Consider the following 72,089-nt stretch of genomic DNA (forward strand, 5'->3'; position numbering starts at 1 on the left):
CTGACTGACATTTTTGACACTTTTGGGGGGACCAGAGACATTACTACAGTAATCAGTGCTATACATATGCACCGTTACTGTAAAAATGACACTGGCAGGGAAAGGGTTAACTTTATTAGTGATCAAGGGGTTAAGTGTATCCCTAGGGGCGTGATTCTAACTGTGGGGGGGCGTGGCTTGTGATGTAACCACAGAGACATACGATCCTACAAAGCAGGATCATGTAGTCTCTGCAGTTACACCAGGGAGAATGACAGGTGGTTGTGTTTACATCAGCCGCCTGCCTTTCTCCCTCTCCAGCGGGAGATCGCGAGTGGCCGGCGGGGATGTCGGGGAACGAGCGGGGGCGGGAGCACGCCTCCGGGGGCGCATGCTCGCCCCCCTAGAGGCTCATGGGCGAGTGACGTACCGGTACGTCTCTTTGCCCAGGAGGGGCTGACCGCCACAGTATATTGTCGTGCGGCGGTCGGCAAGTGGTTAATATCCAATCTACTGTTCATTCCACTTGTTACTCTAGTATTGAGACCCGTATCCAGGAAGACATTAGTGAATATTAATTCGCTATTGTCACACAACCGGGAGGGCATTTGGGCGCAGTGCTCTGCGCCCCGAGCCCACCCTTTTTGAAGCCAATTAGAGCCTCCGGCTCTAATAACGTGCTTCTAATAAAAAAAAAAAAGAAAAAAACCAATTGAAATCCATGCGCCCGGTGCCCTGTATGTAGATTAGGGGCCGGGCGCATGGATTAGGGGGGTGGCACCCCTGCGCCCCTAATATATGGGCCACCACTTTTGGCCGATACCCGCAATCTTGGAAGGAAAACCGGGTGAAGATGGAAGCAACAGAAAAAAAAAAAAGACTTGCAATTTAGCGCCGGTTCACATACACGGACGCTACTTCCCGGGGCGACCTCTGAGATCGCGGTGCGAGCAGCGCGCCGCGATCTCGGAGCGGCCGCCATGGACTTCATAACATTGAAGTCTATGGCGGTCGCCTCCTGGTCGCTCCAAAGAAGCTCCGGACCCTTTTTCTAGGTCAGAGCGACTTGTGTCGCTCCTATTAGAACGGGTCCGCAGCTTCCCTATGGGAGGCGACCTGCGGCGACCTGTGAGGCGACCAGGTCGCCTCACAGGTCGCCCTAGTGTGAACCGGGACTAAACCTTAAATAAAGGCTCTATCAACAAGTAAACTTCCAAAATAAACCTCCCAAAACAAAATCCAATTTTATTTTTAAACCTTTCAAGAATAAAAAATAAAAAACAAAACTTTGCTATGGCTGGATGCCTGAAATTGACTGCTGATCTCAAATTAACCACAGGATAAAATATAAGACAAATAAAAGCTTCCAATAAGTATCTATTCATGATAATACAGTAAAGCACTCACCAAATTTGACCCAGTACTAATCAAACAAAGAATACATTACATAATATACCCACATCAGTCACTTTATTAGGTACGCCTGTTCAATTGCTTGGTAACATAAATTGCTAATCAGCCAATCACATGGCAGCAACTCAATGCATTTAGGCATCTAGATGTGGTGAAGGCGACTTGCTGATGTTTAACCCGAGCATCAGAATGGAGAAGAAAGGGGATTTAGGTGACTTTGAATGCTTATTGGTGGCCGGTCTGAGTATTTCCGGGATTTTCACACACAACCATCTCTCGGGTTTACAGAGAATGGTGAGAAAAGGAGAAAATATCCAGTGAGCGGCAGTTGTGTGGAGGTTTTGCTGGACAATACAAGTTTGATCCATTGAGACTCCACTTCACAACTTACGGGACTTAAGGGATCTGCTTCTGGTGAATGGTCTGAGCTGTCTAGGGGCAAAAGGGAGACCTATCAATATTAGGTGGAGGAGTCATAAAGTTATGTATATACCTTGTGTAGATAGATAGATAGATAGATAGATAGATAGATAGATAGATAGATAGATAGATAGATAGATAGATAGATAGATAGATAGATAGATAGATAGATAGATAGATAGATAGATAGATAGATAGATAGATAATCTGATAGATAGATAGATAGATGCTAACTCCATCATAGGAACATTTTCACAAATAGACTCCATTTGAATCTCATGTAGTGATTTCCATGATTTACACATGTTTCTGCGTGTCATGTCTAGGGTAGCCCTTATTGTCCTCCAGTCTTTGGGGAGGGGGGCTGTATAAAAAAAAAATAAAAAAATGATTATCAAATATAAGTAATATAAAAATTATAATCATAAAAATCGGCACTACAATAATAAGTCATAATTATAAAATAATAATAATCGAACATAAGTAATATAAAAGTCGTAATAATAAATACTGTAATAAAAAAATAAGTAATACAATAATAAATTGAGTAATAAATTATTAAACAAAATTTGCTAAGTAATAAATGATTAAAATGTTTGCTTACATTTTTTTTTTTTGGTTATTATCTTATAAAAGGAAAGAAGATGGCAAAGAACTGATTTCTCCCGTCTCCTGATTTGTAGATTTATTATTTGCATCGGAAAGCTATTTGTTGTATCCTGGGATGATCCGGGTCATTTATTTTAATGAAGGATATAAAGTACAAAATAAAACAGAAATGGCTTTTCAAATAAAATTAGAAAAACATAAGCAATTAGCCTGAATTTCAAATGAAGCAAGTTGCCTGGATACAAAACTTATTTTTCATATAATAAAAACTTTTTCATATGATAAAAAAAGGTGACCCCCGATTTACACAAAACCTCTGTTGTGCTAAATGCTGAAGCTACACAGCAAAAAGGGGAGGGGGGGGGGGGGGCAACACTTACCTGCTGGCAGTTCTACACCCTCCGTGCCACTGCCCCGCCTCCTACCTGTTCTGTGAACTACTTAACATTCCTTACAATGGTGACACCCACCCTAAACTCTAAATACCTGTAACCAAGTTTGGCAGGTTAGGTGGTATTGGGGGGCCTGATAAAGGTGAGATAGTTATAAAGTGAAGGGGGGGGGGGGGTTTGATGTTTTGGTGCTCCCCTGTTGTGCTTGTGTAAAGGGGACCCAGTCCCTTTGAAAGCTGCAGATAGGACATTTTGGAGCGGTCCTAGAGTTGGTGGAGTGCAGGTGGGAACAAAAGTGGATTTTAGTCGTTTTGGTTAGCATCAAAGACCATTTCTGAGACACTGGAGAGCGGGGTTTCTTCTCCCCAGGAGGGTTACACAGTGCAGGGGATGCTGCCCCAGTTAGCAAGCAATTGAGCTGCAAGTTTGAAAATTATTGCTAAGCTATTGATAGACTTGCCAGGCTTCACAAGTTTGTCGCACAATTGCAAAAAGTCTGCATTGCACGACTCCAGGTCAACTTTCTTTGCAGGCATTCTGCTAGTCTGCTGAAAGATCTGGTTCAGTTATGCTGTGCAATAGTCATCCCACCACTATTGTCTGAATTTTCATGCTGTAGACTTGCAGAGCTCCTGCTGTAGACTCACCGCTGCAAGTTTGCTTTTGCTAGAGGCTTGCCACACAAATTTGTTACAAGTTGGAAAAGTGTCAACTAGAACTTGTGCTTCAAGTGCTCTGCAAGTGTAGCAAGTTTGTGGCAAGTTATCCTTGCTATCTGGGGCTGTTTGGCAGCCCATGGGCTGAACAGCTGCCCAAAGATGCTTAAGAGGTGCCAGGACTAAGAGCCTAATTGGACTTGGCTAAGAAGTAATCGCAGAACTCGCAGATCTAGTCCAGAGAGGCGCCATCTCACTCACTGAGAGGTGTCCAGAGGAGGCTGAAAGAAGGCAGCTGTCCTGGAGAGTGTAAAGCCTCGTACACACGCAACGATTGTTGGCCGTGAATTTTCGGCCAACGTCCGATCGGCCGATTTTCGGCTTGTTAGTATGATGCTTCCGACAACCGACTCCGACTTTTCGGCCGAACAAAATCTGGTGTGCATGCTATAAAATTTTTGTTGGCCGTCAACAGAACGGCCGATTTTCCGTCAGTCAGTACAGATTTCGGCAGACAAAAATCAGATGAGCAAGACTGGGCATGCTCAGAGAAGAAAAAACACACGGAAAGTTAACCAGCACATGACATCACTTCTGAAGTTGGTTTTTGTTGGCTGAGAAAATTTGTGTGCATTCTAGAGCACATTTCAACCAACACAACAACACTGGACAAAACACGGCCGATCGGTCGGCCAACAATCGTTGCGTGGGTACGAGGCATAAGTAGAAGGTCAGAATAGGAAAAATCCACCCCTCCCTTACTCCCTCAGGAGAAGTAGGGGTAGAGTTCGCTGATTGAGGGCGGTGAGGGAGGACGTTCGTACCGGCTTGTGGGTTAAACAGAGCACTGCATCAACTTAAATTGGGATCTATTCTCTCTATGGGGACTATGTAGCCCCAATTCTATTTACAATGAGAGATACAGTATTACTGTGTGCAGAGGTTTTATTTAGCATTTTCAGCACAAACTATCCTTTACAGTAGTATCCAGAGCTCCAACACTTCAATTTCTGGAATTTCTGTGGTCCTATTCTATATATATTGTTCTTGTTGGAGAGCACCATTGATGTGTGACGGGGTGAATCCAGCAATTTACAGCTACAAAGACAAGTCACAGCACTCTGCAGGATGCTGTAGCAGAAAATTTGAAGCTGGCAGTTGACCAGAGAGGGATCACTTTGATGTAGTTGACCAGAGAGGAATCATTTTAGCGCAGTTGACCAGAGGTGGATCACTTTGACTCAGTTGGCCAGAAAGGGATCGCTAGCTATGATGCAGTTGACCAGAGAGTCATTATTTTAAGCCAGTTGGCCAGAGAGGAATCACTTTGACTCAGTTGGCCAGAGAGGGATCACTCTGATGCAGTTGACCAGAGAGGGATCATTTTAAGGCAGTTGGCTTGAGAGGGATCACTTTGACCTAGTTGACTTGAACTTGTGTTGTAATATACTGTATACAAACCAAAAACAATTTAAGGGTGTATTTCAGTGTGCAGAGGTTTTATTCAGCATTTTCAGCACAAACTATCCTTTACAGTAGTATCCAGAGCTCCAACACTTCAATTTATGGAAACAAAACCCTTTGGCAGCTTGGCAGCATTCCCCTTATGTGGTCCTATTCTATATATATTGTTCTTGTTGGAGAGCACCATTGATGTGTGACGGGGTGAATCCAGCAATTTACAGCTACAAAGACAAGTCACAGCACTCTGCAGGATGCTGTAGCAGAAAATTTGAAGCTGGCAGTTTATCCGATGGTGTTTCCTGTCTTCCAGGCAGCAGCACACTCTCCACCCGCAGCTCCCGGCGCTGTATATCTTTATCACGTCTGCCACAATGCATCTCATGTCTTGCCGAGCGCTGCATCGTACATTACTCGTCCTCACAGGGCCGTCTCTGCGGTCGGATGGAATGTACATAGTTCTTGATATGTCATCGCTGAGAGGGTCTGATTCACGCTCCTCGGCTCACCTTTTCACAGCTGACTGCTCCAGGATTAGGCCTCAGACGGGCCCGGATGGAGCTATGAAATCAAATTTCCAGTGGGCCAGAGAGGGATCACTTTAACACAGTTGGGCAGAGAGATCACTTTGATGCAGTAGGCTAGAGAGGGATCACTTTGACTCAGTTGACCAGAGAGGAATCATTTTAGGGCAGTTGACCAGAGGTGGTTCACTTTGACTCAGTTGGCCAGAAAGGGATCACTATGATGCAGTTGACCAGAAAGTTATCATTTTAAGGCAGTTGACCCGAGGGTAATCAGTTTGACTCAGTTGGCAAGAGAAGGATCACTCTGATGCAGTTGACCAGCGAGGGATCATTTTAAGGCAGTTGGCCAGAGAGGAATAATTTTAGCGCAGTTGACCAGAGGTGGATCACTTTGACTCAGTTGGCCAGAAAGGGATCGCTAGCTATGATACAGTTGACCAGAGAGTTATCATTTTAAGACAGTTGACCAGAGGGGGATCTCTTTGACTCAGTTGGCCAGAGAGGGATCAGTCTGATGCAGTTGACCAGAGAGGGATCATTTTAAGGCAGTTGGCCAGAGAGGGATCACTTTGACCTAGTTGACTTGAACTTGTGTTGTAATATACTGTATACAAACCAAGAGCAATGTAAGAGTGTATTTCAGTGTGCAGATGTTTTATCCAGCATTTTCAGCACAAATTATCCTTTACAGTAGTATCCAGAGCTCCAACACTTCAATTTCTGGCCAGAGAGGGATCACTTTGACGCAGTGGGCCACAGAGGGATCACTTCGATGCAGTGGGCCAGATAGGGATCGTTCTGATGCAGTTGATCAGAGGGGAGTCATTTTAGCCCAGTTGACCAGAGGTGGATCGGTTTGACTCAGTTGGCCAGAGAAGTATCACTCTGATGCAGTTGACCAGAGAGGGATCACTTTGATGCAGTTGACCAGACAGAAGAATTATTTTAGGGAAGTTGACCAGAGGTGGATCACGTTGACTCGGTTGGCCAGAAAGGGATCGCTAGCTATGATGCAGTTGACCAGAGAGTTATAATTTTAGGGCAGTTGACCAGAGGGGGATCTCTTTGACTCAGTTGGCCAGAGAGGGATCACTCTGATGCAGTTGACCAGAGAGGGATCATTTTAAGGAAGTTGGCCAGAGAGGGATCACTTTGACCTAGTTGACTTGAACTTGTGTTGTAATATACTGTATACAAACCAAGAACAATGTAAGGGTGTATATCAGTGTGCAGATGTTTTATTCAGCATTTTCAGCATAAATTATCCTTTACAGTAGTATCCAGAGCTCCAACACTTCAATTTATGGAAACAAAACCCTTTGGCAGCTTGGCAGCATTCCCCTTATGTGGTCCTATTCTATATATATATTGTTCTTGTTGGAGAGCACCATTGATGTGTGACGGGGTGAATCCAGCAATTTACAGCTACAAAGACAAGTCACAGCACTCTGCAGGATGCTGTAGCAGAACATTTGAAGCTGGCAGTTTATCCGATGGTGTTTCCTGTCTTCCAGGCAGCAGCACACTCTCCACCCGCAGCTCCCAGCGCTGTATATCTTTATCACGTCTGCCACAATGCATCTCATGTCTTGCCGAGCGCTGCGTCGTACATTACTCGTCCTCACAGGGCCGTCTCTGCGGTTGGATGGAATGTACATAGTTCTTGATATGTCATCGCTGAGAGGGTCTGATTCACGCTCCTCAGCTCACCTTTTCACAGCTGGCTGCTTCAGGACCAGGCCTCAGATGGGCCCGGATGGAGCCGGGAAATCAAATATCTAGCCGGAACGCCGTTGACATGACACCTGCTCTGCTTCTCTGTTCAGGTGACTTAATGGTTGGCGTTATTCAAGCTCAGTAAACAGCCTGGATCTCAACCTTTTGTTGCGTTGTTTTACAATCTCCTACAAGCTCACCCGAGCTATCACACCTCCCGAAATCCTGACATCATGGTGAAGAGGGACAGCTGCTAGAAAAAAGAGCAGGAAAGACGAAGCCCTCGCAAAACCTCTGGCCATGCAGACTGGTGATAAGCCGAACACAGCTGGGTTTGGTTCATGCAAGGTTTGGCGAATGCAAGTAAAGGTTTAGTGCCAAATTCAAACCGTATTGAATTCCATGGGAGCGGAATGTTACAAATCGGTTCTGGCCATTTTCTAGGCTAGTAGGCAAGGGATTGTCAAACAAATGGTATGGGGGGGCTGGGAACAATTTAACTGCTTAACGACCGCCCTCCGCAGTTATACTGCAGCAGCCAGCCGCTCCTGCGCGAACCGCTGTAGGTATACGTCGGTCCATTCTCTCCATTCTTCTCTATCAGCGGGGAGCGATCGCAGGTGTCAGGCGGCAGTCGGAGCCACCTGCCCTGTGCATCGGCTTCCCCGCTGACGTGCGCTCGCCCCCTAGCTGCAGGTGCACGTCAGCGGGGAAGCCGATGCACAGGGCAGGTGGCTCCGACTTCTGCCTGACACCCGCGATCGCTCCCCGCTGAGAGAGGAAAATGGTCGGCTTTTGTAAACATAGCTGTCCGTTCTTCTCCCTGGAATGATCACAGCGCGCCTGTGATCCTTCTATATAGGAACCAGGGGTGTAACTACAGGGGTTGCAGGGGTTGCAATCGCTACCGGGCCCCATGCTCCAGGGGGCCCGGTAGCAAACCAGTGGGTGAACTTCTAGGATCTCAAAGGTCACACTTGCGACCGGGCCCTGGCATTTCACCACTGTGGGGAGGCCCCAAGATTGCAGGAAGGGGGCCCACTGCAGAACTTGTGAAAGGATCCTGATGCGGGACCATAATAAAAGGCCATGCAATGAGATTAAAGAGCCCCAGGATTAGTGGGAAGAGCCCCGGGCTTGAAGGGAAGGGCCCCGGCCAGGGGTCTGGGGGGCCCTTCATGGTTTCTTGCATCGGGGCCCTGAAGGTTCTAGTTACGCCTCTGATAGGAACACAGGTCTCTGTAATCATTTCACAAGCCACGCCCCCCTCCAGTTAGAAACATGCCCCTAGGTAAACATTTAACCCCTTGATCACCCACACTGTTAACCCCTTCCCTGCCAGTGTCATTAGTACAGTAACAGAGCATATATTTATCACTGATTACTGTAGTAATGTCACTGTTCCCTCCAAAACTGTCAAAAATGTCAGTTAGGGGTCCGATCTGTGCACTGCAATGTCGCAGTCCTGCTAAAAATCGTCGATCGCCGCCATTACTAGTAAAAAAAATAAAAAAAAACAATAAGAATTACATAAATCATTCCCGTAGTTTGTAGACGCGATAACTTTTGCGCAAACCAATCAAAATACGCTTATTGCGATTTTTGTTACCAAGAATATGCAGCAGAAAACAAATTGGCCTAAAATGTTAAAAAAAAATTGGTTTTTACTTTTTTTTTTTTTTGGAGAATATTATATAGCAGAATGTGACATTTTTTTCTTTTCAGAATTGTCGCTCTTTTTTTGTTTATAGCACAAAAAATAAAAATTGCAGAGGTGATCAAATACCACCAAAAGAAAGCTCTGTTTGTGGGGAAAAAACAATTGTATTTAGGTACAGTGTTGCACAACCGCGCAATTGTCTGTTAAAGTAACGCAGCCGAATCGCAAAATATGGCCTGGTCATTAAAATAAAGTTTTTATCTCACAACTAGAGCTTTCTTTTGGTGGTATTTGATCACCTGTGCGGTTTTTAGATTTTGCACTATAAACAAAAAAAGAGCAACAATTCTGAAAACAAAAAAAAAATTTTCACATTCCGCTATATAACATTTCCAAAAAAAAATCAAAAATCTAATTTTTTTAACATTTTAGGCCAATTTGTTTTTTGCTACATATGTTTGGTAAGAAAAAAAAAAAAATTGCAATAAGCGCATTTTGATTGGTTTACGCAAAAGTTATCACATCTACAAATTAGTGATCGACCAATTATCGGCAAATCCGATATATTGAGGGCCGATATGCACTTTTGCCCGATATATCGGAATCGGCCTTTTGATTTACCAATATTGCTGATATTTCGGGAATTTGCTGTACTGGAGTGATGACTGCAGCTAGAGGCATCACCCCGGTACTGGTGTCCATAGCCGACGGCCGGCTCTCTTGTAATGACAACCGATGCGGCTGAGAAGCCGCTCGGCTGTCATTCCAAGGAGCGAGAGGGCACACCCCCCCCCCCTCCTGCCACCTTCCGTGGCTCGCCCAGGTCTCCCATCCCACCAGGAAACCCAGGCATCCTACCTTCACCGCCGCCGTATGATCGGGTCTCCATCTGCACCACCGCCGTCTGGCCGGGTCTCCATTTCTTTGAATTCGGGCCGCCAAGTACCCGGAAGTGATGTCACCCCCCCCCCCCCCGAAATTCCCCCTCCCAACACAACACTGCCCACCCCTTCTCCCAGCCCTGTGTAGACCACCCTAGGTAACGCCCACAACGTCCACTGCTCTACTGACACCATTCTCAGCCCTACTGACACCGTCCTCTGCTCTACTGACACCGTCCTCTGCTCTACTGACACCATTCTCAGCCCTATTGACACCATCCACTGCTCTACTGACACCATTCTCAGCCCTATTGACACCATCCTCTGCTCTACTGACACCGTCCACTGCTCTACTGACACCATCCACTGCTTTACTGACACCAATCTCTGCTCTACTGACACCATCCTCTGCTCTACTGACACCATTCTCTGCCCTATTGACACCATCCACTGCTCTACTGACACCATCCACTGCTCTACTGACACCATCCACTGCCCTACTGACACCATTCTCTGCCCTATTGACACCATCCACTGCTCTACTGACACCGTCCACTGCTCTACTGACACCATCCTCTGCCCCACTGACACCAATCTCTGCCCTACTGACACCATCCACTGCTCTACTGACACCATCCTCTGCTCTACTGACACCATCCTCTGCTCTACTGACACCATTCTCTGCCCTATTGACACCATCCACTGCTCTACTGACACCGTCCACTGCTCTACTGACACCATCCTCTGCCCTACTGACACCATCCTCTGCTCTACTGACACTGTCCACTGCTCTACTGACACCGTCCACTGCTCTACTGACACCAATCTCTGCTCTACTGACACCATCCTCTGCCCTGCTGACACCATCCTCTGCTCTACTGACACCGTCCACTGCTCTACTGACACCATCCTCTGCTCTACGGACACCATCCTCTGCTCTACTGACATCATCCTCTGCTCTACGGACACCATCCTCTGCTCTCCTGACACCATCCTCTGCTCTACTGACACCATTCTCTGCCCTATTGACACCATCCACTGCTCTACTGACACCGTCCACTGCTCTACTGACACCATTCTCTGCCCTATTGACACCATCCACTGCTCTACTGACACCGTCCACTGCTCTACTGACACCATCCTCTGCCCTACTGACACCAATCTCTGCCCTACTGACACCATCCACTGCTCTACTGACACCATCCTCTGCTCTACTGACACCATCCTCTGCTCTACTGACACCATCCTCTGCTCTACTGACACCATTCTCTGCCCTATTGACACCATCCACTGCTCTACTGACACCGTCCACTGCTCTACTGACACCATCCTCTGCCCTACTGACACCATTCTCTGCTCTACTGACACTGTCCACTGCTCTACTGACACCGTCCACTGCTCTACTGACACCAATCTCTGCTCTACTGACACCATCCTCTGCCCTGCTGACACCATCCTCTGCTCTACTGACATCATCCTCTGCTCTACGGACACCATCCTCTGCTCTACTGACATCATCCTCTGCTCTACGGACACCATCCTCTGCTCTCCTGACACCATTCTCTGCCCTATTGACACCATCCACTGCTCTACTGACACCGTCCACTGCCCTACTGACAGGTCCACTGCTCTACTGACACCATCCACTGCCCTACTGACACCATCCTCTGCCCTATTGACACATCCACTACTCTATTTTGATTTGATTTTTTTTTTTTTTTTTGGGGGGGGGGGGGGGGGTTATATAGGGGCAAATCCTTCCGGTCCAGAAGTGGTTAAAGTTCCTGTGCGTGTAAAGGCAGGCGTCCCAATACTTTTGACCATACAGGGTGTATACTGTAAAGAATATTAAGGGGGAAAATATAATATAATTTTGCTCCTTGAGTAACAATGAAGGAAATAATAGGTGACAGGTGTCCTCGGATGAACGATTCTTCTGTCTCCAATGACACCTCTGTGTTCTACATCTAGAGTTTAATTAATATATAAGTCTCAGTAGCGATGTGTCAGGACTGTAAACCGCTCTTTTAACCCCTCTGTCTTGCCATTTAAGGGTTAACGAGCTGACATTTGGACGCAGCCGGCCTCAGTCGGGGGGTTAATAACACAATTTCATGCACACCTGGGTTTTTCGTCTGGCTTTCAATGGAGACCACAGGTTAATATTTTATTTTCACTGCTTGAAGTGGAGCCTTGACATCACAATTAGTCTGCGTCCCCGGGTTCCGTCGGCGGCGCTGACCTTGTGAGGGGACGAGGTGAATTCTCCGAGGGGGATTCGGGACACTTTTAGTTATTTTCAATTTGAGTTGACTTTGTAATTATAAAGAGGCCGGTTCTTGAATCTTTCATTTTCATTAAAAGAGGACAGGTGTAATCAATCCTCCGCGGACATCATTTACAAATCATGGGGCCGTGTCCCTACCGGCCACAAAAAAGTTTCTGCAAGTTTCTGTAAAACCTAAGTTGAAGGGAGGGGGTGTATACTTCTGCACCCCACTTTTAAAGAAGGCCCCACTACTAAGCATGTTTTCTGGGCAGTCTTCAAAAATCTCCTACGTAGTTCCAGCCTTATGATTGGACTGCCAGCAAATGGTTCCAATTCTTCATAGCAAGATATTAAAATCACCAACATAGCTCGGTCTTTACATTAGTTTGCACAAATTTTGTTAAAGAAGGAGTTAAAGGGTCCTCAAATCTTTAATCAAAGGGCAAGTTCACTGAACACCAGAAGGTTTTGGGGCGGGGGCAGAACAGGCCAGTGAGAGTAGGAAATACCCCAGCATTGCTGGTCATTCATTAATGCCACCGGAAGGGACATGATGAAGAAGGTGTGATTCCCAGACCTAGAGTGTTGGTTTGGCCATCATCCCTAGTAAATAGTTTTGGATGGGTTTGGTGCCTCAGGCCAAGAATTGGAACTTTATGGGCCAAGTAAATCAATAGTTTGTAAAACAATTCTTGTACAATTTATAAGGAAGGTTAAAAAAAGTAGAACAGAGTATAGTGACACTCTATCTGGTGTCTGGGTTATAGACCCATTGGTGATAGTGACATAAGTAAGAAAAGGTGACACAGTGATATGGTGACATGTGAATATGTCCTTCTGTTGGTCCACACTTAAGACTAAAGCCTGGAGTTCGTGAAGGAATATCCAAAATCCTACGCGTTTCGGCTTAATGACAGTGGTCAATCATTAATGTCAGTGGAAGGAACATTGCCCCATCATTTTGGTGATGGGAAGGAATAGTACTTAACCTTTAATGTCAGTGAAGGATTAGTGCCCCATCACTGGTGTCAGTGGGAGGAATAGTGCCCCATTGATGGTGTCAATGGGAGCAAAAGTACCCCATCATTGGTCAGTGGGAAGAATAGTGCCCCATCGATGGTGTAAGTGGGAGGAAAAGTGTCATTGGTGTCAGAGGGTGGCCAGTGGGAGCTGAAAATGCCCCAGGCCAGCACCAGTGGTCACTGAGAATAAAAGCTTTAACCAGAGCAGGCAAGTGGGAGTAGAAAATGCCCCAGCCTTACTGGTCATTCATTAATGTCAGTGGTCAATCATTGATGTCAGTGGAAGGAATATTCCCCCATAATTTTGGTGATGGGAAGGAATAGTACTTAACCTTTAATGTCAGTGAAGGATTAGTGCCCCATCACTGGTGTCAGTGGGAGGAATAGTGCCCCATTGATGGTGTCAATAGGAGCAAAAGCACCCCATCATTGGTCAGCGGGAAGAATAGTGCCCCATCAATGGTGTAAGTGGGAGGAAAAGTGTCATTGGTGTCAGAGGGGGGCCAGTAGGAGTTGAAAATGCCCCAGCACCAGTGGTCAATGAGAGTAAAACCATTAACCAGAACAGACCAGTGTGAGTAGGAAATGCCCCAGCATTAATGTTCATTCATTATTGTCAGTGGTCAATCATTGATGTCAATGGAAGGGACATTCCCCTATCACTTTGGTAATGGAAAGGAATAGTACTTAACCTTTATTGTCAGTGAAGGATTAGTGCCCCGACACTGGTGTCAGTGGGTGGAATAGTGCCCCATTATTGGTGTCAGTGGGAGGGATAGTGCCCCATTGATGGTGTCAGTGGTAGGAATAGTGCCCCATTGATGGTGTCAGTGGCAGGAATATTGCCCCATTAATGGTGGCAGTGGGAAGAATAGTGCCCCATTGATGGTGTCAATAGGAGGAATAGTGCCCCATTGATAGTGTTAGTGGGAGCAAAAGTACCCCATCATTGGTCAGTGGGAAGAATAGTGCCCCATCATTTTGGTAATGGGAAGGAATAGTATTTAACCTTTAATGTCAGTGAAGGATTAGTGCCCCAACACTGGTGTCAGTGGAAGAGTAGTGCCCCATCGATGGTGTGAGTGGGAGGAAAAGTGTCATTGGTGTCAGAGGGGGGCCAGTGGGAGTTGAAAATGCCCCAGCACCAGTGATCAATGAGAGTAAAACAATTAACCAGAACAGCCCAGTGTGAGTAGAAAATGCCCCAGCATTACTGGTCGGTGAGAGTAATATTATTATTGCCAGTGGTAGGAACATTGCCCCATCATTTTCGTAATGGGAAGGAATAATACTCAAACTTTAATGCCAATGAAGCATTAGTGCCCCATCACTTGTGTCAGTAGGATGAATTGTGCCCTGTTGAGGGTGTCAGTGGAAGAATAGTGCCACAGTGCCACATCAATGATGTGAGTGGGAGGAAAAGTGCCCTGTCATTGGTGTCAGAGGGGGGCCAGTGGGAGTTGAAAATGCCCCAGCACCAGTGATCAATGAGAGTAAAACCATTAACCAGAACAGCCCAGTGTGAGTAGAAAATGCCCCAGCATTACTGGTCGGTGAGAGTAATATTATTATTGCCAGTGGTAGGAACATTGCCCCATCATTTTCGTAATGGGAAGGAATAATACTCAAACTTTAATGCCAATGAAGCATTAGTGCCCCATCACTTGTGTCAGTAGGATGAATTGTGCCCTGTTGAGGGTGTCAGTGGAAGAATAGTGCCACAGTGCCACATCAATGATGTGAGTGGGAGGAAAAGTGCCCTGTCATTGGTGTCAGAGGGGGGCCAGTGGGAGTTGAAAATGCCCCAGCACCAGTGATCAATGAGAGTAAAACCATTAACCAGAACAGCCCAGTGGAAGTAGAAAATACCCCAGCATTACAGGTCAGTGAGAGTAAAATTATTATTGTCAGTGGTAGGAACATTGCCCCATCATTTTCGTAATGGGAAGGAATAGTACTCAACCTTTAATGCCAATGAAGGATTAGTGCTCCAACACTGGTGTCAGTAGGAGGAATTGTGCCCTCTTGAGGGTATCATTGGGAGAAATAGTGCCCCATCGAGGGTGTCAGTGGGAGGAAAAGTGCCTCATCATTGGGGTCTGTGGGTAGAAAAGTGTCCCGTGCTTGGTGTCAGTAAGAGGATAAAATGCCTCATTATTAGTGTCAGTGGGAAGATTAGTGCCAAAATGTTGGGAGTCAATGGAGGGAGTAGGGCTATATAAGTGATGTCAGTAGGAGGAATAGTGCCTTATTCTTGGTATCAGTGGAAGGAATGGAGCCCCATTATAGGTATCAGTGGTGTGGGAGCAATAGTGTCCCATCATTGGTATCTGATGTCAGTGGGAGGAATAGTACCCCATCATTGGTGTCAGTGGGAGGAATAGTGCCCCATCCTTGGTGTCAGTGGGAGGAATAGTTCCCCATCATTGCTGTCAGTGGGAGAAATAGTTCCCCATCATTGGTGTCAGTGGGAGAAAAAGTGCCCCATCATTGGTGTCAGTGGGAGGAATAGTGCCCCATCCTTGGTGTCAGTGGGAGGAATAGTGCGCATCATTGGTGTCAGTGACAGTAATAGCACCCCATCATTGGTGTCAGTGGGAGAAAAAGTGCCCCATCATTGGTGTCAGTGGGAGGAATAGTGCCCCATCCTTGGTGTCAGTGGGAGGAATAGTGCCCCATCATTGGTGTCAGTCGGATGAATAGTGCCCCATCATTGGTGTCAGTGGGAGAAGTAGTGCCCCATCATTGGTGTCAGTGGGAGAAGTAGTGCCCCATCATTGGTGTCAGTGGGAGGAATAGTGCCCCATCATTGGTGTCAGTTGGAGGAATAGTGCCCCATCATTGGTGTCAGTGGGAGAAGTAGTGCTCCATCATTGGTGTCAGTGGGAGGAATAGTTCCCCATTATTGGTGTCAGTGGGCGGAATAGTGCCCCATCATTGGTGTTAGTGGGAGAAATAGTTCCCCGTCTTTGCTGTCAGTGGGAGGAATAGTTCCCTTATTATTTCTGTCAGTGGGACTGGGGAAATTGGGATTAGGAAAGTGTCATCGGCATCAGAATTCACATTTTTTGGTACTGTAAAGCATTTCATATTGCTGATGCTCTGAGCAAGTTTTTGAAAAATGATCATCATAGCGCCTAATGGAATCGTTCTTTGAAGATCAGGCAATGGAGAGGGTGGGTACGATGATGGAACGGCCTATACAGACAGCAGATATCGGCTCCTTTGGATGTAGCGCACGTGTTACCTCTTGAGAAGGCGCTGTATCAATATAGAGTGTTTTGCACTGAAAGATAGGGATTATCTGCTTAGCATTGGATACAGTCGGTGAACGGTGATCCCAGATGTTATTCCAGGAAAACAAAGATATGATTTTCTCTCTGTTTTCTCAGCATTGCATCGGGAAACGAGCAGATGTTTGTCCAGCTGGTTTTGTGTCGTCTGTCTCTGGCGTTCCAAGAAACAATATTGTAACACGATTGCTTGACAGTATAGTACAGCCTAATGAAGTTTTATTTAGGGGTAAGGATGCTTAGCAAACAATCTGTTCCTCCATGGATTTTTCAGATTGGTTAGTACAAGTCATACCTGACCGTATAAGGGCAGCCATTCTCAACCAGGGTTCTGTGGAACCCTCGTGTAGGCAGGTGCAGTCCATTTCCTCCACTGCAGGGGGCGCTTAACCGCAGTGGCAGTGCAGAGGGAGAAGAAGTCAGGAGGAACATGGTTCCACTATTGTTTCCTGAGTCAGTGGGGCATAGATCGGGTTGAATGCTGGCTGCCCATGTGACCCTGGTGGCCATCTTAGGTGTAACAGAGTCTATTTAAGACCCTGGCTCCTGGGTTTGGCACACATTCAGCATGTGGGTAGTGCAGGGACGGATCACCCATCTGTATTGGCAGTAGGGAAAAGTTTCAGATGAGTAGGGAAAGCTCTTGGATCTGCTACTCTCCGTGGACACCTTCCTATTTGGAAGCCAGGCTGTATTCTGCCCCTCCAGACATCCAGACAGACGCTGTTTGTTCGGCCTAAACCTGTTCTGCAAAACACTGTTGGCACCCATGAGTGTTCCCAGCTGGGCTACCTTTCCCCGGGCTTGCTGTGAACTGTTTTAATTTCACTCCAATAAAAGTGCCATTATTTGCACCTGAATGGGTGTCAGGGGCAGACTAGCAACTTTCAGCCCAGGGGGCAAGTACATACCAGAGGCCCATAGTGCAGCGACTTGGCCCCACTCCCACTCTCCCTCTTCCTGTCCTCCTCCTGACCCTCATTCCAGGCTGTAGCTCCTCTCCCGATACTCTCTACTCACCAACTAAATCTCAGGTCCCGACCTGGCCAGCAGGGGGCAGTTTGGGGGAGGAAAATCTCCAGTGGGGCATTAAACCAGCCTCTGCTTAGACACAGTTTACACTATGCTTGCTGGGGGTGGGGGCTGCGCTCTGTCCTTGTCTTCAACCCGCACTCAGTAGGTCAGCGGCAGGGACTTTTTACTTCTCTTCACCAGGAATCCTTTAGACATGTCTGTAGCAGAAGCAGTGCAGCCTTTTTACGGGGCATCAGAGCAGACCAGGGGGCAACTGCCACCTGCCCCCTGGCTCAGTCCTCCCCTCATGGGTGTGGTATTGCCGCCAGACCACACTGCACCCACCTACACTTGGTTACCTCCAGAGCTTGCTAGGGGTTGCTTGAGCTGTTGCTTGTTGACCTTTCATTTGATGGTGCCTGCATACAGGGCTGGCCCAAGACTTTGTGCTGGCGGGGTCCCAGAAAGAATGCTCCCCCCCCCCAATAAAAAAATTACGCCACTAAAAGGTCCCCACATCCATTATTTTATATAAAAATAAAATTTTGAAAATATTACATACAGTATACTGTTATCTTCTTCCATAACTCACCACCGGACCGGTCCACCAAACACCCACTGTGTGTCCTCCTGTCACTCCTGTGTCTGCCACTGCCACCGCCCTAGAGGATGCAGCGTGCCCTGCGTGAGATGGAGTGTGCTGATGTCTGATGTCATTGAGCACACCCCCATCACACTAGGGATGTTCCCCGGAGGAGACACTCCTCCTCCTCATACTCATCAGTTTGATGATGAGTTTGTTTAGTCACTACGGGCGGCAGTATGAGATGGAGAAATGCCGCCCGTAATGCGCTGATGACACGCAAAACTGCTGGAAGAAAAATCTTGGGCGTCAATTTGTCGCCCCTCTCAAAGTTCCGCCTGGGTCCAATGGGCCCAGTGGGACCCATGGTAGGGCCAGCCCTGCCTGCATAGCTCCAGGACCATCAACACTTGTCAAGCCAGCTGCATTGCATGACACCAGTTATCTTTTTGTAGCTGCATTATTCTTACTGATCACCAGTGCAAGAGGCCATTGACTCCAGATTAACTGGGACACTCTTTAGCAGCAATTCTCAATCAGGGTTCCATGGAACCTTAAGGTTCCTTCAGAGTTTTCTATCAGTTGCTTGAGCTGTGGCTGATTGACTTTCCATTTCATGGTGCCTGCATAGTTCCATGGGCAACCCATTTGGCAGAACCAGCAGCTTGATATGAATGATCTTTTTAGCTGTCTATAAGGGTGGCATTATGACCACCACTATAAGGGGGATTTTAACCCTGACCCCCAATGTAAGGGACTATTTGCCGCTGACCTCCATTAATTAAATTTTTGCAGTTGTTCCCTGAGATCAGAAAAAAAAAAAAAAACATATTAACTTCCTGCCGCCTGCGCTATAGCCGAAAGACGGCTACAGCGCGGGCTCTGCCCCTTGGACACAGCCAATCACAGATCGTGGTAAATGGCCAATCACAGCGGCCATTTACCACGTGATCGGACCATGCAATGAGAGATGATCTCATATGTAAACATATGAGATCATCTCTCATCGCCAGCGCTCCTTCCTCACACAGAGACTGCAGTGTGAGGAAGGAGCAGAGCCGATCAGCACTTAGGGGACAAAGAAAAAATGTAATCAGGGCACTGATCACCAGTGCCCTGATTACAAAAGAGGTAAATAAAATAACACAAGTGCCCACCATCAGTGCCCACAGTGCCTGCCATCAGTGCCCCCCATCAGTGCCCACAATCAGTGACCATAGTGCTGCCAGTCAGTGCCCATCAGTGCCTGCTCATCTAGGCACTGATGGGCACTGACTAGCAGCACTATGGGCACTGAGTGTGGGCACTGATGGTGCTGCCCATCAGTGCTCATCAGTGCCGCCCATCAGTGCTCATCAGTGCCACCCGTCAGTGTCCATTAGTGCCACCCATCAGTGTCCAGCAGTGCCGCCTCTCAGTGCCGCCCGTCAGTGCCGCCTCTCAGTGCCCAGCAGTGCCACCTCTCAGTGCCCAGCAGTGCCACCTATCAGTGCTCATCAGTGCCGCCTATCAGTGCTCATCAGTGCCGCCTATCAGTGCCACCTATCAGTGCTCATCAGTGCGGCTTATTAGTACCTCCTCATCAGTGCCACCTCATCAGTGCCCATAAGTGCCTCCTCATCAGTGCCCATAAGTGCAGCCTATCAGTGCCCATCAGTGCCGCCTCATCAGCGCACATCAGTGAAGGAGAAAAATGTATTTATTTTCAAAATTTGGTCGCAGAAAATAAGAAAAACGTTTTTTTCCAACATTTTCTGTCTTTTCTTTTTTTTTTGTAAGAAATAAAAAACCCAGAGATGATTAAATACCACCAAAAGAAAGCTCTATTTGTGTGAAAACAATGATACAAATTTTATATGGGTACAGTGTAGCATGACCGCGCAATTGTCATTCAAAGTGTGAGAGTGCTGAAAGCTGAAAATTGGCCTGGGCAGGAAGGGGGTGAAAGTGCCCGGTAGGCAAGTGGTTAAGGGTTCCTCTGGTTAAAGGTTGAGAAAGGTTCGTATAGAGTGTAAAACAGTACACGGCAGTGGCGGCCCGTGCATAGGGGGCGCCAGGGCGCCGCCCCCCTTAAAAAAAAGGAAAAAAAAAAAAATGACAAAAAGAACAATATAGTTATAGAAAAAAAAAAAAAAAAAACGGTTCGCCGGCCTATGTGGTGGCTAAAGGGGGGTTGGGTTTACGACCCAGAAAGGCACCGATTGGCTGCCTTCTGGGGGCATAACCTGGGCGCAGGAAAGAGCGCTTGGGCACCCCCACCTTCGTGATATCCTGGCTGTGATTGGTCCAGTCTCCAGCCTGGACCAATCATCATCCAGGACATCCGATTGCTGACATCGCAATGGGGGCGGTGCCGGTGCGTACGTCAGTCACTCACCGTCACCGCCGCTCGGAGGACGAGGGAGAAGCCGCTCACCTTCCCGCCGCCGCAGAAGAGGACGAAGGATCGAGGAGGGGAGAACCCGCCGCCGGGAGCCGAGCCACCGCCAGGTAAGTGCATTAAATTGAAGGGAGCACGCACGCTGGTCTCTGCATTGATTGGGGGACAATGCAGTGGGCACTCTGCAATCATTGGGGTACAATGCTGTGGCACTCTGCAATCATTGGGGTACAATTCTGTGGCACTCTGCAATCATTGGGGTACAATTCTGTGGCACTCTGCAATCATTGGGGTACAATGCTGTGGGCACTCTGCAATCATTGGGGTACAATGCTGTGGCACTCTGCAATTATTGGGGTACAATGCTGTGGCACTCTGCAGTGATTGGGGACAATGCTGTGGCGCTCTGCAGTGATTGGGGACAATGCTGTGGCGCTCTGCATTGAAAGGGGCATGCACGCTGAACTCTGCATTGGGGGCATGTATATTGTGTCACTGGCTGCATTGGAGGCACGCACGCTGATCTCTGCATTGGGAACATGTACGCTGGTCACTGCATTGGGGACATGTACGCTGATCTCTGCATTGGGGTTATTTTGGTGGTATTTGATCACCTGTGCAATTTTTTATTTTTTGCGCTATAAACAAAAACAAAAGTGACATTTCTGGAAAAAAAAAATATATTTTTCACATAATGCTATATAACATTCCCAAAAAAAAATTAAAAATCTAAATTTTTCATCAATTTAGGCCAATTTGTTTTCTGCTACATATTTTTGGTAAAAAAAAAAAAATTGCAATAAGCGTATTTTGATTGGTTTGCACAAAAGTTATCGCGTCTACAAACTAGGGGAAAGATTTATGTCATTTTTATTTATTTTTTTACTAGTAATAGCAGCGGACTGCGACATTGCGGCGGACAGATCGGACCCCTAACTGACATGTTTGACACTTTTGGGGGTACCAGTGATATTACTACAGTAATCAGTGCTAAAAAATATGCACTGTTACTGTAATAATGACACTGGCAGGGAAGCGGTTAACCTAGAGGTGATCAAAGCATCAAGTGTGAGCCTCAAGGAGTGTTTACTAACTGTGGGGGGGGGGGGGGGGCGTGGCTTGTGAAATGATCACAGAGACCTGTGATCCTATATAGAAGGATCACAGGCCCTCTGTGATCATTTCAGAGAGAAGAACCGTCAGCTGTGTTTACAACAACTGACCATTCTTCTCTCTCAGCTCCGGAGAGCGATCGCGAGTGCCCAGCAGCAATCGCAGCCGCTGGCCCATAGGCATTGGCATCCCCGCTGCCTAGTGGCGTGTGACCAATGTAGGGCTACGTCGGTTCATGCAGGAGAGGCAGCTTGATGCAGTAAATGTGTGGCGGGTGGTTTTAAAGTAGTTAGGGGGATTCACCCTCTCTATTTGGCCTGTTTACTATTATCATTAAAAATAAAGAAAACCCCAAAATTTGGGTTGTCCCCAGAAAAGTAATAGAAGGGAAATCTTCCAACGGTGACACTAGTTCTGGGGGACCCCAAGGAATTCCCTTAATTTGCAAGGATTTCCTCTCACTTCCTGTTTGTCTTTGGGACAAGAAGTGAATGGAAATCCCCACAATGAGACACAGATGGTGGATAAAAATCTGGCATGGGTTATAACACTCCCTTACTCTATCCAAAATGGAAAACCAAAATGTGCCTATAGTTTTACTTTAAAGCCTCGTACACACGCAACTAATTTCCGCCGTCCGGTCGTCCGCCTTTTGTCCAGAGTAGTGTTTTGTTGGTTGGAATGTGCTCTAGACTGCACACGAATGTTCCCGCACGACAGAATTCTACTTCAGAAGTGAAGTCATGTGTTGGATTGCTTTCTTTGTGTTCTTTCATCTCTGAGCATGCCTAGTCTTGCTCATAAGATTTTTCTCCTTCGAAATCTGTAATAATGAGACGAAAATCGGATGTTTTTTGACGGTCGACAAAAATTATATAGCCTGCACACCAGGATTTTTTTGGCCGAAAAGTCGGAGTCGGTTGTCGGAAGCATCATACTAACAAGCCGAAAATCTGCAGATCGGTCGTCGGACGAAATTTCCTGCCCGAATTTCGACTCGTGTGTACGGGACTTAAGGCTCCCCATTCCTTGCAACCTCATCCACTCAGGCTCAATAAACAGTCCAGGGGTGTCTTTTTAAAGTTTATTGCTAAATCACCGGTTACTTGGGAGGACGGTGGGGTATGAGATACTCCAATGCTTGATACATAAATTGGACTGTTCTTTATCTTTAAGCAGCAGCAATTCAGTATCCACTCCCAGCTGAGGACCAGGGGGATTGCTGGACAAGTTAAGCAGAAATAGGCTGAAATGGTCTAGCTTCTTGCAGCTGCAGAACCACCGCAAACTGCAAGACAGGAGTTTGGCTCTACTAACAGATCCTGGCAATGATCAGTCCAGAGATACGACCTCCAGCAGAGTTGCCAGCTTCTAGTCCAAGAAGGGGGTCCAGAGGCAAACCGTCCCTCTTCCCTTGAGCTGAGCTCATGGATACTTACCTATGGGAAGAGAAAAGACTAGAACTCTCAGGGTTCCAGATTGTTTATCAGAGACCCAGCCACCATCTAGGCACACCTCCACGGGGATTGGACAGGCACTACTAAATATTCAGGCTCGGGATTTGAAACATCCCACCCTAAGCTCCAGAAGCTTCTTCTAGAGGCAAGGGGAAATAATCAAACTCCTAGCCTGTAAAAGCCTGAACAGACTATACCAAACAATTACTGTCTGTGACTACAGCAGAAGCCATGACTATGATAAGACAGATGCAAACCCCAAATTAACACTACTGCTCCCCTGACTTACAACCTACAAACTAGTAAATAAATCAAAGACACCCTTTTGGAATAAAATTGGTCATACCGGCCATTTATTAACAAATAACCAAAAAAAAAAAACCCCCACCGTTGTTTAACAAAACATAATAACAGATAAATACTAAACCAGGTTGCCGATCTTTGAAGGCACTGAAGAACCCCAAATCGTTTTTGTATCTGCGTGACAACACAAGGTCCCCAGCCGCAACACACCGACTCGGGGATGATCCCAACACTTCCACCTTCTGTGCAGAAACCCATATGCCCAATACCCAGTTAAACCTCGGTACTGGCATCTGACAGAGGACCCCATACCATAGATCAGGGGTCTCCAGACTTTTCAAACAAAGGGCCATCTTATTGTCCTTCACGCTTTAGGAGGGCCGTATAGTGGCAAGGGGGGGCAAAAAATGTTGCAGGCCCGGCATCAGTGAGAATGAATATGGCCTCATGGTGGGTGGCCAATAGGAGGAGGAATAGTGCCTTTGTTAGTAGGAGGAATAGTATTCCATCATTGGTTTTGGTGGAAGAAATAATGCCCTATTGTTGGTTTTAGGGGAGAGGAATAGTGCCTCATATAAGTGGGAGCCTAGTGCCCCAAGGGCCGGATAAAGGCTTGCAAAGGGCCACATCTGGCCTTCGGACCACAGTTTGGAGACCCCTGCCATAGATGGTTCCCCACTATGCCATATCGCTGTTATTTTTGAAGGTCTCCAAAGATCCCAACCGCCAAGCCACTACGGCAGCCGTTGCACAACATCCATTCCAAAGGGCGGGAGGTTGGGAAGTTTCTTCTTTCTCCACTGACCTACAATTGACCCAAAAACTCTTGCCCAATGTTTATTAAACAGAAAAAAAACCCTCCTATTCGGCACCACCCACCCCTCCTGATATCTGATCCAGAACCAAACTGATTTTAACACTCTTTGTCCTATTGCCCTGCTGCCTAGTCATGCCAACGCTACGCTTATTTTTGTTAAATGTTTTTTTGCTTCGGGCTTATCTCGACTATGGTAAGACAGATGCAAACCCCACATTAACACTACTGCTCTCCTTACTTACAACCTACAAGATAATAAATAAATCAAAGACACCCTTTTGGAATAAAATTGGCCGTACCGGCCATTTATTAACAAATGGCCATAAAACACATTTGTTTAACAAAACATAATATTCACAGATAAATATTAACCAGGTTGCCGATCTTTGAAGGCACTGAAGAACCCCAAATCGTTTTTGTATCTGCTTGACCACACAAGGTCCCCAGCTGTAACACACCAACTTGGGGATAATCCCAACTCTTCCACCTTCTGTGCAGATACCCATTTGCCCAATGTCCAGTTAAACCTCCGTTAACTGGCATCGTACAGAGGACCCCATACCATAGATGGTTCCCCACTATGCCATATTGCTGTTATTTTTGAAGGCCTCCAAAGATGCCAACCGCCAAGCCACTACGGCAGCCGTTGCACAACATCCATTCCAAAGGGCGGGAGGGTGGGAGGTTTCTTCTTTCTCCACTGACCTACAATTGACCCAAAAACTCTTGCCCAATGTTTATTAAACAAAAAAAAAAACCTCCTATTCTGCACCACCCACCCCTCCTGATATCTGATCCAAAACAAAACTGATTTTAACAATCTTTGTCCTATTGCCCTGCTACCTAGTCATGCCAACGCTACGCTTATTTTTGTTAAATGTTTTTTTGCTTCGGGCTGATCTTGACTATGGTAAGACAGATGCAAACCCCACATTAACACTACTGCTCCCCTTGCTTACAACCTACAAGATAGTAAATAAATCAAAGACACCCTTTTGGAATAAAGTTGGTCATACCGGCCATTTATTAACAAATAACCCCAAAAAAACCACAGTTGTTTAACAAAACATAATAACAGATAAATACTAAACCAGGTTGCTGATCTTTGAAGGCACTGAAGAACCCCAAATTGTTTTTGTATCTGCGTGACAACACAAGGTCCCCAGCCACAACACACCGACTCGGGGACGATCCCAACACTTCCACCTTCTGTGCAGAAACCCATATGCCCAATACCCAGTTAAACCTCGGTACTGGCATCTGACAGAGGACATCATACCATAGATGGTTCCCCACTATGCCATATCGCTGTTATTTTTGAAGGCCTCCAAAGATGCCAACCGCCAAGCCACTATGGCAGCCGTTGCACAACATCCATTCCAAAGGGCGGGAGGGTGGGACGTTTCTTCTTTCTCCGCTGACCTACAATTGACCCAAAAACTCTTGCCCAATCTTTATTAAACAAAACAAAAAAAAAAAAAAACTCCTATTCTGCACCACCTACCGTTCCTGATATCTGATCCAAAACAAAACTGATATTAACCCTCTGTGTCCGATTGCCCTGCTACCTAGTCATGCCAGCCCTACACTTATTTATTTATTTTTTTTTGCTTTGGGCTTATCTAATGTTACTAGCTTAGCTAGGAGGGTGCTACAGATGTATTTATTGTAATATTCCTTAATATTTTTTATTTCCATATGTATTGTATATTGTGGTTTCCTCATTCGTTATTTAGCTCCATGTACGAGGCTCGGGACTTCCTTTTGAATTATCTCACTATTCCTGTAGGCTCTAACTCGGCTCTAATTGTCTTATTATCTAGCAATATACATCCCGGGTTCACCTTATTGTTTACCACAATTCTGCGAAGCTGCAATGTACATGAGAAGTAATTAGGTGAAGTGTGAAGTGAGACCCTCAGCTCTACGTACCATGAGAAGTAACAGTTATTTGTTTATCTAACATGGACAGCTATGTGTGAATGGGAATTTAAATTGAGTATTATGCACTGAAATGGCACTGCTCTGGTAACATGGAAGAAGCTACATGGAGAATTGTGAATGCGGGGTGTAATGCTCAGGAATAAATCAGATGCATAGTTGCTAACATTTAAAAAAAAAATTACATTGACACTTTTTTTTTTTTTGCTGTGCGTCCATTCATTTAAAATGGATGTGGTTCCAAACAGGCATATCGTTAAATCTAAAGTTTAGTTTAAAAAAAAAAACAATTCTCCATAGCTTTAATGACCTCACTTACCAGTAGTGTAGGGTATCCCAAGCAGCTTTATCCTGGAGAAACCCTCTGTGTAGGGATACCCCATCTTCTTCATTTGGCCATTCACAGATACCCCCCCCCCCCCAGAGCACCTCTTCCACTGATGCCCCCCAGCAGAACTCTGTATCCCCTAGCACTACCCTGCCACTAATGCACCCCCAGGACATCTCTTACTCATGATAAGGATCTTTAATCGCTTGTCCTGCTTGTAACACTGGGAATGGGGGAGATAATCTTGTGACCCATAACAGGTCCCCCGTTCACAGATTCCCCACAAGCCTTCCTCTGCCTCCAGTGCCCTCACAGCCAACCTCTGTACCCCCCAATACACCTCTGTCACCGATGCCCCCCCCCCCAGACCTCTGTACCCCCCAGAACTCTTCTTCCTCCAATGCCCCTCAGAGCATTTCTATCTCCAATGCCCCCCCTAGCACACCTCTGTCTCCAAATTACCCCCTTTCCCAAGCACAGTTATGTCTTCAAACTTCCTTCCCAGCACATCAATTTTCCCCTTCCCTACAACACATCACTGCCTCCAATTTAGCCCCCCCCCCCCCCCCCAGCACGCCTCTGCCTCCAATGGACCCACTTACAGCACTCCTCTGCCTCTGTTGCCCCCCAGGATACCTCTGCTTCCAATTGCCCCATCCCCAGTGCACCCTTGCCTCCAATGGCCCCAGCCCCAGCACACATCTGCCTCCAATGGCCCATCCCCAGCACACCTCTGCCTCCAATGGCCCCACCCCCAGCACACCTCTACCTCCAGTGGCCCCACCCCCAGCACACCTCTGCCTCCAGTGGCCCCCCCGGCACACCTCTGCCTGCAGTGGTCCCACACCCAGCACACCTCTGCCTCCAGTGGTTCCACGCCCGGCACACCTCTGCCTCCAGTGGTCCCACACCCGGCACACCTCTGCCTTCAGTGGCCCCACTCCCGACACACCTCTGCCTCCAGTGGCCCCACCCCCAGCACACCTCTGCCTCTAATGGTCCCATTCCCAGCACACCTCTGCCTCCAGTTCCCTCCAGCACACCTCTGCCTCCAGTACCTCCCAGCATACCTCTGCCTCCAGTACCTCCCAGCATACCTCTGCCCCCAATGCCCCCATCCCCAGCACACCTCTGCCTCCAATTGTCCCATCCCCAGCACACCTCTTCCTCCAACGCCCTCCAGCACACCTCTGCCTCCAGTACCTCCCAGCATACCTTGGCCTCTAATGCCCCCATTCCCAGTACATGTCTGCCTCCAATGCCCCCCAGCATACCTTTGTCTCCAGTGCCCCCCCAGAAAATGTCTGCCTTCAATGTCCCCATCCCCAGCACACCTCTGCCTCCGATTACCCCATCCCCAGCACACCTCTGCCTCCAGTGCCCCCCAGCACACCTCTGCCTCCAGTGCCCCCCAGCATACCTTGGTCTCCAATACCCCCATCCCCAGCACACCTCTGCCTTCAATGGTCCCATCCCCAGAAAACCTGTGTCTCCAATGCCTTCCCCTGCATACCTCTGCCTCCAGTGCCCCCCAACATACCTCTGCCTCCAGTGCCCCCCAGCATACCTTGGCCTCTAATGCCCCCATTCCCAGTACATGTCTGCCTCCAATGCCCCCCAGCATACCTTTGCCTCCAGTGCCCCCCCAGAAAATGTCTGCCTTCAATGTCCCCATCCCCAGCACACCTCTGCCTCCAGTGCCCCCCAGCACACCTCTGCCTCCAGTGCCCCCCAGCATACCTTGGCCTCCAATACCCCCATCCCAAGCACACCTCTGCCTCCAATGGCCCCATTCTCAGCACATCTGTACCTTCAATGCCCTACCCTACACACCTTTGTCTCCAGGCATCGATACCTGCCTACATGTGGCTGCCTTGCACAGGCACTGCTCGGCCCAGTCTGAACATGGTATCATGTATACTGTAGGTGACAGGTCTTCCAGTAGCTAGGGGGTCGACTTTCTGGCTTCTTCTCCAAAGGTGGGTTTCCAGTAGCAACCGGAATCGAACCCACGTTACGGAGATCCATGAACTGGTCACATGGGTACAAGAGTGAAGGATTTAACAAGTGCACGCTTGACGTGAGTGCTAAGGGCTTGACAGGACCCCATTCTGTCACTGGGAGTGAGTGGGCAGAGGTATGCTGGGCAAGTGGAAAGGGCACGGGCTCAGCAGTGTTCCTCCTCCAGTGCAACTTTACAATGAGACTCTGTACATTAACACACAGGGGTTGATTTACTAAAGCCAAAAAGACTGTGCACTTTGCAAAGTGCAGTTGCTCCTGAACTTATCAAATGAGCAGAAGTTCTGCTGACTTCCATCATCCAATCATGTGCAAGCAAAAATGCTGTTTTTTTTATTTTCCTTGCACGTGATTGGGTATTCTTTGCAAAGTGAACCTTTACCTCATTTACTAAGCATTGGAGCAACTGCACTTTGCAAAGTGCACAATCTATTTGCCTTTAGTAAATCAACCCCACAGTGGCACAGCTCATCTCTAAATTGGGGAAACTGCCTAATTCTTGATTCTCAGATGGCCGCAGTCCCCGCCTGGTCCTGGTCAATGATGAGCGCGTGCACTGCGATAGGTACCCAGCGTGCAGGGAGAGTGACCCATTCATTGGATCACTTTCACGCACCCCCGGAAGTGCCGATCACCACCACCGCCGCGTGCGCCTCCGCCATGTTTTCTAGGCTCTGCGTGCCCATCGGAAGATCGAGGACCAGTATGGCGGATGCTCCTGGGTAAAGGGGAGAGAGATCAGACGCTAGTTCACTCATCTCCCCATCCTGCTAATGACGGAAGGGACGTGCAAAATGTCACTTGCGGGTGCAGGTGTCACTTTCCCCAGCCAGTATGGCAAGAAAAGAAGCTAATTGAGCACGATCTGCTTCATTGGAGGGCAGGTGAGACATCTTAGCTTCATTGGAAGGTAGGGGGGACCCTCCCCAAAGTCTCATTAACCAGTTGATGACCGCCCGCCGCAGTTATACTACAGCAGGCGGCCGCTCCTGCGCAAACCCACGTAGGTATACGTCGGTCGCGCGACTGCCGCTAGCACTCCCGCCCCCACTCGGCAGCGGGGACTCCGATGCAAGGGTCAGGCGGCTCCGATTGCCGCCTGACACCCGCAATCGTTCCCCGCTGAGAGAGAAGGACGGTCGGCGGTTGTAAACACATCTGACCGTTCTTCTCCCTGGAATGATCATAGAGCCCATGTGATCCTTCTATATAGGATCACAGGTCTCTATGATCATTTCACAAGCCCCACAGTTAGAAACACACCCCTAGGTACACATTTAACCCCTTGATCACCCACAGTGTTAACCCCTTTCCTGCCAGTGCCATTATTACAGTAACAGTGCATATTTTTAGCACTGATTACTGTAGTAATGTCACTGGTCCCCCCAAAAGTGTCAAAAATGTCAGTTAGGGGTCCGATCTGTCTGCCGCAATGTCGCAGTCCCGCTAAAAATTGCAGATCGCCGCCATTACTAGTAAAAAAAAAAACTACTAAAAATAACATAAATCTTTCCCCTAGTTTATAGACGCGAAACTTTTGCGCAAACCAATCAAAATACGCTTATTGTGATTTTTTTTTTTTTTTTACCAAAAATATATAGCAGAAAACAAATTGGCCAAAAATGTTAGAAAATTTTGATTTTTATTTATTTTTTATTTTTTTGAGAATGTTAAAGAGCAGAATGTGAAAAATATTATTATTTTTTTTTTTTCAGAATTGTCGCTCTTTTTTTGTTTATAGCACAAAAAATAAAATTTGCACAGGTGATCAAATACCACCAAAATAAAGCTCTATTTGTGGGAAAAAAAGGACATCAATTTTATTTAGGTACAGCGTCGCACGACCGCGCAATTGTCCGTTAAAATAACGCAGTGCCGAATCGCAAAATATGGCCTGGTCATTAAGGGGGAAAATCCTTCCGGTCCAGAAGTGGTTAAAGAGAACCTATCACCAAAAAAAAAAAAAATTGTTTATTAAAATATAAAAATAATAATAAAAATTGTAAGGCCCCGTTCACATAGGGGCGATCTGACTTCGGGGGGCGACCTCCGAGGTCGCGGTGCGAGCAGCGCGCCGCGACCTCGGAGCGGCCGCCACGGACTTCATAACATTGAAGTCTATGGCGGTCGCCTCCAGGTCGCCCCAAAGAAGCTCCGGACCCTTTTTCTAAGTCGGAGCGACTTGTGTCGCTCCTATTAGAACGGGTCCGCAGCTTCCCTATGGAAGGCGACCTACGGCGACCTGTGAGGCGACCAGGTCGCCTCACAGGTCACCTTAGTGTGAACGGGGGCTAAAAAAGCTAAAGTTACACAGTGGCTAAGTGGGTAGCACTTCTGCCTAGCGGCACTGGGGTCGTCGATTCGAATCCAAACCCATAGCACTACCTGACTGGGATTTGCATGTTCTCCCTGTGCTTGCGTGGGTTTCCTCCAGGATACTCCGGTTTCCTCCCATGACTCAAAGACATACTGGGAGGTTAATTGGCTTCTATCTAGATTGGCCCCAGTATGTGTATGTATGATTGTGAGTTAGGGACCTTAGATTGTAAGCTCCTTGGGGGGCAGGGACTGATGTAAATGTACACTATATATGTAAAGTGCTGCAAAAATTTACAGCACTTAAAAAAGTACCTGTAATAAAGTTACACCCAAGCACTTGAAGTGATACTAAAGTGTCGGTTTTTTTCTTTGTATAAAAAAAAAAAAAAACATATTGTACTTAACACCTCAGTGCAGTTGGATTTGCACTGAGCAGCCCAGATCCTCCTCTTCTCAGGTCCCTCTCAGGGCAGCCATCAGGGGGGTATAGCCCATACAGATGAAGGGGGCCCAGGCGTCCCGAGGGGCCCAGTCCCTTTGGGATGCTCCAGGCTCCAAGTCGGCACCTCCCCTTTTGTTCCTTTTTACCCCTACACTGACTAGTCCCGACTCCCGCTGGTGCCACCCACTGCACTGGCTCCTGACTCCCATCCTGCCGCTGGCCACCGCTGTCAAAAATATTGGTTGCTAGGACTGCCTGGCATCCTAGCAGCCAATCGTATGCATTCACAGGCCCCCGCAGAGGAAAAGGACGTAACCTGGTGATCAGGTCCTGGGGGCCAAGGCCTAAAGTTGTGTAAGGGGCCCCAACATTTCTGATGGCTACCCTGGTCCCTCTTCGGCACTTCTGGCCCCTCCCTTCTGTTGAGTGCCCCCACAGCAAGCAGCTTGCTTTGGGGTCACCTAAGCCGAGCCGCAGCTCCGTGTATCTATTCAGACACGGAGCTGCAACTCGGCCCCGCTCTCTCTCTCTCCTTATTGGCTCACTGACTTTGATTGGCAGCAGTGGGAGCCAATGGCGCCTGCTGCTGTGTCTCAGCCAATCAGGAGGGAGAGTCCCGGACAGCCGAGTCTCTCATGCAACATTGCTGGCTTGAGATGGGGCTCAGGTAAGTATTAGGCCCCATGCACACAGGGCGTTTTTGCAGCTGCTGTTAGGAGCTTCAGACGTTTTTTGTTTTTTTTGCAGCTAAAAAACGCCCATCCATGTTATTCTATGGCCTCATACACACATAGAGCTTTTAGGAGCTCCAAGTGGCATAGGCGTTTAATAGCTGCAAAAAAAAAAAAAAAACAGGACCGGTGCGTTCTGGAGCTGCAGCGTCAAGGTGTAAAAAGGTCTGATGCTGCTAAAGGCTGAATAACGTTGCTTATACGTTTTTTTTTTTTTTTTTTTATGTGAAAATCAATGGTTCTCTATGGGAGCCTATTGATTTGAATAGAAGGCGCATTGCAAGTTGGATCAGGATGATCCGACTTGCGGTGCAACTTGCACTCTGAGAATCTCGAGGGGGAACTCCACGCCACAATGGGAAAAAAAACGGCATGGGGTCTTCCCCCCCCCCCCCCAGGTTCCAAACCAGGCCCTTCGGGTCTGGTATTTATTTTGGGGGGGACCCCACGCCGTTTTATTTTCCCATTTTGGCATGGAGTTCCCCCTCGAGATTCTCAGAGCGCAAGTCGCACCGCAAGTCGGATCATCCTGATCCAACTTGCAATGCGCCTTCCATTCAAATCAATAGGCTCCCATAGAGAACCATTGATATTAAACGGACGCAGAAAAAACGCTGCTAAAAGCAACGTGGCCAAACGTGCAATAACGCCAATGGAAAAAGCTACTAAAAGCACATTTTTACAGCTGCTTTTTCCTGGCATTAGAAGTTGCTCTGCAGCTCGTTTTTTCTGACGCCACATGTGCATGGGGGCCTTGGGGCTGAGGGGGGCTGCTGCACACAGAAGTTTTTTTTATCTTAATGCAAAGAATGCATTAAGATAAAAAAAAAAAGACTTTCTGCCTTTACAACCCCTTTAAATCCCCCGAAAAAAAAAACTTTTGAGACCACACGAACAACGCTTTGGGGATGCCTACGCATGAAGATGTAATACACATACTTCATATCAGCATGCACACCAGAGAGAGCAATAATTCTGAGGCTGCTATTTTATTCTCTAGGGCAGGGCTTCCCAAACTTTTTTGGGCCGAGACCCACTTCTGAATACAGTTATTTTTCGGGACCCACTTGGTTGTAATCGAATATTCTAAAGTGCTACGGAATTTGTTGGCGCTATATAAATGCAAATAATAATAATAATGCATATTATAAAGGGAGGGGGATGTTAAATTAAAAATATCAATCAATTTAATTTTGAAGACACTTAATATTTAAATAAATATAAGGCTATATGGCCCTCACCCTCCTTCCTCTCCCAGCGGTCCACAGTGAAGGTGAAGCCCCTGCTTGCCCTCTCCAGGACCCAGCACACCTCACCCAGAGTCTCCATGATGAGGAGCTCTATGCTGGTCTTGGTGTCCTGGCTCTTCTCCTTCAGATCCTCTACTGGGGTCACAGAAGCTACCATGAACTCCTGACACTGCCGGGCCACCTGATCCTCCTATGACACAGAGGCTGCCGTCTCTGACCGCTATAGCTGAGAGAATCCTGCGGCCAGTCTAGCCACCACCCATAGGCGTGCGCAGCCTATGGCATTAGGGTGTGCACCTCAAACCAAAGCTCAAACACATGTGCGTGTGTATATATGTGTGCGTGTGTATATATGGGTGTGTGTGTATGTATGTATGTATATATATATATATATATGAATATATACACACACTTTTATAAATAAATGTAAACAAACATTTTAAGCGGTATTAAAGTGTGCCCCCATCAATGCAGAGTGACCAGCATGCCCCCATCAATGCACAGTGACCAGTGTGCCCCCATCAATGCACAGTGACCAGTGTGCCCCCATCAATGCACAGTGACCAGTGTGCCCCCTTCAAGGCAGAGTGACCAGCGTGCCCCCTTCAATGCGGAGTGACCAGCGTGCCCCCTTCAATGCGGAGTGACCAGCGTGCCCCCTTCAATGCGGAGTGACCAGCGTGCCCCCTTCAATGCAGAGTGACCAGCGTGCCCCCTTCAATGCAGAGTGACCAGCGTGCCCCCTTCAATGCAGAGTGACCAGCGTGCCCCCTTCAAGGCGGAGTGACCAGCGTGCCCCCTTCAAGGCGGAGTGACCAGCGTGCCCCCTTCAAGGCGGAGTGACCAGCGTGCCCCCTTCAAGGCGGAGTGACCAGCGTGCCCCCTTCAAGGCAGAGTGACCAGCGTGCCCCCTTCAAGGCGGAGTGACCAGCGTGCCCCCTTCAATGCGGAGTGACCAGCGCCCCCCCTTTAATGCGGAGTGACCAGCGTGCCCCCTTCAATGCGGAGTGACCAGCGTGCCCCCTTCAATGCGGAGTGACCAGCGTGCCCCCTTCAATGCGGAGTGACCAGCGTGTCCCCATCAATGCAGAGTGACTAGTGTGCCCCCTTTAATGCAGAGTGACTAGTGTGCCCCCTTTAATGCAGAGTGACTAGTGTGCCCCCTTTAATGCAGAGTGACTAGTGTGCCCCCTTTAACGCAGAGTGACCAAGGTGCCCCCTTTAATGCAGAGTGACCAGCTGCCCCCATCAATGCTGAGTGACCAGTGCCAGTGATCTGTAAAAAAAAAATAATAATAATTCCACACAACTCACTTCAGGCTCTCTCTCTGGCCTCTCTCCCCCTCCTTATTGCAGAATGCTGATGGGTGATGGATGATTGCTTGCTGAGTCTGACTCGCCGTGCGGCCGGCTTGCTCGTTCTCTGCTGTGCCTCCTCCTGAGTCCTGCCTGGTTCTCTCCCGCGCTGACTGCGCTGGGCGGCCGTTGCACAGGCAGTCCCTCCCCCAGCCCCAGACCCGACAGTCCCTCTCCGGCACGCCTGTCTCCCCCTCCACAGTGGGCGGCGCTGGCTCAGATTCAGTCTGGAGCTGAGCGGCGCCAAATGAGTCAGCCCAGGGGCAGAGGAGAGCCGCAGCCCGCAGAGCAGACTCAGCGGCGGGCGGCGGACATGGCGGGCACGAGGGTGATTAGGGTGTGCCTGGGCACACCCGGCACACCCCATGTGCACGCCTATGCCACCACCGCTGCCGCCAGCAGGACTGAGGAGCTGGCTCTGCACCTCATGGACATATCCTACATAACAGCCCACATACGTACTCACTGATGCAAGTATCCTCCTCGTGGGAAATGCAGATCAGTCTTCATTAACTGCGTGGGCGAGGTCTTGAATCCATCGCGATTTGACTACTCTGGCTCTCTGTAATGTGCCCGGGCTCACACAGCACAATTTAAGCGGGCCCGCTCTCGGTGATTTCCGGCTCATCGCGACCCACTCAAATGCAGCTCGCGACCCACCAGTGGGTCCCAACCCACAGTTTGGGAACTCCTGCTCTAGGGTGTCTGCTTTGACGAAATCTATAATGGTTTGGGTATGTAACTACTCTTCAGGCCAAAAATAATTATTTAACCACTTCTGGACCAAAAGGATTTACCCCCTCAATGACCAGGCCATTTTTTGCAATACGGCCCCGCGTTACTTTAACTGACATTTGCGCAGTCGCGCAACGCTATATTCAAAAAAAATTGATGTCTTTTTTTTCCCCCACAAACAGAGCTTTCTTTTGGTGGTATTTGATCACCTGTGCGATTTTTTTTTTGCGCTATAAACAAAAAAAGAGCGACAATTCTAAAAAACAAAAAAAAAAAAAAAACAATATTTTTCACTTTCTGCTATACAGTAAACCCCCGCTCCATGGCGGTTCAGTTTTTGCGGTCCCGGTATATTACGTTTTTTTCTGAAATGTTATTTCACTATATAAATCATTGATAATTAAATATTTTGGTGTTTTCCATAGCTCTTGCTATGTCTCTCAGTATCTTTTGTGTTTAAATGAGTTTCTATTGTTTTTGCTTTTACACGTACAGTGACAGTAATAAAAACCTACCTACAGTGTATTTTAATAGGGTTTTTCTATTTCGCAGATTTTCACTTTTCACGGGTGGGTCCGGAATGTAACCCCCGCAATGGAGGGGGGATTGCTATATAACATTCCCAACAAAAAAAAATAAAAAAATCAAATTTTTTCATCATTTTAGGCCAATTTGTATTCTGCTACATATTTTCGGGAAAAAAAATCCCAATAAGTATATTTTGATTGGTTTGCGCAAAAGTTATCGCGTCTACAATCTAGGGGAAAGATTTATGTCATTTTTATTTTTTTTTTTTTTTTTACTAGTAATGGCGGCGATCTGCGATTTTTTGCGGGACTGCGACATTGCAGCAGACAGATCGGACCCCTAACTGACATATTTGACACTTTTGGGGGGACCAGTGACATTACTACAGTAATCAGTGCTAAAAATATGCACTATTACTGTAATAATGACACTGGCAGGGAAGGGGGTTAACATTATGGGTGATCAAGGGCTTAAATGTGACCCTAGGGGATTAATTCTAACTGCAGGGGGCCTGGCTTCTGAGATGATCATAGAGACCTGTGATCCTATATAGCAGGATCAGATGAGCTCTGTGATAATTTCAGGGAGGAGAACGGTCAGTAATGACACTGGCAGGGAAGGGGTTAACACCAGGAGTGATCAAAGAGTTAAATGTGTCCCTAGGGGATACTTTCTAACTGTGTGGGGGGGGAAGGGCTTGCTGCATGAACACAGAGACCTGTGTTCCTAAATAGGAGGAACACAGGATCCCTGTGTGCATTACTGACAGAAAAGTGGTCTGCTGTATTTACTTCGGAAGACCGCTGTTCTGTCTCCATGGGGAGCGATCGCGGGTGCCCCTGTGACGAATAGGCACGCACCCCCACTTCACGTACAGTTGCGTCATTTTGCGGGACAGAGCCGACCTGCCGCAGTAAAACTGCGGCAGGCGGTCGTAAAAGGGTTAAACAAGTGTGCAAAAAAAAAAAAGCAAAAACATCCCTGGCAGCGAAAGGGTTAAATCCCCTATGTATGAATAGTGATTGATCCAGGACGGAGGGAGGAGAGACTCCAGATGTTTGGCTCAGATCATTTTCAGGTCCCCATCCGGCTGACACCGCTCATGATTTTATTTCCTGAGTGTGATAAGTGACTGCAGACAAGTTGGGGAGAGTTTTGCGGTGGTTTGGAATGGAAGTTATCTCCGGAGGGAAGGCGCTTTTTGCATTTAAACAGCCAGATATGCAGACTTGGCGTACGGGGCGACGTTGGAAAAGCTCATTCCAGGAGACACTTTGCTGTGTGCCAGATAAGAGCCGTACGCCGCGGCGCGCTCCAAACACACAGACAATGCGGCACAGACACCGAACGAATGATAAGTGCACGACAAAGAGCTTCCCATGGAACATGTTTAACCACTTAAGCCCCGGAAGATTTTACCCCCATTCCGACCAGGGTTTTTTTTTGCAATTCGGCACTGCGTGACTTTAACGGACAATTGCGCGGTCGTGGCGACGCTGTACCTAAACAAATTTGACGCCCTTTTTTTCCCACAAACAGAGCTTTCTTTTGGTGGTATTTGATCACCTGTGCGATTTTTTGATCATGCGCTATATACAAAAAAAAGAGCGTAAATTTTGCAAAAATAACAATATTTTTCACATTTTTTTATATGAAATTCCCCCCCAAAAAAATGTAAAAATCTAAATTTTTTAACATTTTCGGCCAATTTGTTTTCTGCTACATATGTTTGGTAAAAAAAATCGCAAAAAGCGTATTTTGATTGGTTTGCGCAAAAGTTATCGCGTTTACTAACTAAGGGAAGGATTTTTGTCATTTTTGTTGTTTTTTTTTTTTTAACGCGTAATGGCAGCGATCTGCACATTTTTTACGGTACTACGACATTGTGGCGGACATATCGGACCCTTGACTGACATTTTTAACACTTTTGGGGTTACCAGTGATATTACTGCAGTAATCAGTGCTATACATATGCACTGTTACTGTAAAATTACACTGGCAGTGAAGGGGTTAACTTTATTTGAGAGAGACGGGTGGTGTGTCCCTAGGGGCGTGCTTCTTACTGTGATTGGCTGTGGCTTGAGGTGTAGGAACAGTGATCAACGGTCCTACATAGTAGAACCGTATGAACACTGTTTCTACACAGGGGAGAATGACAGGCGGCTTGTTTACACTAGCCGCCTGCCTTTCTCCCTCTCCCCCAACGATCGCCGAGTGACCGACGGACATCGGGTCCGCCGGTCACACGTGCGGGGGGGTCCGTGACCGCGCGGGAGCGTAAAGCCTCGTACACACGTACAGATTGTTGGCCGTAAATTGTCGGCCAACGTCCGATCTGCCGATTGTAGGCTTGTTAGTATGATGCTCCCGACAACCAACTGCGAATTTTCAGCCGAAAAATATCTGGTGTGCAGGCTAAAAAATTTTTGTTGGCCAACAGAATGGTCAATTGTTCCTCAGTCAGTACAGATTTCGGCAGACAAAAATCTGATGAGCAAGACTGGGCATGCTCAGAGAAGAAAAAACACACGGAAAGTCAACCATCACATGACATCACTTCTGAAGTTGGTTTTTGTTGGCCAACAAAAGTCCAGTGCAAGTCTAGAGAAACCTGATAAATCAGACCATGGGTGTAAATACAGCCAAGGCCATTGGCAGAGGAAATTGTCTCAAGGCATACTGGGTAAATGTATTTATACCAAAAGAGCGCGCGTGCACGGGGTCTTCGGCTGGAGAGGGGGGTCCTGGAGGGAGGGGGGTCACTGCCCCCTCCTCTGTACAGGCTGCCATATGGCCTCAGGTGGTCGACCTGAGGGCCAGAGTTACAGAAGCGGCAACCCAGATGTCCTGCAGAGCTGACCATGAGGGAGACACACCTAGAAGGCATGGACTCTAGAGAGAGAAATATCATTTTACCCCTGTACAAATCATTAGTAAGACCTCATCTGGAATATGCAGTTCAGTTTTGGGCACCAAATCTCAAAAAGGATATCAGGGAACTGGAGAAAGTGCAGAGAAGGGCAACCAAACTGATAAGAGGCATGGAGGAGGTCAGCTATGAGGAAAGATTAGAGGAACTGAATTTATGCTCTCTTGAGAAGAGGAGATAAGGGGGGATATGATCACCATGTACAGTATAAATACATAAGGGGTCCATATAGTGAGCTTGGTGTTGAGTTATTCACTTTAAGGTCATTACAAAGGACAAGGGGGCACTCTTTACATCTAGAGGAAAACAGATTTTGTCTCCAAAAACGGAAAGGTTTCTTCATCGTAAAAACTGTAAAAATGTGGTATAGACTCCCTCCAGAGGTGGTTCTGGCCAGCTCAGTAGATTGCTTTAAAAAAGGCCTGGATTCTTTCCTAGGTGTACATAATTTAAATGGGTACTAATATTTATAGGTAATGTTAATCCAGCGAATATCCAATTGCCTCTCAGGAGATCAGGAAGGAATTTTTTCCCCTGCTGTAGAAAATTGGATCATGCTTTGTTGGGTTTTTTCGCCTTCCTCTGGATCAACTGTGGGTATAGGATTGTGTATATGGGATTGTATGGTTGGGTTTTCTTTACTGTTTGATTTTTATTGGTTGAGCCGGATGGACTTGTGTCTTTTTTCAACCTGACTAACTATGTAACTATGTTCCTGGCTACTGTGAGTACAGACCTAAGTCTATGGGCGTGTTCTGTGAGGGCCATCCCTTCAAGCTAGTAAAGTCAGTGGCCAATTTTGGCCTAGCGAGTCTATTATGATATAAGATGAAGGGACCTTGTTTATGCAATACTTTTAAGGAGCACTGACAATTTATTAGTAAAGTCAGTGGACGGGTGCCAGCTAAAGGGGATGCTGGTTAGTGTCCCGAAGAATCAGAGTTTATTGAGTCTGCTGACAGAGCAAGCAAATGCTGTATGGTTCAGCAGAGGTTCAGCAGAGGGGCTCTGCCCCTCCGCAGAGTACCTTGTCCCCATGTTGATGGGGATAAGGGCCTTTTTCCGACAACCATGGCCGGTGGTGGGTGGGGGCTTACCAAAGGGGCCCCCAGATCCTCCTCCCAATGTGAATGAGTATGCGGTACATAGTACCCCTACTCATTCACCAAAAAAAGTGTAGTGTAAAAAAAAGGCAATAGGCAGTTGGGGAGCATGCCCAGTTGGTGACGTCACTTGGGGCAGGTTGGCAATGTTCGGGCATCATGGTTGAAGATAGATCTACACCGAGCAGATTTTTTTTTTTTTTTAAATGAAAGCTCTGTCAAAAACTGCCTACTGTCTTTTTTACCCTACAGTTTTTTTTTTTTGGTGAATGAGTAGGGGTCTGGTATGGATTTTAGAGAGGATCCCACGCCATTTGTAAAAAAAAAAAATTGGCGTGGGGGGCCGTCTGACAGCTGATGACTCATTGATTGATCGCTCCTTAACAGTGCGATATATATATATATATATAATTCTTTTTTTTCCCCCTTCCCCTCCCTTTCTCTTTTTTCTTCCTTCTCCCTATCCTAGAATATAGAGTAAAGATTTTTAAAATTGTGATTACTAATTTTTCTTTTCTTTTGTTTGTATGATTTGTTTGCTATAAAAAATGAATTAAAAGAGATTTTAAAAAAAAATAGCGCAATGTTTACTACTGTAAACAAATATGCCGGCTACTGTCAGGCGTTAAATCACTGCATGTTTTCACTACTAAATACAGCATGATTTCATAAAATGACTCATTCTGTATTTTAGTTGCGTTTTTTGTGAATGCCAAAAAAGTTTATAAACACTAAGTGGTATTTTACTGCATTTTTAAGGTGCTTCATACCGCTTTGTGAATGGAGCCCAATAGCAGTCTCTCTGGAATTGGCAGTATGAAAGGATTCCTCTTGTAGGAGTGTGTGTCCCCCTAGTGGAATTTTACTAAAGCCCTATACTTGCAGGAGCTCTCTGCCCCCTAACTGAAAAAATATGGCATTCCCACTCCCCCAGGTACAGGTTGGCGTAGGCGGGCGCACAACATGTGCCCATGGCCACTCCCTGCACCTGGAGGTAGTGGGACCCGTTAAAAGAAAACCAATTATGTGCCAAAATAAACATCAACAGTTTCAAAAGGAAGTCGTTGAAGGGCCAGGTACGACGGTCCTGTTCAGAGAGGAAGGTGCGAATCATCCCGACACCCTACTCGTGAGGGATACTCGAGTAAAGGGCCTCGACATCTAGAGTCAGGAGCAGGGCGTCGGGAGGAAGCACCATCCCCTCAAGGATTTTGAGGAGGTCTACAGTATCCTTCACGTAGGAGGGGAGGCCAACGACATGTGGGAGCAAGAAAAAATCGATAAATCGACTGGCATGGTCAGTGAGATTTCCTATGCCAGATATAATAGGGCGCCCGGGGGGGTCAATGGAGGCTCTTGTGCGTCTTAGGGAGCGCGTAAAAAGTTGCTTCTCTAGGGAAACGGACATTGAGGTAGTTGTATGTGTCCTGGTCAATAAGACCTGTTTGGAAGACCTCTCCAATGAGGACTTTATATTCCTCATTAAATTTGATGGTCTTTGAGCAATTGATTTTCTTATACCACGATGTGTTGTTTAAAATGTCTAGACACATCTGTTCCTAATTGCCTTTGGTCATAAGGACAACATTCCCCCCCTTATCGGAAGCTTTTATAACTAGGTCCGGGTGTTGTTGTAAATTGCTTAGGGCTCTTGCTTGTTTGGGAGAGAGGTTCCCACGAGATGCTGGTAGATGACATTGTTTGATCTCGCTCACACATGCCGTTAGGAAAGCCCATATTTTGGGATTAGTGGTAAGGTCTGGAAAAGAGGTAGACTTGGGTTTGAATTTTTTGGGAGGAAGTGGAGAGGCTTCTGTGGGGCATGATAAAGGGATGGATGACATATTCAGAGGAGGGTCGGGGTTGGCGCGATCATTTTCCTCCAACAGGAGGATCAAATCCCGTAAAGCCCCAAATTCTTTAATGGTGAAATTCTTGATTTGTTCAGAAAACTCCTACTCTTGGTTTTGACGAATGTTGTCGTGATCAAAAATAAATCTAGGCCATTGGCATAGGAAATTGTCTCAAGGCATGCTGGGTAAATGTATTTATACCAAAAGAGCGCGCGTGCACGGGGTCTTCGGCTGGAGAGGGGGGTCCTGGAGGGAGGGGGGTTGCTGCCCCCTACTCTGTACAGGCTGTCATATGGCCTCAGGTGGTCGACCTGAGGGCCAGAGTTACAGAAGCGGCAACCCAGATGTCCTGCAGAGCTGACCATGAGGGAGACACACCTAGAAGACATGGACTTCAGAGAGAGATATCATTTACCCCTGTACAAATCATTAGTAAGACCTCATCTGGAATATGCAGTTCAGTTTTGGGCACCAGTTCTCAAAAAGGATATTGGGGAACTGGAGAAAGTGCAGAGAAGGGCAACCAAACTGATAAGAGGCATGGAGGACCTCAGCTATGAAGGACAGATTAGAGGAACTGAATTTATTCTCTCTTGAGAAGAGGAGATTAAGGAGGGTATATGATCACCATGTATAAATACATAAGGGGTCCATATAGTGAACTTGGTGTTGAGTTATTCAATTTAAAGTCATCACAGAGGACAAGGGGGCACTCTTTACGTCTAGAGGAAAACAGATTTTGTCTCCAAAAACTGAAAGGTTTCTTCATCGAAAAAACTGTGAAAATGTGGAATAGACTCCCTCCAGAGGTGGTCCTGGCAAGCTCAGTAGATTGCTTTAAAAAAAAAAAAAGTCCTGGATTCTTTCCTAGGTGTACATAATATAAGTGGGTACTAATATTTATAGGTAAAGTTAATCCAGGAAATATCTGATTGCCTCGCGGGGGATCAGGGAGGAATTTTTTCCCCTGCTGTAGCAAATTGGATCATGCTTTGTTGGGCTTTTTCACCTTCCTCTGGATCAACTGTGAGTATAGGATTGTGTATATAGGATTGTATGGTTGTGTTTTCTTTACTGTTTGATTTTTATTGGTTGAGCCGGATGGTCTTTTTTCAACCTGACTAACTATGTAACTATGTTCCTGGCTACTGTGAGTACAGACCTAAGTCTAGGGGCGTGTTCTGTGAGGACCATCTCTTCAAGCTAGTAAAGTCAGTGGCCGATTTTGGCCTAGTAAGTCTATTATGATATAGGATAGGATGAAGGGACCTTGTTTATGCAATACTTTTAAGGAGCACTGACAATTTATTAGTAAAGTCAGTGGACGGGTGCCAGCTAAAGGGGATGCTGGTTAGTGTCCCGAAGAATCAGAGTTTATTGAGTCTGCTGACAGAGCAAGCAAATGCTGTATGGTTCAGCAGAGGTTCAGCAGAGGGGCTCTGCCCCTCCGCAGAGTACCTTGTCCCCATGTTGATGGGGATAAGGGCCTTTTTCCGACAACCATGGCCGGTGGTGGGTGGGGGCTCATCAAAGGGGCCCCCAGATCCTCCTCCCAATGTGAATGAGTATGCGGTACATAGTACCCCTACTCATTCACCAAAAAAAGTGTAGTGTAAAAAAAAGGCAATAGGCAGTTGGGGAGCATGCTCGGTTGGTGACGTCACTTGGGGCGGGTCGGCAGTGTTCGGGCATCATGGTTGAAGATAGATCTACACCGAGGGAATTTTTTTTTTAAATAAAAGCTCTGTCAAAAACTGCCTACTGTCTTTTTTACCCTACAGTTTTTTTTTTTGGTGAATGAGTAGGGGTCTGGTATGGATTTTAGAGAGGATCCCACGCCATTTGTAAAAAAAAAATTGGCGTGGGGGGCCGGCTGACAGCTGATGACTCATTGATTGATCGCTCCTTAACAGTGCGATATATATATATATATATATATATATAATTCTTTTTTTTCCCCTTCCCCTCCCTTTATCTTTTTTCTTCCTTCTCCCTATCCTAGAATATAGAGTAAAGATTTTTGATATTGTGATTACTAATTTTTCTTTTCTTTTGTTTGTATGATTTGTTTGCTATAAAAAATTAATAAAAAGAGATTTTAAAAAAAAATAGCGCGATATTTACTACTGTAAACAAATATGCCGGCTACTGTCAGGCGTTAAATCACTGCATGTTTTCACTACTAAATACAGCATGATTTCATAAAATGACTCATTCTGTATTTTAGTTGCGTTTTTTGTGAATGCCAAAAAACTTTAAAAACACTAAGTGGTATTTTACTGCATTTTTAAGGTGCTTCATACCGCTTTGTGAATGGAGCCCAATAGCAGTCTCTCTGGAATTGGCAGTATGAAAGGATTCCTCTTGTAGGAGCGTGTGTCCCCCTAGTGGAATTTTACTAAAGCCCTATACTTGTAGGAGCTCTGTGCCCCCTAACTGAAAATGCCATCCCACCTGGCTGCCTTAACCACTTTAAGACCAGAGAATATTCCTGATAACGTCCAGGCCACTTTTTTCAACTTGGCACTGCGTGATTTTAACTGAAAATTGCGCGGTCATGCAACGCTGAACCCAAACAAATTTTACGTCCTTTTTTTCCCCACAAACAGAGCTTTCTTTTAGTGGTATTTGATCACCTCTGCGCTTTTTATTTTTTGCACTATTAATAAAAAATTGCGAAAATGTTGCGAAAAATTTACATTTTCTACTTTGACAGTTAAAAAATATCCAATATATTCAATTGTTGTCATATATTTAGGTCAAAATGTATTTAGCTACATGTCTTTGACAAAAAAATTCTCAATGAGCGTATTTTTAACCACTTTAAGACCGGAAGATTTTACCCCATTCCTGACCAGGCTATATTGTGCGACTCGGCACTGCTTTACTTTAACAGACAATTGCGCGGTCGTGCGACGCTGTACCCAAATAAAATGTATGTCCTTTTTTTCCCCACAAATAGAGCTTTCTTTTGGTGGTATTTGATCACCTGTGCGATTTTAAATTTTTTCAAAAAAGAGCGACAATTTTGAAAAAAAAAAAAAAAACAATATTTTTCACATTCTGATATAACATTCCCCCAAAAAAATGTACAAATCAAAATTTTTTAACATTTTAGGCCAATTTGTTTTCTGCTACATATTTTTGGTAAAAAAACTTACAATAAGCGTATTTTGATTTGGTTTGCACAAAAGTTAAAACTAAGGGAAAGATTTGTCATTTTTATTGTTTATTTTTTTTTTACTAGTAATGGCGGCGATCTGCGTTTTTTTTGCGGGACTGCGACATTGCGGTGGACAGATCAGACCCCTGACTGACATTTTTGCCACTTTTGGGGGGGACCAGTGACATTACTACAGTAATTAGTGCTATAAATATGCACTGTTACTGTAAAAATGACACTGGCAGGGAAGGGGTTAACACTGTTGGTGATCAAGGGGTTAAATGTGTGCCTCATGCTTACTGACGTGTGTGGGGGGAGGGGGTTGTGTGACACAGGCACAGATCGCAGGTTCAGCTATGCTGAATCCTGTGATCTGTCAATGCCTGTCACAGAGAAGATCGGCCTGCTTTGTTTACACAAGTGGGCGGATTTCCTCAGTCTGCCCCCGACGATCGGGGAAGAGCGGCGGTGATCACTGTCTCTCCTCCCCTGGCCCGACTCCCGCTGTGTCTAAGGAATCCAGCGACGTAGGTCTACGTCACTGGACCCAGCCGGGCCACTTTGCTGCAGTAGGAGCAACGTGAGCGGTCGGCAAGTGATTAAAAGTGTCCCAGAACAAGGGATTGGGTTTAGCTGTGACACTGTCCCCTGAAAGCTTGCTGGGTATTGGATCTGGCAGCCTTCTCTCTTTTTTGGCCTTGGGCGTGTAGAGGTACTCACACCAGGGTGTCTTCTAGAAGAGACTGAAGGGTAGTTGAGATCCCTCGGTTCAGATTCTCTCCTTCCTCAGTTCCAGCCTGGAGGCAGAGCCCCTAAACCCTGGGGTCCCCTCCCAGGCTACATAACACAGCCTCAGCACTCCATCTTCCACCTGACAACAACAACCCCTGGTGGCCAGGTTTCACAATATTTATGGGCTGACCTAACCACCCTGCCAGACTTCCTGCCTGGGGATTGGCCAGATTCCCATGAATATGCAGATTTCAGCCTCTTTGCCTCCACCCACTAGCTTCTAGAAACTTCAGCAGCTTTTAGAACCAGGAGGAGGACAATATTACAAGCAGTGGCGGCTGGTGCGTTGGGGGCACAGGGGTGCCACCCCCCCTATCAATGCATCCGGCCCCCTAATCTACATGCAGGACGCCGGACGCATGTAGTTCAATGGGGTTTTTTTCTGAATCACCTGATTACAGCCAGAGGCTCTAATAGGCTTCAGAAAAGGGTGGACCCGGGGCGCAGAGCACTGCGCCCTAGCCCACCCATTTGTGTGACAATAGCCAATGAAAATTCGCTATTGTCAAACGGATCTTCCTCCTGGCCACTCAGGAAGCGGGTCTGAGACCCGCTTCCTGATTGACCGAAAGGCGAACCCATGCCACTGGCCGAAGAGGAGGCGGGAGGACTCGAGGAGACGCGGGGGACTGAGGAGAAGCCGCCGCTGCAGGTAAGTGCACTGGTCACTCTGCATTGAAGGGGGCACGGCACGCTGTGGTCACTCTGCATTGAAAGGGGGTACGCTGTGGTCCCTCTGCATTGAAAGGGGGTATGCTGTGGTCACTCTGCATTGAAAGGGGGCACACTGTGGTCACTCTGCATTGAAAGGGGGCCCGCTGGTCACTCTGCATTAAAAGGGGGCACGCTGTGGTCACTCTGCATTAAAAGGGGGCACGCTGGTCACTCTGCATTGAAAGGAGGCACAATGGTCACTCTGCATTGAAGGGGGGGCACGCTGGTCACTCTGCATTGAAAGGAGGCACAATGGTCACTCTGCATTGAAGGGGGCACGATGGTCACTCTGCATTGAAGGGGGGGCACGCTGGTCACTCTGCATTGAAAGGAGGCACAATGGTCACTCTGCATTGAAGGGGGCACGATGGTCACTCTGCATTGAAGGGGGCACGATGGTCACTCTGCATTGAAGGGGGCACACTATACCTTGATTACTGAAGGCCCCTTTCACACTTTTGTGACCTCAAAGTCACGCAATTTTTTACAGCGTTTTTTGCCGCAGAGTAATGCCTATTACATTTTTCTGTTTGCGCCCCCCCCCCAAAAAAAAAAATGTTGAGCACCAGCCACCACTGATTACAAGATGTATTTATAAAAAAAAAAAAACATAGCCTTTTGTCTAGCAAATTTTAATTAACTTTTCATTCTGTGCGAATTGAGCTAAAAAGGAATGTTCTTTGGACTATTTACTCTTCTAAACAAATGCTCTTTTATTGTGGGTAACATGCTGTATTATGGCCACTAGATGGGGCTGAGGAACATAGAAACTGTTTGAATTCGGATTAGTGTATAACCAGCCATCGTGTTCTTCAGTCCAAACTTTTACCCATTTGGCCTGTTTGGTATTTCTACCACTTCTATCTCTAACAGCTGTCACTGGTTCCTAAGGAAGCTGGGTGTGCTGGCCCCCGTCATGTCCGAAGAATTCACTGATGTTCCCAGAAATCCCTTCTATGCAAGGGGGTGGGGAAAGCAATGACATCACTGCCCAAAAAAGTGCCTCACACTTTTTTTTTCTTTTTGTTGCAGGGTCCACCTTAAAAGCCATACCAGATCCAAAGGGTCTTTTTTCATTGATCATGGTTGTCAAACCGTTTGCTGAGACGATCTGTGCTTGTTCTCAGCCTTACTTTTATTGGAATAACATCATATCTGGACCTTTCAGCAGTTGTGTGGCACTTCAGTTTACGTTTGGATAGGGTGGAGATCCCATGGGGTGTAGAAGATGCCTGCCCAGGAACCAGCTCACTTTCATCAACATTAGGACTTTAATATAGTGAAGCGATACCCCGTAAAGGGCCGTTGGAGTTTGGTTCCTCTTTGTCCTGCACAGCCAAACACTCATTGTCCACAACATCCGTAAAACCCGTCCAAAGGCTTTGTTTCTGTTATTTTTTAGGGGTAAATAAGTTGGTTAGGGTTGTATGGGGTGCCCAGAATTTGGTGTAGCACCCTCCTAGTTAGGTGCTAGGTAAAAGCATTTTTGGCTCCTTCTGCTTATCAGGGGAGCCTGATCTATTAGGTTACCTGTTGCATGTTCCCAGGTGTGATTCACTGGGTCTGAGGGGAGTGTTCCCAACTGTATCCAATAAGGGAGCTTGTTGGACAGTGGAGGAAATCCAGCCAGTGACATATTAGCTTTTGTGGGAGTCCCAGTGGGAGGGCACTCTGGCAGCGCATCCTGGGATTGCCCATAAAAGCTGAGTGGACATTTGACAGGGCATCTTTGGCGGGAAGCAGAGTCCCAGGGGGAGGCTGACAGCTCTCTCCTCCTGTTGCAAGAGGAAGGTGGATTTTAGGGGGGGGGGGCTGTTTTTTTGGGGTTTTTTTACATTTTGGCGCCTTTTTAAAAAAAACGTTGCTGTGTGTGTGTGTGGGGGGGGGGGGGGTGTGGCCTCACTCATCCCCTCCCCTTTCCTGACCTGCCGGGCAGCATGCTTGGATAAGGGTCTAGTATGGATTTTGGGGGGGGGGGGTGCCATGCCGTTTTTTTCTTTATTTTTACACTTTTTACCGGCACTTTTTTTTTTTTTAATTCAGCTGTCAGTGGGGAAACCCATTGAGAGCCATGGGCGTAGGAACCGGGGGGGACGGGGGGGACACATCCCCCCCAGGAAATAATTCGGGGGGGACAGGTATGGTGAAATCCCCCCCAGTTTAGTACTTGGAGAGTGCTGATTACACTGTAAAAATGTCCAGTGCATTCGGGGTTTACGACCCAGAAAGGTGCCAATTGGCTGCCTTCTGGGGGTGTAACCTGGGCGCAGGAAAGAGCGCCTGGCCACCCCCACCTTCGTGATGTCCTGGCTGTGATTGGTCCAGTCTCCAGCCTGGACCAATCATCATCCAGGGCATCCGATCGCTGACGTCGCAATGGGGGCGGTGCCGGTGCGTGCGTCAGTCACTCACCGTCACCGCCACTCACCGCCGCTCACCTTCCCGCCGGTTCCCGCCGCAGGGAAGAGGAGAGGCCACCCGCCGGTTCCCGCCGCAGAAGAGGACGAGGGAGAAGCCGCTCACCTTCCCGCCGCCGCCAGGTAAGTGCATTGGGTTGAAGGGAGCACGCACGCTGGTCTCTGCATTGATTGGGGGACAATGCTGTGGCACTCTGCAATCATTGGGGTACAATGCTGTGGCAATCTGCAATCATTGCCAAATCAGGGCACAGAATTCACAGTGCATTGCAGGGTGTTCATCGAGGCGAGTCCCCTACACATTTGGTTGTTCGGCCAATGGCCAAAAAGGCAAATTCTTTGTCCGAATTCATGATCGAGCTGAACAGATCGGCTATCCCTACTAGCCACTGCTCTACTGACTGGGCGCCAAACCGAGATGAACAACCTGGGTGTTTCGGCATATGGCCGAATAGGCAAATGTTCAGCCCGAACTCATGCTCGGGCCGAACAGATTGCCCATCCCTACTGGCCACTGCTCTACTGAATGGGTGCCAAACCCCGGCAATCTTTATTCTCTTTCATGTTGTTCAGGTAGATCTCCACCTCTCAAAGGCTGCCTTTGCCTGCCCTAGCTGTACTCCAGGTACTAACAGTACTCATCATAGGAGACACTGCATGTGAAAATCCCAATAAGCCTCCCTCTTATTACTAAAATGAGCTCAGTACAGGTATCACATATGGTCAGACTGGTTGGATGGGGCTTGGATCAGATTATTCTCTATTCAAAAGCAGACTTTCCCATGCTTGTGCCACACAACTGTGCATCCTACAAACTGGGTAATGCCCCTCCTGGGTTCATTTTCTTATGCATTATTCAGGCTCGTGTCATGAGGTCTAATAAGTCACAAAGTTGAGTCACCCAGGGACCTCTAATTGAAGCAGCACGCCTGTGACGGACGATATGAATCCGGGCAGTTATCCTCGCTAATGATGCGAGTTTGACACTCGGAGAACTAAAAAAGGCTGGATAAGAGCACTGCAGGGGGACCCCCTCCTCCGTCCTGCATGCATATTTAATAAAGCTATTTGTCAGAAATTATTCACTTTTGCTAACGCTGTCTGGAAGTGACCGGAGCGGAGGATCATCACCCTGAACTACCGGCTTAATTATCTACAACTGCCTGTCAGCCCGAGCCGCATCACTCATAAAAAATTGACAATTACTCCCCGAAATCATTAGCTGTATATCTGACTCCACGGAAAAAACAACTTTCTACAAATGCCTTAAAATGCCTCTGCATTCAACAATTCTTCACTATAATCATTATTATTTCATATTTTGGGTTATTACAGCATTTACCATATCATAGACTTTGATGTTATTTTTTACAGTTTATACACTTCCATATTTTTGTTAAAGTATTAAATATGGAAATTTTGCAGGTTTGCCACTAGAGGGAGCAAACATTCAATTTCAAATCACGCTGCCTTCCTTTCAAAAATGACTATGAGAAGCAGAAAGTAAACATGGCTGCCCCCACACACATTTACATGTTAGAAGAGTGAGCGTGTCTAATTAGCTGCCCACTGCCAAGTTGCTAAAAGCCCTGCCTGCTTCTCAATTGCCTGCCAATGAAGACAACACCCCCTCCACTATCGCTAGGGATTAGCGGTGCAGTCCTCTGTAGGCATTGTTGGCTATGCCTGGCTAGCCTCCTGTGTTTAATGAACCTCTGGATATTCAACTCCCTGCCTCCTGTTTACTGACTGGCCTATAGCCACAAACCTCCCTGTCTCTGCCTTTCTCCTTCATGGGCTTATGAAAGCTACTAGTTACCTGGCTTCCTACCTCATATTGCCTTGCTATTCCTGCATGCTTGCATATTCCTTGAACTGTCCTGATACTGTTTAAGATGGCTGCCTGCTGTGACCTCATATTGTTTCTGGATAATATAGTGCTTGCTGCCTGCTCTGACCTTATATTGGTCCTGGATAATATGGTGCTTTCTACCTGCCCTGACCTTATATTGTTTCTGGATACTACTGTGTTTGCTGCCTGCCCTGGCCTCATATTGTTTCTGGATAATACAGTCCTTGCTGTCTGCCCTGACTTCATATTGCCTCTGGATAATACAGTGCTTGCTGCCTTCCCTGACCTCATATTGTTTCTGGATAATCCAGTGCTTGCTGCCTGCCCTGTCTTCATATTGTCTCTGGATAATACTGTGCTTGCTGCCTGCCCTGCCCTCATATTGTTTCTGGATAATACTGTGTTTGCTGCCTGTCTGGAACTCATTTTGTTTCTGGATAATACGGTTCTTGCTGCCTGCCCTGACATCATATTTTTTCTGGATAATACTGTGCTTGCTGCCTGCCCTGACCTTCTTGAGGGGGGACTCCAAGCCAAAATGGGAACAAAAATGGCATGGGGTCCCCACAGGTGCCAAACCAGGCCCTTCGTGTCTGGTATGGATTTTGAGGGGAGCCCCATGCTGAAAAAATTGTGTGGGGTCCCCCCGAAGATCCATACCAGTCCCTTATCCGAGCATGCAGCCCGGCAGGTCAGTAAAGGGGAGAGGACGAGCGAGCGGCCCCACCCCCTCCTGGATGATACCAGGCCACACGCCTTCAACATGGGGGGTGCTTTGGAGCAGGGGGGCCTCTGCACCCCTCCCACCCTAAAGCACCTTGTCCCCATGTTGATGAGGACAAGGGCCTCTTTCCGACAACCCTGGGTGGTGGTGGTGGGGGTCTGCGGGCATAGGGCTTATCAGAATCTTGATGCCCCCTGTAACAAGGGGGCCCACCAGATCCCGGATCCCTCCCTTTGTGAATGAGTATGGGGTACATTGTATTCCTACCCATTCACCCCAAAAAAAGGCAGTGTAGTGCAAATAATGACAAGAGACGGTTTTGAGAAGTCCTTTATTAAAAAATCTCCCTCAGGTCTTCTCCCTCTGGTCTTCTCCCTCAGGTCTTCTGCCTCAGGTCTTCTCCCTCTGGTCTTCTGCCTCAGGTCTTCCCCCTCTGGTCTTCTGCCTCAGGTCTTCCCCCTCTGGTCTTCTCCCTCTGGTCTTCTCCCTCTGGTCTTCTCCCTCTGGTCTTCTTCCTGGGGTCAGGAGGAGGCCAGGAAGAGGGAGAGTGGGAGGAGGGTCAAGTCGCTGCACCATGGGCCTCTGGTTTGTACTTGCCCCCCGGGGCCGAAAGTTTCCAGTCAGCCCCTGATTACAATCATTTATTGAGAGTATAAAAAATACAGATCAAGCCAACATAATCTCGCCAAAACGCGTTAGACACTGGGGGGCTCTTCCCTTCTCATTCAAGCTTTTATACAGTACTTCAAAGGACTTGAAAAACATCCTCTGTAATGAAATTAGCTGAAGTAAAGTTGCATTGGATTCAAGAACAATTGTAGAGTTAAGCTGCCTGTGACTGCTGGTGCGTCGACAGGAGACCATACTGGAGGTATGTCAACGCAAAAAGCAGCATTTGAAACAGAACAAATGTAATTGCCAAATAAACAGGTCCATGGCAGAAATGTCTCGGGGGGGGGGGGGGGGGGGTGTACAGGTATGAGACCTGCACCGGTTCAATTAACTTGGATTTTAACTGTCTTTGTGCAAAAGCTTTATTAGTGAAACAGTAAATCTGACGCCAAGGCATTTCTTCCATAAGACAGAATGGGGTTAGTCTCCTGAAATATGTTATCTCTGCGGGTATTTATGGGGTTTACATATGCTTTATAGGAGATAATAGCCCGTAATATTTAAATGATTTTCTCTATCACACTCTGCCGGGTCCGAAGTGCGTGAGCCGGCAGACCCGAGTCATAATTTGCCGGCGCTTCCATCCGCCTTGTTGCCATTATTTAAATTTAGGAGACGTTCGAAAACTGAACAATTGCTGCTGAGCTGGTCTAAAGCTGCTTACCGGTGATGAATGGATTGCCGAGCCGGCTGTGCCGTGGAGCCGGACTAACCTAGAAGCGGAATGATATATGAACTTTGCGTATAATGGATGAAATGGAGGGTTTGTGAGTGCGGAACGGAAAAAAAGAGCGCATGCTAGATACACTGTGCAGCATCCTTCCCGCTTTAACCACTTCAATACCGGGCGGTCATGCAACACTGTACCTATGTGGAGTTTTTATTTTTTCTAAACAAATGGAAAAAAAAAAACTGATTTTGAAAAAACAACTTTTTTAGTTTCTTTTAAAAAATTTGCAAATATGTATTTTTTCTCCTTCACTGATGTGCACTGATGAGGCAGCACTGATGGGTACTGATAGGCGGCACTGATAAGAAGGCACTGATGGGCAGCACTGATAGGCTACACTGTTGTATGGGCACTAATAGGCTGTACTGATGGGTACTGATGAGGCGGAACTGATGAGCACTGACAAGAGTGGGGCTGCAGTGATAGGCAACACTGATGGGGCACTGATAGGCAGCACTGATGGGCACTTATAGGCAGCACTGATAAGGAGGCACTGATGGGCAGCAATGATAAGGAGGCACTGATAAGGAGGCACTGATAGGCCGCACTGATAAGAAGGCACTGATGGGCACTGATAGGCAGCACTGATAAGGAGGCACTGATGGGCGGCACTGATAGGAAGGCACGGATGGGCAGTACTGATGGCCAGCACTGATGGACACTGATAGGCCACACTAATAGGAAGGCCCTGATGGGCAGCACTGATGCACACTAATGGGCAGCACTGATAAGGAGGCACTGATGGGAAGCACTGATGGGCATTGAAAGGCTGCACTAATAATAAGGTACTGATGGGCACTGATAGGCAGCACTGATAAGGATGCACTGATGGGCAGCACTGATGGATACTGATAGGCAGCACTGATAAGGAGGCACTGATGGGCAGCATTGATGGGCACTGATAGACGGCACTGATAAGGAGGCACTGATGGGCAGCACTGATAAGGAGGCACTGATGGGCAGCATCGATGGGCAGTGATAGGCGGCACTGATAAGGAAGCACTGATGGGCAGCATTGATGGGCAGCACTGATGGGCACTGATAGGCACTGATGGGGCTGCACTGATTATCCGTATACATGTCCCCTGTCAGGATTGCTGGATACCTGAGGACACAGTGATCACAGAGCGCACCGCATGCCCTCCCAAAACTTGGCTATAGCGTGGTAAGGAAGTGGTAAAGTTGAAATTTAATCTGCTTTTATTTTGCTTTCCCTGCACCCCCCCCTTTCCCCCCATTTCCATCCCTATCCACATGCTAGTTTTTATTACATATCTTATTATAGACCCCAGTGACATCATCACTAGATCTCTGTGCTTCTCTATGCAATTTGAGCAGATCATGGTTGATGTGAGAGGCCAGCAGGGTATACGTAGCTTCCTGAAAACATCCCAGCACCCTGATTCAGTACTCCTCTTAGGAGCTCTCAGTCCTGATGCAAGCAATGATGAGGAACTAATCCTCCAACTGATACCAATGATGGGGCACTATTCCTCCCACTGACACCAATGATGAGGAACTAATCCTCCAACTGACACCAATGATGGGGCACTATTCCTCCCACTGACACCAATGATGAGGAACTAATCCTCCAACTGATACCAATGACGGGGCACTATTCCTCCCACTGACACCAATGATGGGGCACTATTCCTCCCACTGACACCAATGATGGGGCACTATTCCTCCCACTGATACTGTAATGGTGCTGGTGGCTGAGCCTGACGTGCAGAGGTAGCCTCGTGGGATCTGGTACAACAGGAACACGGACGGGTCACACTGGTGGTAGACACAAGCTAGTCTGAGGTGCGGAGTCTAAGTGCTAGCTGGTTTTCACTAGAGCCTCTGGTGGTGGGGATAGACTGCGCTGCAAGCTAACACCAGGTCGCAGTCCCCAGGGTTGCCCCACCAGGAGGTGAACACGTCCAGAATCAGAAGCAGATAAGCCGACAAGGATAAGGCAGGAGAGTGGTCACAGGAACGAGCCAAGGTCAGGGCGGGCAGCAAGCAGACGAAGTAGTGGACAAGCCGGGAGGTCGATCAGGAAGTCAACAGGAAACAGCAGGTTCAGGATCAGGAAGTACAGGTAAAGCTGCAGACAAGACAGCAATGGCTCAGTGCTGCTGTGGTGTTTAAATAGGCCAGCCTTTTGCCAATTAGTGCAATTAGTCTGCACTAAGTTAACTCTTAACTGGCAGATTCATGACAGCACTTCAGTGTACACAGGGAGTGTTCCTAACATTGCCCCCCCCTTAAGGGCAACCTCCGGGTGCCCAATAGGTTTTTCTTTTGTGGGTGACTGCGAAAGAAAGCATAGATCAGTTCTTTAGCATGGATATTCCGTTCCGGTTCCCAGGAATTTTCTTCCAGACCGTAACCTTTCCACTTTATGAGAAACTGTAATTGACCTCTCCTCCTCCTGCAATCCAAAATAGCTTCCACCTCATATTCTTCCTCCCCATCGACAATCACAGGTTCGGGTGGTTCCGAGCTTCTGCCCGGGAAGGAGTTAGGGACTGTAGGTTTTAACAAGGAGACATGAAACACCGGATGAATTCTAAGAGAATCAGGTAAGTGTAATTCATATGAGACCTCGTTGAGTTTCCTCTTGACCGGGAAGGGTCCAATAAACTTGGGTGCCAATTTCTTTGAGGGACAGGCTAGGCGGAGGTTGCATGTAGATAGCCATACCTGGTCACCTGGTTGAAGGATTAGTTCCCCTCTCCTCTTCCTGTCAAAAATCTTTTTAGAGGCTGCTTGTGCCCTTATTATAGCATCCTGCAGCAGTTTACAATTGCGGTTGAGGAAGCTAATGATATCCTGTACTGCTGGAACTGTGGGTTCAGCGGGAACGTCCGGTAAGAAGGACGGATGGAAACCGTAGTTTGCGAAGAATGGAGCTTGCCCTGTAGCAGAATGTTTAGCATTGTTGTATGCAAACTCTGCCAATGGTAGTAGGGCCACCCAGTCATCCTGGACAAATGTGGTGAAACAACGGATATACTGTTCCAACGTCTGGTTTGTCCTTTCGGTTTGTCCATTAGTCTGAGGATGGTAGGCGGAAGACAAGGACAGCTCAATCTTCAACGCGTCGCACAAGGCTTTCCAGAAGCGGGAGGTAAACTGGACCCCTCTATCTGAAACAATATTTGCAGGAACCCCATGAAGCCTAACGATCTCTTTAATAAAAACTTCTGCAGTCTCCTTGGCCGTGGGCGTATTCCTGAGTGGCAAGAAATGGGCCATCTTAGATAGACGATCAACGACCACAAAAATGGCGGAACAGCCCTCTGAGGGGGGAAGCTCCACTATGAAGTCCATGGCGACCATCTTCCAAGGCCTGTCAGGGACTGGTAGTGGCCTGAGCAGGCCCCACGCCTTGTTTCTTACAGACTTGCTCCGGGTACAGACGGTACAAGACTTCACGTACTCCCTGCAACTCTGTTCCAGATCTGGCCACCAAAATGTTCGTTGTAATAGATCCAGGGTCTTATGAGTACCAAAATGGCCCGCCAGAGGGTGGTCATGGCATAACCCTAAAACCGTCACTCGGACCTCTTCAGGGACAAAGATCTTGTCTTCAAGCCATAATAACCCATCTCTGGGTACCAGGGACACCTCAGGGAGACAGAGATTCTTTGCAGAAGCTTGCTTTATTTGGGCCATCAGGTTGGTCTGTAATAACAAAAAATTACCTGCGGACAGGATGGTGTCGGGTACTGGCACTTCCTTTGGATCATCAAACATGCGGGAGAGCGCATCTGGCTTGACATTTTTAGATCCCGGCCGGTAGGTAATATGGAAGGAAAATCTTGAGAAAAACAATGCCCAACGTGCCTGAAGTGGCCTCAGCCGTTTAGCAGCTCTTAAATACTCAAGATTCTTGTGATCTGTGAAGATGAGGATAGGATGCGTTGCCCCTTCCAACAAGTACCTCCACTCCTCAAGGGCAGCCTTAATGGCCAGAAGTTCTCGATCGCCAACGTCATAGTTCCTTTCTGCTGGGGAAAGTTTACGAGAGAAGAAGGCTATAGGATGTATGAGATCTTTAGTACCCTGCCTTTGCGAAATAACTGCCCCCACGGGCACTTCTGATGCATCTACTTCAAGAAGGTAAGGAAGGGCCGGATTCGGGTGACTCAGGATGGGAGCAGTTGTAAAGAGCCTTTTCAAGGTTAGAAAGGCAGTCTGGGCTTCAGGAGGCCAATTGAACCGGGTATTCTGCTTCGTGAGCTGTGTAATGGGGGAAATTATGTCAGAGAATCCCTTAATAAATCTCCTGTAAAAGTTGGCAAAACCTACGAAGCGCTGGACCCCCTTCTTGTCTGACGGGGGTGGCCAGTCCAAGATGGCTGAGACCTTTTGGGGATCCATCTTAATTCCTTCAGTGGAAATTATGAGACCTAGGAACTGAATACTCTGGCGTTCAAATTCGCACTTCTCCGGCTTGGCATATAATCCGTGTTGGCGGAGTCTGCCGAGGACATTTTTGACATGTCCCCGATGTTGATCCAGGGATGCAGAGAAAATCAAGATATCGTCCAGGTAGACAATAACAAAGATATCTAACCAGTCTCTGAAAATATCATTTACAAAATGTTGAAAGGTTGCTGGGGCGTTGCACAGGCCGAAGGGCATCACCAGATATTCAAAATGCCCAAACCTGGTGCGAAACGCTGTTTTCCACTCATCCCCCTCACGAATACGGACCAAATTATAGGCCCCACGTAAGTCTAACTTAGTGAAAATGGAGGCTGACCTCAGTCTTTGGAAAAGTTCTGGTACCAGGGGAAGAGGGTAACGGTTCTTGACCGTGATCTTATTTAGTTCCCGATAGTCCACACAGGGGCGGAGAGAGTGGTCCTTTTTTTCCACGAAGAAGATTCCTGCCCCTGCTGGGGATGTCGATGGACGAATGAACCCCTTCTTTAGATTTTCATCCACGTATTCTTTCAGAGCCTCCAATTCCCGTTCTGACAAAGGGAAGATACGACCGAATGGAATCCCGGCCCCAGGAAGTAACTCGATCGGGCAGTCGTATGTGCGATGAGGAGGAAGGGTCTCGGCCCCCCGTTTACTAAAAACGTCCAGGTAGCCATGATAAGGCTTAGGCACAGCAGAAAGCAGATCTGTGTCAGAGTCCAAACAGAGCAGGGTACTGGCAGGGCTGAGAGAGACCGGTAAACAGGAGTTTATGCAGTAATCAGACTGAAATTTGATCGTTCTTGTCATCCAATCGATTTGCGGGTTGTGGGCCTGCAGCCACGGCAATCCCAGGATAACCGGAAATAAAGGGGAAGCAATAGCATCCAGGCTGAGTAGCTCTTTGTGACCTGAAGAAGTGACCATAGGAAGTGGAGGGGTCTCCTGAGTCACAGGTCCAGACTTAATATGAGACCCATCTGCAAGAAAAATGGAAAGTCCTTGAGTCTTGGTTTGAAGAGGGATGTGTTGTTGGATGGCGAACGTGAGATCAATGAAACAGCTGCACGCTCCAGAATCAATAATTGCGGTGACTGGTATTGTACCTCCCGGGAGTTGAAACGAAACAGGGAGCGCTAAGTGAGTAGCACTGGCAGCGGATGCTGGATAACTTAAAGGAGAGATGGAGAGAAACTTACGTAACTTTGCTGGGCAAGAACGTACGTAATGGCCGGCTTCACCACAGTATAGGCAGAGGTTATTCTTTTGCTGGCGGTGTCGTTCTTCAGCGGTTAGGGTAGACCGCATAACGCCAACCTGCATGGGTTCTGGGGCATCTGGTGTGAAGTTAGCAGGAGCCAGGTTGGCCGGAATGGGCCTGGTGGAGGTGACATGAGCCGGAGTTGCGAACCGCGGCATCATCCAGAACGGGCGTGGGTGCTGGGCAGACCTTTCCGCACGGCGCTCACGAAGCCGGCGATCTATCTGGATAACCAATGAAATCAATGCCTCTAGGGAGTCTGGAATGCCAACTCGGGCTAGCTCGTCCTTCAGACCCTCAGATAGGCCTGAGCGGAACTGGTGACGTAGCGCTGCGTCGTTCCACTCGGTATCAGTACTCCACCGTCTAAAATCCGAGACGTACTCCTCTACTGCTCTGCGGCCTTGCTGGAGTGCATGAAGAGCAGCTTCCGCTGTGGAAGTGCGCTGTGGATCATCGTATAATTGAGCCATGGCACCAAAAAAGGAAGAGAAGGAGTCTAGGTGTGGGCTGCACTCTTCAAGAAGTCGGTGTGCCCAGGACTGGGGTTCATCCAAGAGTAGGGAGATGACAAATCCAACCTTGGTGGCTTCCAAGGAGAAAGTCCGGGGCTGCAGTGAGAAATAAAGTTCGCATGCGTTACGGAACGCCCTAAATTTGTCCCGATCTCCTGAAAATCGCTCTGGTGTAGGAACCCTGGGTTCAGGTGGTAGCATCACCACTGTGGGTCCTGAGACCGAACCTGTTGGTGTCGTGGAAGTTGGGGGTACCAAAGAAACAGGAGGGATCCCCAGGTTAGTCACAGAGTGCATGCGTTCCTCCAAGTGCACATAGCTGTCCTGGAGCGACTTGACTGTTTGCGACAATGCTGCCAAGTGTTGGCAGATCTCGTCCAGAGGAGAGGCCCCTCTTGCAGGCTCCGACATGGCTGTCTTGTACTGTAATGGTGCTGGTGGCTGAGCCTGACGTGCAGAGGTAGCCTCGTGGGATCTGGTACAACAGGAACACGGACGGGTCACACTGGTGGTAGACACGGGCTAGTCTGAGGTGCGGAGTCTAAGTGCTAGCTGGTTTTCACTAGAGCCCCTGGTGGTGGGGATAGACTGCGCTGCAAGCTAACACCAGGTCGCGGTCCCCAGGGTTGCCCCACCAGGAGGTGAACACGTCCAGAATCAGAAGCAGATAAGCCGACAAGGATAAGGCAGGAGAGTGGTCACAGGAACGAGCCAAGGTCAGGGCGGGCAGCAAGCAGACGAAGTAGTGGACAAGCCGGGAGGTCGATCAGGAAGTCAACAGGAAACAGCAGGTTCAGGATCAGGAAGTACAGGTAAAGCTGCAGACAAGACAGCAATGGCTCAGTGCTGCTGTGGTGTTTAAATAGGCCAGCCTTTTGCCAATTAGTGCAATTAGTCTGCACTAAGTTAACTCTTAACTGGCAGATTCATGACAGCACTTCAGTGTACACAGGGAGTGTTCCTAACAGATACTGTCGGGACTATTGGGGGGTTGATTCAAATAATAATAGGTAAAAAGAAAAATGATTTTAAAAGCCATGTATTTCATATTATGCATATAAGAGATTCTGAACAGGATGGCGTCCATCTTGTTTTTAAGGTGAAACAAAGTTCATATATACTTGTTAAACAAAATGTCTCTTACAGGCTTACAATAGGGTCCTATACTTTCAGCAGACATTTCTATTTTCTTTTGTCATAAATAAGATTTCTTTTGACATCTCGATCAGATAAAACTTAGTCAGTCTGACGCTATGTTAAGGGGGGATATCTCAGTCTGTCTATAAGTATATAACAATGGACAATACCCCAGTATATTCTAGCAGACATTTAAAGATGAACCATATAAGTTTTTATAGATACATTATCATATGTGAGAAGATATTAGCCATAATTATGTCATTATATTATGTAAGGCATATACATATATATTTAGGAATGTTATATCACATTTTGGGTTTATATTCTCAGTAATAATCTTACTTAGAATTCTTTTTCTAATAAGTGTAAGGACATATGTATCTCGTCACTAGTTGCCTCATTTCAGAGAAGTCTAGTCTAAGTGCTCAAGGTGTTGTAAATCCTACAGGCCAGACATCTTAATTGACAGTGTAAGACATGGTCAAATAAGTAATTGCTTTTCACTAGCCGACAGGTCAATAGGTCATCAGATAACAAATTGTTTTAATTATATTAAATACAAAATCTAATGAACGGTACAACACTGCCCTCTGGAGACAAAATACCAGGTGCAGTCTTGAGATAATTTGAGATATTCCAATATAAAAATATTATATTGTGTTAAATAATATAATTATTGAAATGGCATTACTTGCCAAGATGAATAATGGAAATACAGGTGGACATTTATGTATGTACTGGTAGTCTGGACAAAGTTCTATGTTGTGTTTTATGATTAATCTTACATATAGAGGAATCATCCTTAATTTTATTAGACCAAGTATGGGGTTAATTATCAAAAGAGGTGTCTATGATCTCATCAGTTTAGGTATAGAATATCCCAACCAATTGGGATAATGTTTCATCCCTCTGGGTTTTACTTATGGTAATTTTTATAGCTCTTTGTTCTTACCATATAAAAGACCAACCCAGATATGAGATGACACATTACACTACTGACAACACACCTCACACTTACATCACACACGCTAATACATTACTCGATAGACTCATTCAGACATACTCTACCTTGATCCACATCATTCATCTGAAACTTGGAGGAAACTCCTCCCTCACTGGCATCCATCTTAGGACTCTGGTAACACCATCTTAAGTGTGGTAATTATGCCTTGCTGTATTATTTGATTTTATTCAACAATTGTTTATTCTTTCCTTATATGTTTTATATTGCATATTTAAGGGTAATGAGATTACAATCCCAGCCGTATAAACCATGGTAGATTTTTCTCTAAAAAGCTGATTTTTGTTTTTATACATTTTTATTAATATCAGATTCAGTGCATCATTTGCAATTTTAAGTCTTCCGTTTTGCATGGCTTATTCTCATTCCTTCTGCAGTGGAATGACTTTGGGCTATGTGATTCGCAGACCATTGTAGTCTGTTTATATAGAACATTAATTTATGGCTTATACTATACCTGGGAAGAAATGGTAATCTTGCTTTTGTTTTGGTTTCACTTTCACTTTGTTTTAGTTTCACTTTGTTTTAGTTTCACTTTGTTTTACTTTCACTTTCATTATTGAGCTAAACATCACATTGCATTGATTATTTGAAGTTAGTATTTTTATGTAGAGTTATTTTTGTGTCACTTCTTGTTTGATCATATATTGTGTTTGCATGTCTTGAGAATAAATATTTTTATATATATTCCACACTGTAGACTGTACTCACTAAGATTGGTATATGCTTTTAAAAAGAAATTAATCAATTAAAAAGAATTCACGACATTGATTTATGGCAATAGGTGAAGACTCTCCTTTTTCATAGATCTTTGCTTATTAACCATAAATAAATACACTGCTATATTCAGAGCAGTATAAATATTCTGACATAAGTACGAGCGCGAGATATTTATTATTAAATATTCTTACATATAATGGAGGCCCCAGTGAGATAATTATTGATTTCTTACATATGCCAATCATAAATATTGATCAGGTGACATAATCAATAACTTAAAAAAAAAAAAAAAAAAAAAGATTTTTTTTTTTTTTTTTTGGATTTTTTTTTATTAATTGCAATGTGATAGAAATGCATTAAAAATGTCTACAGCAGGTAATGTTCATGCTGCCAACCCTGGCAAGGTGTGAATCCCTAGTGGTAATGCCACAACCCCAGTAGATTTGGCACAGATCATAAATGTGTGGAAACACCTCTCTGAGTCTGAAATGGTGGAATATGTAAATGCTGGTTAGAGTCATATATCAAAATCCTCAGAAAGTCAGGCCAATAAAGGGCATCTGACATGGGTAGAGGACAACCTGTATGTATGAACTCACCAATAAGCTTATCTAACACCAAAAGACATCGGGAAGTGTGATCACATACTTTTAGAGTCATGGCCAATCTTACTATATCTGTGTGAGGAACTGCACCACAAGGCTCAGCAAAAAGGAGTTTAGTAAAGTTCCAATCTCAACTCCAAATAAATGAGAGAATGAGATTAGGAACCTCCTTGAGCAGGTGAAAGTGACCTCTATTGGGACACATCAGTTAAGAGAATGTAGCGTGAAACTGCAAAATAAAGTAGAATTGTGGCAGAAGTTTTATCAAGTAAGCTGTAATGAAAGTAACCATGTGAAAGTGAAATGTAAATGATTATTGCAATAATTAGGAAGTTTTGAGCAAGGAAAAATGTTTTCTAGCAAAAAGTTGCCGAGTAACCAGCAGTGGAAAATTTTGAAAAAAAAATAAATAAATATATAAAATAAAAATGTAACAGTCAAGTCAAGAAACGGAACTCATAAGTAAATACATAGGAGAGTTCCAAAAGGTCATGGTGTCCATGCAAAAGGGTAATGCTTTATTAGTCCTGCTTTAAATATGATGTAATTATTCACAGACCCAGATATGACTCCCAGTCTGTTGGTTATGACCCAGACAAGGGGGGGGGGGGAGTCAGGCAAAGAGTCCATGTCCTACCCCAGCCATCTTCTAATATAGGAGGGCAGAAATTGGGCAGCCATGCATAAATAGGTATGAGTCATATCAGGTCACTGCAAAAAGACTAGCACCCCTAAAAAGACACCATACACCTCTAGAAATTTAAAAGGTTTTTAAAAGAATACTGTCCTGATTTTTGTCATGAAAAAGGTCCTTAGACATTAGTGATTACCCTGAGGCCTATGAAAACAACTTTCTGTGTTGTGCCTGCAGGATGTAATTTAAAAGTAGGCCCACACAGAAACCTCACTGCTGCTAGAGCTGTTATCTACAATTTAAAATATACACTGCACCAAAGCCCCATTGAATTTTTCTGTTGTACTCAAAAGTGCCTAACACCCTTCAATGAAAGAGCCTGAGTACAACCATCAGGAATTTAAATCCCTGTGCTTTGAGGCATTGCCCATGCACATAAAAATAATAAGTTTGGCAAAGGAGCAAGACATGCCACCTAGGCCCCAAGGGGACACCGGATACCTTAAGGAAGATCCTGGACATCCCATTAACAAGGGGGGGGACACCCACAAATAAATAGGGATTTGCCCCATCCTAGGGTTCCCCAAAATCCTTGGGAAAATCAAGTGACATTAAGGCCCAGACCTCACGCCAGAACCGCGTAACTGGTTCTGATGGGGATCTGTCCCATATGTCTGAACCCGAGAGATATAGGCACCGCAGGAGGCGGAGCCAATAATTCAACTCTGTAAAGTTTTCAACATAGCAGATGCCAAATTGATCAGCTGATCAATTGGTTCACTCTGGGTACTACAGCCCAGAACTAAAATAAATTCCTCTTTAGGAACAAATCCTATGGCCAGCCAAAGGCCACAAAATCCTTAAATGCCCAAGTGGCAGGAATCAGTAGGGATACACTGAATAGAGGCATAGGATACAGAGGTTCTAACACCATTTTATTCCCAGGTCACAACATTGAGGATCCTGAAATCCCTGCCAGGGAAATCTTGGTTGTTAGATACTAACTACCCTCCTATTTTTCAGTGGTCACTTCATCCCTCTGACTCAAACAGGTCGCTCAAAGCGGGCACATTTTGAAAAATCGCCAATGACGGTGATACCAAGGAAGATCAAACCCTAATGACGTAATGCAGTCAAGAGGTTAAAGGTTGTATACGGTAACCAAGAAGGAATCCTCAATGCCAGGTAGTTTTGTTGCCTCCAATAAATTGCATTGATGCCCCAAAGGGGGAGATATTTTTTTTTTTTCTCCTAAGTAGTAGGTAAATTTTAAACAAAATATTAGATCATTGTATAATTGTTTAATGCATAGTATCCACGGTGATAAATACATCCCCATGTTAATAAGCCCCAGAAGTCAGTGGCCCTGGGAAAGGTCGCATATGTAGTCTCACCTTCCATGGTAGTCATATGAAAGGACTGATCACACGGTGGATTAAAGGAGAACTCTGAGAAAGCTTAGGGTACCTACATCGCATTGAAATGTCAATTGATAAGAATGTATATTCATACTGTATGTTTCATCCAATAGGAGGAGATTAACCTCCCATGCCAGGTCGTTGATTGGTACAGACGATGATGTTTGCCAAAGACACAGCGATCGGATGGACCATCTCTCCCTAGAGCACAGCTTAGGATGGAATCCCTCATTGAATTGGATCCCTCTTCAGGAATCAAGCTGCGAGACGCCCCAGATTCTTGTTGACGGAAAGGAAGATTTGTTTCAACAGATCTTTGTGCATTTGATCCGAGGAAATCCATTAAGAGGAATCGCATTACCTCCTGTTTTCAATTGAAGGAGATGTGAGAATGGTGCATTGCACATGTGAGCAAACCTCAGTCTAGGTGTATGACACTCTAGACCATGCTGAAACCATTCATTATCCAACCAATATCCAAGGTTGAACGTCCAAACAGATTTCTCTGATCCCTGATTGCAAACATTGTTTTACTGCGCTTTGAATGGTAATTGCCAATGCCATTGCAGCAGTTAATTTCTGTCTCCATTAACACTTTGCAAGCTGGAGATGCAGATTTCAAGGAACATTTGAGTTTCTTTACTAGGAGATCAGAAGTCAAAGAGACTAACAAGGAACAGTTTGTGACATAGCTAACACCAGCAAAATCGCTGCGAACTGACATTTTGAACTGATTTTTTTTTTTTCTCAAATTTTTTTTTTTACCGCTGTACTTAAGAGTTGTGAACAATATCCCAATATGAACTATTCTCTTACAAAAAGAGAACAAGACATTTTTTTTTTACTACTCCTTAAAAGGCTTTCTTTCCAGATAGGCCTAAGTTGCTCACTTGTCTACTGGGAAGAAAGGGGGGGATATGTCGGGACTATTGGGGGGTTGATTCAAATAATAATAGGTAAAAAGAAAAATGATTTTAAAAGCCATGTATTTCATATTATGCATATAAGAGATTCTGAACAGGATGGCGTCCATCTTGTTTTTAAGGTGAAACAAAGTTCATATATACTTGTTAAACAAAATGTCTCTTACAGGCTTACAATAGGGTCCTATACTTTCAGCAGACATTTCTATTTTCTTTTGTCATAAATAAGATTTCTTTTGACATCTCGATCAGATAAAACTTAGTCAGTCTGACGCTATGTTAAGGGGGGATATCTCAGTCTGTCTATAAGTATATAACAATGGACAATACCCCAGTATATTCTAGCAGACATTTAAAGATGAACCATATAAGTTTTTATAGATACATTATCATATGTGAGAAGATATTAGCCATAATTATGTCATTATATTATGTAAGGCATATACATATATATTTAGGAATGTTATATCACATTTTGGGTTTATATTCTCAGTAATAATCTTACTTAGAATTCTTTTTCTAATAAGTGTAAGGACATATGTATCTCGTCACTAGTTGCCTCATTTCAGAGAAGTCTAGTCTAAGTGCTCAAGGTGTTGTAAATCCTACAGGCCAGACATCTTAATTGACAGTGTAAGACATGGTCAAATAAGTAATTGCTTTTCACTAGCCGACAGGTCAATAGGTCATCAGATAACAAATTGTTTTAATTATATTAAATACAAAATCTAATGAACGGTACAACACTGCCCTCTGGAGACAAAATACCAGGTGCAGTCTTGAGATAATTTGAGATATTCCAATATAAAAATATTATATTGTGTTAAATAATATAATTATTGAAATGGCATTACTTGCCAAGATGAATAATGGAAATACAGGTGGACATTTATGTATGTACTGGTAGTCTGGACAAAGTTCTATGTTGTGTTTTATGATTAATCTTACATATAGAGGAATCATCCTTAATTTTATTAGACCAAGTATGGGGTTAATTATCAAAAGAGGTGTCTATGATCTCATCAGTTTAGGTATAGAATATCCCAACCAATTGGGATAATGTTTCATCCCTCTGGGTTTTACTTATGGTAATTTTTATAGCTCTTTGTTCTTACCATATAAAAGACCAACCCAGATATGAGATGACACATTACACTACTGACAACACACCTCACACTTACATCACACACGCTAATACATTACTCGATAGACTCATTCAGACATACTCTACCTTGATCCACATCATTCATCTGAAACTTGGAGGAAACTCCTCCCTCACTGGCATCCATCTTAGGACTCTGGTAACACCATCTTAAGTGTGGTAATTATGCCTTGCTGTATTATTTGATTTTATTCAACAATTGTTTATTCTTTCCTTATATGTTTTATATTGCATATTTAAGGGTAATGAGATTACAATCCCAGCCGTATAAACCATGGTAGATTTTTCTCTAAAAAGCTGATTTTTGTTTTTATACATTTTTATTAATATCAGATTCAGTGCATCATTTGCAATTTTAAGTCTTCCGTTTTGCATGGCTTATTCTCATTCCTTCTGCAGTGGAATGACTTTGGGCTATGTGATTCGCAGACCATTGTAGTCTGTTTATATAGAACATTAATTTATGGCTTATACTATACCTGGGAAGAAATGGTAATCTTGCTTTTGTTTTGGTTTCACTTTCACTTTGTTTTAGTTTCACTTTGTTTTAGTTTCACTTTGTTTTAGTTTCACTTTGTTTTACTTTCACTTTCATTATTGAGCTAAACATCACATTGCATTGATTATTTGAAGTTAGTATTTTTATGTAGAGTTATTTTTGTGTCACTTCTTGTTTGATCATATATTGTGTTTGCATGTCTTGAGAATAAATATTTTTATATATATTCCACACTGTAGACTGTACTCACTAAGATTGGTATATGCTTTTAAAAAGAAATTAATCAATTAAAAAGAATTCACGACATTGATTTATGGCAATAGGTGAAGACTCTCCTTTTTCATAGATCTTTGCTTATTAACCATAAATAAATACACTGCTATATTCAGAGCAGTATAAATATTCTGACATAAGTACGAGCGCGAGATATTTATTATTAAATATTCTTACAATACCAATGATGGGACACTATTCCTCCCACTGATACCAATGATGGGGCACTATTCCTCCCACTGACACCAATGATGGGACACTATTCCTCCCACTGACACCAATGATGGGACACTATTCCTCCCACTGACACCAATGATGGGACACTATTCCTCCCACTGACACCAATGACGGGGCACTATTCCTCCCACTGACACCAAATATGAGGAACTAATCTTTCCACTGACACCAATGATGAGGCACTATTCCTCCCACTGACACCAATGATGGGACACTATTCCTCCCACTGATACCAATGATGAGGCACTATTCTTCTACTGACACCAAAGATGGGACACTATTCTTTCCATTGATACAATTTTCTACTCCTTCTGGCCTAAGCCCGACCCCCCTACAGTCTAAAGGGCAGTAAACTGGCCCTTTGTTTAGAAAGTTTGGAGACCCGTGGGCTAGATGATGCTTGACATCATCCAGCCAGGAAATGAGGCGGGGCTCTCTCTGCCTTGGGCTCTCTCTGCCTTGCTGCAGCTTCTAATGAACATTGAGAGAAGCTCACAGTGTGCAGTGAAATCAGAGGATGCCATTTCAGTCTAGGGGAGGAGGCGGTACAACTGTGCAGGGCTGAAGGGAAGGCCGGGAGGGAGGATTTAATACAAAGTCCTGAAATCAGCTGTGTGAAGATGGAAATCCTTTTATAATTATTTCAGGATATAAGGAACCACTAATCCTGCAATTGAATTAAAGCCAAATTGAAGTCTTGCACCTTTGATCTCTTTGTAGTTCTCTGTACCCAAACATGATGGGATTTTTAACAAATTTTTGCTTGGAAATTCCTTACATTATATTCCTTTTATCTCAGTGAAAATGCTCTTCTTGAGCTCCCAATGCAGTGCTCTGTACTGGCATAGCAGAGTAACAGCCACACCCCTCAATACAAGCATTTTCACACTAACTTGTAGTGTTGATTGAGGGTGATAGGCCTAGTCAGGGAGGGGGCGTGTCTGATCAAAGAGGGGTAGGTCTGATGAGAGAAAGGGCGTGTCTGGCCAGGGAAGGGGCATGTCTGGCCAGAGAGGGGGCGTGTCTGGCCAGAGAGGGGGCGTGTCTGGCCATGTCTGTTACAGAGGCAACTGAGCAGCATGGTCAAACTCTGCTCCCTACTAATCTGTTCCATCATATTTAGACAAACTGCAACTTTTATAACAGGAAAGTGTAATTCTATAAGAAAATAGAAGACCTTCTTCCTGGTCACATCCAAAGCTTCATGGAAAGACCCCATTGACTTCTTATTGGTGGGAGTGAACAAGCTGTGGCCCAGAGAAGCAGTAGAGTAAGCAGGAAAGGTAATGGTATCCACTGGAAACTTTATAGCAGGTGTAGGCAACCTTTCAGCGATGGAGATCTATCTGGACAGCATGGAGTAAATCAAAGATCCCTGGGAAAGGGGGTGGGGGGGTGGGTCACCCTTTCAAAACATTAACTATCAAGCTCCCAATAAAAACACAGCATTGTGTCCTGTGCCCCCCCCCCCCCACTCCCTCCAGTGTCCTCCACTCCCCTTTCCATCATTCCCCTCACAATATTGTACTCTGCCCCCCCATAGTAGTTTCCCCCACACAGTTGGGACCTCAGCCCCCATACAGTAGAGTCCTCTGCCTCTCCAAAGCAGTGTCCTGCCCCCCTTCACATCACGCCCCCCTCAATATAGTCTCCTCTGCCCCCCAGAGCATGGTCCCCTGACCCGCCCCCCCCTCCACTCGGCAGTAGGGTCCTCTCCCCCCCCCCAAAGCAGTGTTTTCTGTCTCCCTTCACATCACAACCCCAACTGTGGTGTTATCTGCATCCCCATAGCAGTGTCTTGTGCCCCCTCAAAGCAGTGTCCTCTGTCCCCTTCACCCCCCCCCCACCTTAGTATCCTCTGCCCCCCCCAAAGCAATGTCCTCTCTCCTGCACACCCTCCCTCCACTTGGTGTCCTCTGTGCCACCCCCCCCCCCCTCCAATGCAGTGCCCTCAGTCTCCTTCACCCCCCCTACTGTAGTTTCCTCGGTGCCCCTCCAATGCAGTGTTCTCTGTCCCCTTCACCCCCCTGACTGTAGTGTCTTCTGCCACCCCTCCCTTGCCCCTACTGTAGTGTCCATATGGGATTTCCTCTCCCCCCCCTCCATAGTGTCCTCTGCCCACCAAAGCAATGTCCTCTGTCCCCTTCACACTCTCTTCCCACTGTAGTGTCCTCTGGCTCCCCCCCTACTGTATGTCCTCTGCCCCCCCAAAGCAATATCCTCTTTCCCCTGAACACCTTCCCCCCACTTTGTGTCCTCTGCACCCCCCCCCCAATGAAATGCCCTCTGTCTTCTTCACACCCCCCTGCTGTAGTGTCCTCGGTGCCCCCCCCCCCCCCCATGCAGTGTTCTCTATCCCCTTCACCCCCTAGACTGTAGTGTCCTCTGCCCCCCATGGGATTTCCTCTGCCCCCCCCCGAGGGATTTCCTCTCCCCCCCCCCCCCACAATGTCCTCTGTCCCCTTCACACTGTCTCCCCACTGTAGTGTCCTCTGTCCCCCCCCCCCCCTTGCAATTTCCACTCCACAACCCTCCCTCTCCCCACCACTCCCTGCCCACCCAAATTGTCCCGATACTGACAGTTGGGGCTGTAGCATTTTTAAATCATTCAAGTTCTTATACTTCAAAGGACTGGAAAATCATCTTCTGTAGTGAAATTAGCTGAAGTAAAGTTGCATTGGATTCAACATCTGTGTCTTATAGTTAAGCTGCCAGCAGGAGACCGTACTGTCCAGACAGGCTGGGTCTAAGGAGGTATGTCAATGTGTGATTGGACACAGCTGATCACACGGTAAAGGGCCAACACAGCAATCACGGAGTGTGTGAGGGGTGTGAAGGGGACATTGCATGGGGCAGAGGACACTACAGTGGGGGAGAGGGGTGAATGGGACAGAGGACACTGCATGGGGGGACACTACAATGGAGGGGGGGGTGAAGGGGACAAAGAACACTTCATGGGGGGACACAGAGCACACTACAGTGGGGGGGGGGGGGTGAAGGGGACCGAGGACACTGCATTGGGGGGGATATAGGACACCACAGCGTGGGCAGAAGGGGACAGTGGACACTACAGTGGAGGGGGAGAAGGGACAGAGGACACTACAGTGGAAGGGGGGAAGGGGACAGAGGACACTACAGTGGGGAGAGAGCATGAAGAGGACAGAGGACATTGCTTTGGGGGGCAGAGGACACTACAGTGGGGAAGCAAAGGACATCCCATGGGGAGCAGAGGACATCCCATGGGGGTAGTGTTTGGGGTAAAGGGGACAGAGGACACTACAGAGGGGGGAGGGGGGTGAAGGGGACAAGGGACGCTACAGTGGGGGGGGGGGGGTTGAAGGGAGCCATCATCTGAGGAAGATGATTTTTTTTTATTTTGAGCGGGTCTACAATGGCAGAAGACGTCACCCAAGGGAGGAGACTGGAAGAAGAAGACATTAGAAGAGGGAGAAGACCTTAGCAAATGGAGAAGACCAGAGGAAGAGGACATCAGAAGAGGGAGAAGACATCAGTGGATGGAGAAGACCAGAAGAAGAAGACATCAGAAGAGGGCGAAGACCTTAGAAGATGGAGAAGACCAGAGGAAGAATACATCAGAAGAGGAAGAAGACATCAGCGGATGAAGGAGACCAGAAGAAGAACACACCAGAAGAGGAAGAAGACATCAGCGAATGGAGAAGACCAGAGAAAGAAGACCTCAAAAGAGGGAGAAGACATCATCAAATGGAGAAGACCAGAAGAAGAAGGCATCAGAAGATGCACTTCATTAGATACACTGGATTTGAGAATTATTACATTAATTGCCATCATTTCTGCAGTAGAAGTATGAAAATGTAAAACTTTATAAAAGTAAATTCTTTGATGCCCGTTGCCTTCGCCCCCAGGGATTGTAGCACATGACATAGCTATGATCGGTATCTGGTTGTGTACATAACTGGCAGAAACTCACGAGAGTTGACTGTAGTGGCGTTCAAGATCCTCCACCCTGTAAATGTGCGATGTTTTGAGAGCCACTAATGACTGGGAGGGCGTGTGTCCGCGGCCACCTCTACATCTTTCCACAGAGTTCCAGGAAAAAGCGATGGATGTATATTTCCACTTATAATGACCTCCCACAGAAAGGAAGTCATCCTTGTAAGTAATTACCAGATAAACCCAACAAATGAGCGCAGTGTGTGCAGCTGTAGGAAAGGTGACAACTAAAGCTGGATACACACTATACAACTTTTGTTGGTAGATTTCCATTAGATTTATGCCCCATACACACCTGCAGATTATCTGCAGACTTTTGTCTGCAGACTTACCTTTTCTATGTAGTGCAAGTGCCTGCCGGATTGCATACAAATTGAAAGTGTTTAGGTTTGACCTCATATTATATGGTTTTGGTAAGTCTGCAGACAAAAGTCTGCAGATAATCTGCACGTGTGTATGGGGCATTACCTTCAACTATGTAGTACAAGGGCCTGCCTAATTGCATACAAATTGAAAGTGTTTAGGTCTGACCTCATATTATATGGTTTTGAGAAATCTAAAGGAAACGATCCAAAGAAAATTGTATAGTGTGTATCCAGCTTAATGAGAAAGTTACTTCTACAGAGAGAAAGAGAAAGGAAGGAAAGAGAGGGTGGAGAAAAGGAAATGAGAAAGGGAAAAAATGGTAAGGGGGGAGGAAGAGGAAAAGGAAAGAAGAAAA

The sequence above is a fragment of the Pelophylax lessonae genome (genome assembly GCF_965119305.1).
Source record: "Pelophylax lessonae genome assembly, chromosome: 6".
Taxonomy (NCBI): domain Eukaryota; kingdom Metazoa; phylum Chordata; class Amphibia; order Anura; family Ranidae; genus Pelophylax; species Pelophylax lessonae.